Below are 72,089 nucleotides of genomic sequence, written 5' to 3'. Positions count from 1 at the left end.
TTTGCAGTTTTTAGATTATTTGGAAACACACCACTCTCAAAAAATGAATTTACTATGTTTGTTAGTGGTTCCACAATAAATGTTGTACTAACTTTGATAACAGCATCTGGTATCTTATCAACACCCACGGAATATTTATTAGGTAATTCTTGACAGTTTCTCATGTGTTGCTGGGTACATGAATAATGTGTTTGGATGAATTTATTGATTTGAGTGACTGGCTGGCTGTTTGTCACGGTGTGTATTTTTTAACTGCTGTACTATATTGGAGAAATACTTGTTGAAAGCACTAGCCACATGTTTGGGGTCAGTTAGTTTGTTTTTATTCATAAACAGCTCAATTTTACTGTGATTAACAGGCCTGGTTCCCATTTCTTTCCTTATAATTTGCCAGGTTGTTTTAGCTTTATTCTTGGAATTACACAATATTTTGTCATTTTATAGTTTTTTGCTGTTGAAATTACTTGTGTTAGTATTCTTTTGTATCTTTTGAAATATGTAATAAAGTCAGGATTACAATTCGCTTGGAGTACTCATACATTCATCTTTTATTTTGACATGATATCCTTATCCCTTTTGTAATCCACTTGTTTGTTTTTTGAGTAGAGTTAAATGTAGTCATACATATCTTTCTTACTTTCATCCTTTAGGAGAGAACAAAAAAATTCCACATTTTTTGTACTGAAATTACTTATAGTGTGTCGTATTCTACCAGGAATTGAGTGTCCTGGAATATTCACTGCAAGAATTTGAGCACTGTGATCACTAAAACCGATGTTTACAACTTGTGTGTTATAGGCGTATTTGCACATACTTATCACGATCTGATTGATAATAGATGCAGAGGTTGGTGTGTCTTGAGTTGGTTCAGTTACCATTACACTGATGAACAATTGTAGTAGATTTATAATGTCATCTCTGAATTTGTTGGATTGCGAGAAATCAATAGTAAAGTCACCACATATAATTATATGTTCCTTGGGAGAGCGAAATTCTTCCAAGAGTTCCTCCATGAGATTTTAAAACACTTTGTGTCTCCATCTGGTGACCTGTATATGCAAATAATAACTTATTTTGCATTGGTAGATGAGGAACAGAGAGTTCTATATCTCTGCGGGGGGAGAAAGGGGGGGGGGGGGGCAGTAGAGGGGTGCCCCGCCAAGCCCTCAGGCAATCAATGAGACCAAAAAACCACCTTCACAGGCAAAACGTAAAACCAGATCAGCCGCTTTGGAATTGTCTATTAGCACCAGAGGGAGCGTGTCAGGAAGATTCAGATGCCACCTCAAAGCAGCCAAATTAGGGCAGTCTATGAGTATGTGGGCCCACCATCAGGTTGGCTCCACATTGGCAGTGAGGGGGTTTCTCAGATCGGCGAATGCAGCCATGGGCCAGTCAAGTGCGGCCAATGCGGAGTTGACAGACGATGGTGGATTACCTGTAAGAAGCATGTAGGGAAGACTGCCACACACTTGTGGTCTCCCTAATTGTCCTAAATTTGTTTGGGCGATCAGAGCAGACCATTCTGAGTTCCAGACTTCCAGTAATCAATGGCGTATAAACAACCGAAGGTCTGGTTCTGTGACCCCCATTTCCAAAATCGGCATCCTGGTGGCCAGCTTGGCCAACCGGTCAGCTTGTTCATTCCCAAAATCCCAACATGAGCAAGGGTCCTAACAAAAACAATTGGCCGTCCACCTTGATGTGGGTCAGAGACAAGATCCTCGACAGCCATAACCAGTGGGAAAGGAGAGTAGCACTGGTCTATAGCCTAAAGGCTGCTAAGGGAGTCACCACAGATTGGGATACTATTATCAGTGCAAGAACAAATATGGTTAAGGGCTAGTTTAATGACCATTAATTGAACAGTGAAGACACTGCAGTCATTTGGCTGGGAGTGGAGTTCACTGCAGCATGCATGTGTATATGCAAAGCCTGTTCATCTGTCAACTGTTAAGCCTTCTGTGAATATCACTTCTGAACCCAGATACATCTCAAGGACAGCCATAACAGGTGGTAAAAATCGTGGGGTCTATGGAATCTTTTGGATCAAAGGAGATTTTGATACAAATCCGAAGTTGGGGACAATGGGGGCAGATGTGATGTCTTCCTGACCAGAGGTGACAGTGGAGGAAGTTGCAGTTCTAAAGAGAGGCACTGGAGGCGTTCAGCAATTATAAACCCAGTACTGAGTTGCCATATTGGAAGGTGGAGGTCTCTTCCTGGGAAAAGGACATGATAGTTGGGATGTGCAGGGAAGCTATGAACACATATAGCATAACTCAGCAACTGTTCTTGGTGACTGATGGAGGGACTCCAGCCTGGACTAGTAGGCTGTTCACAGGGCTAGTTCAGAAGGCAACAGCTGAGGTCGGGGCCGAGGACACCTGAATCAGCAAAGCAGACATTCCAACATTCACCTTCATGAGACGCTGACACTGTGCCTGATGAACAAACATGGTAAGTGAAACACACCATGGCATGGAAACAAGATCTTAAGCTGTGCGGAAGGACAAAAAAACCCAAATATGAATCTGGACAGTAGTAAGTTCCCACCAAACAAATAGCTTTGTCTGACACGTTCAAGTTAATTCTGAAAGCTTTTGATGGAAATGAAGATCACCTTGGGGAATTCATAGACAGTTGTGTCTCAGCATTTGAACTTACTACCAACCTTATTCATAGTGTACTACTAAAATTAGTAAAAAACTAGGATTGGGGAGCTGCACAGAGTAAGTTACTCTTATCTGATTTGACCACTACCTGGGCATATGTGAAGCAAATTCCACTGGAGAACTATGAGTCAAAATGTGCTTTGGATCACCATGTGTATTTACCATTCTCTAGTAGACAATAGGACCAAAAATATGGCTAACTGGGCAAGTCGAGTGGACTCGTTTCAGTACCGATTTCGAGAATCTGTACAAGGGGTAATGAGAGAGTCAGACATTCCAAGCTCTAATTGGGAAGCTAGCAAGAGCAGTATTCATACAAGAAATTGATGATGAGAAGATTAAAGTAGTCATGAGGGTAACAGGAGAGGATTTAACATTAGCACTAGCGGTGGATTTAGCAATAACAGAGGAAGCTTCAATCGCCCCATGTACAGAAAAATTCGTTGAATCTGGTCATCTGGGAGACTACTGTTTTAGATGTAAGAAAGGAGGTCATTCTGCAAGGAACTGTGCTATGAAATGACATGTCAGAAAAGTAGGCACCATGCAGCCAAATCATCCATCACCACCATGGAGGACAGATGAGACATCACATGGAGATCGTGGGGTCATGGAAAGCTTATGGTCAACTGTGTGCCACCGATGATAACAGGGGTGACAGTAGGAGTGCTGGTAGAGCCAGGGGTAAAACAGAGAAGGGGAGGGACCTCCAGAGAGAGAAACAAGAAGATATCAGAAGTTAAGGGAAACATGACACAAAGTTGAGCAACACATGGAAAATAAAGAGAGCTCAAGTGATGTTATATGAATAGGCGCATAAGAGGTAGATGGTGGTAAGTTCCTATGGGACCAAACTGCTGAGGTCATCAGTCCGTAGGCTTACACACTACTGAATCTAACTTAAACTAACTTATACTAAGGATAACACACAGAACCATGCCTGAGGCAGGACTCGAACCTTCGACGGGCGGGAATGTGTGCACCCACAAGAGGAAAAGATTTTAAGAATTAAGGTGCAGCCTATAGACCTGACTAAGGAATAATGAAAAAGTAGCTGTTGCAGATGGGTGTGTATTTGCCTGCAGCATTAGTGACCATGGAAAGAGGGACGCGTGCCCCAAGTATTCTGAATAGTACAGAAGAGGTGGTTATACTGGAGTGACCTCAGGTGAAGATAGATGCAGTACCTGCCATAGAAGGTGATGAGCGCCACAAATATAGTATAATACCTGTGTACCAGGAGACAAAGTCATGGAGTAGCAGATAAATGAAATGAATCGAATAGGTTATTTAAATGAAGAAGAAAGGGGTTCGATTATTGAGCTATGTATTACATATCATGACGTATTTTAGTTGCCTAGAGACAGATTAACATACACAAAGATGGTGAAGCTTGAGATTAGGTTGAAACCAGAGGCCCAATGTAAAGTGATAAATATCTGGCCATATAGACTGCCAGAAGGTCCCCCAAAATGTGATTGATGTAATTACAAGGGAAGATAGGATTACTCTGAGCATTTCCCATTATTATTAATTCTGAAGAAGCTGGATACTTCAGGGAAGAGAAAGTGAAGGTTGTTGCAGACTATCAAAGGTTGAACGACAACTGCATTAGCACTGTATTTCTACTACCCCTGATTGATGAGATCATTGACAGCTTAGGGAAAGCCAAATACTACATCACAATGGACTGTGTAAAGAGTTATCATCAGATACTGTTTAAGGAAGATGATAGAGAGGAAACAGCCTTCTCCTTTCCAGAAGGACATTATGAGTACAAGAGATTACCAATGGGAATAATAGACAGCAGAACCACTTTCCAGAGGTTAATGAACACAGTACTAACTGGAGTGCAGGAACACTAGATGTTCATATATTTACATGATGTGGTTGTGCTCAAAACTACTTTGGAAGAGCATAATGCCAGACTTGCAGAAGAATTTGCAAGGTTTCGACTGCACAGCTTAAAACTGCTGGTTGACGAGTGTGAATTCCTCCAGAAGGAGGTAACTTACTTGGAGCACACAATTATGACAGAAGAATCAAAACCAGATACTCAGAAGGTTAGCACAATAAAAGAGTATCTGAGACCCAGTTCTATGAAGCAGTTAAAAAGTTTCCTTGGGATTGTGTCCTCCTACAGATGTTTCATCAAGGACTGCAGTCAGATAGCGAAATCATTACGTGAATTGTTGAAAAAGGGAGAAAATACAGCATAGGGCAGCTTTCGAGGAATTAAAAGAGAAAATAGTAAGCTCACTGATCTTACAGTATACTGATTTCACAAAGCAATTCATAATCACCACAGACTCAAGGAAGATATTTACAGATGTCCCTCTGAGTCAAGGAGAACTAGGACAGGACTTACCAGTAGCCTTCACATCCAGAACACTGAACCACACTGGCAGAGGATATAGTATGACTGAGCAAGAACTTGTAGCCATACTGTGAGAAGTAAAGCACTATTGACCTTATGTGTACAGAAGAACATTTCTGCACTGATCACAAACCATTGAAATGGTTGGTGCATGTAAGTGATCCTTCGTCAAGGTTAACAAAATTCAGAATCAAACTGGCAGAAGATGACTTTGAGATTCTATACAAAAAGGCCTCACAAAATGCAGTAGCAGATAGATTGTCATGCATACCAGAAGACCCTGCTGCAGTCATCCAGAGTGCGGAAGAGGCTGCTGAAGAGCAAGATGACCAGCAACCAGTGATCAGGGAAGAAGAGAAATGAGCTATTCTGAAGCAATTTCACAATTCACCTATAAGGGGGCCACAGGGATCAGTCATAAATATGAATGCATTAAATGGTACAGATCATGATGAGGTATGAAGAAAGATATATGAGAGTACATTCGAATTTGTGACAGTTGTCAGAAGAATAAAGTTATGCAAAATAAGGTGAAGATGCATTAGTGTGGACTGAATTGCCTACCCAGGTATTTGATGGTTGTGATATCGACATGGTCAGACCGCTTCAAATAACAGAGAAGGGTAATAGATGTACACTAACATTCCAGGACATCCTTGCAAAATTTGTTGTAGCTGAACCTATAGCACTACATGATGCTGACACAATAACACAAATCTTAGTGGACAGAATAATTGCCAATTACACAATACAATCATTACCATTTAGTGACCAGAGGACCAGTTTCCTAAGTGATGCTCTCAAAAGAATATGTAGATTGAGAAGATTCAGTCTTTTGCCTACCACTGACAGATGAATGGTGCACTCAAAAGAATGCATAAAATGTTAACAGAATACGTATGTCACTACGTGCAAATGAAGCCAGAAAATTGGGGTGAATGGGTACATTTTGCCACCTTTAAATATAATATCACACCACATTCCTTGTCTGGGTTCACCACATTCGAGCTGCTTTTTGGTAGAGTATGAAATATTCCTGGGATCCTACAGCAGGATCCTGCCAAAATGCAAGATAAGTACTATGATTATGGAATTAAAGGAAGGAATGCACCATGTGCATCAAATGACAAGAAGTTTTAACAAGGATTGTAAGAAAAGGAACAAGGAATACTATAATCACATGCAAAATCCCAAGGAATTTAAGGCTAGAGACAACATATTATTACATGACAAAAGCATGAGAAGAGCGAGGTCAAAGAAGTTAACAAGCCCATGGAGAGGGCCCTTCCATGTTATAAGAACTTGTAGACCAAATAAGTACTCCAGTTATTGAACAAGAAATGCTTGACTGTACATGCAAATAGACTAAAAGAGTTGTTCTAACTCTAGACATGTGAGGCTATGAAGAAACTGAATAGCATTCTCTTAAATTGATGGCAGAGAATGGGTAAAAATTCTATATAAAAACAAATAAAGGAAGATCTTGTGTACCCAGGGTATAGGTAAGGGGGACATTGTAATTGGTCCTCAGAGACACGCTAACCCCCGATCACTTTGCCTCTGTTAGCCTAACCCTGGTAGCTGTAGCAAATGGGAGAAGTTGGCAGAGAAGGAAGATGACAGCAAGAAACTTAAAGTTGGATTGTAAACATCAAGAGGGTAAAGATAATCCCTTTCACTTTACAGATGGGCCCAACATCAACGCTGCTTGGAGACCTTCTGATATGTGGGTGGACAACAGTGACCTCAGTCCAGTATAAGCTGGATGTTTAATAGATGCAGGAGTTCTGCACCTCCCCAGGAGTGTACTATGATGCAGAAGGGAAGGTGCAGTTCACTGCGTCATGTGGATTAATGTGACCTACATAAATTTATGAAGGCTGGAAGAAAAAGCCGGCAGGACGATATGCATGGCACAAGCCGCCATACAACATCAAGATAAATGGACCCAGATAGCAGGGCTGGGCACAACGGAAGTACAATCTACAGAGGATGTGGTAGAATAGCAGACAGGAAGACTACAAGAATCACAGGCACTGATTAAGCAGCTGGCATGTCATGGGCCAAAACCTAAGTGAGAACTCATGAACTTTGTGGGAGCTATGAGCAAAATTTTATTTGGTACCTTAAATGAGCAAGTTACTGAGTACATTGAAATCAGAATGAAATATGTGGCAGAGGAACAGAAGCAACTATTGCACTTAAGCCAGGAGGAATTGACATTAGTAAAATTAGTAATAACCAACTTTAACAGCACAGAAGAAGATTGACAGGAGTACACTAATATCTTGTGAGCCAGTACAGAGATAATCAATAAACAAGTCTCCAAACTGTGGAACAAAAGAGACCAGAGGATGCAGCAGATTTCCTTAGAGATAGTATTCAATGAGCAGATGATGCAATTGATCGCAATATTTCAAGATTCAAGAGTAGAATACGAGCGACTGTTGGCAGCCATCATGAATGCACAGAAGGGACTACTAACCCCACATATTTATCTTGCGTAGGTAATAGAACGCCTTCGAATAATGAGCGATGACATTGGCAACAAGAAGTTCTCCCAGATATCAAAGAGGAGAATGGGTATGGGTTCCTCTGAATAATATAAACTGATGTATTCTTAACCAATGCATACTTAGAATATGTACTGAAAGTTTCCTTAGTGGAGAATCAGGTCTTTAATGTATACAGGGTATTACCACTTCCCGTAAGAGGTGGGAAGGAATGGTATGTATATCTTGCTCCTGAAGCTGACTATCTGCTAATAGATGATGCCAAACAACAACTTACAGCCATAGACCAGGATCAGTTAGATTGCAAAGTAACAACACATGAACAGAAGATATGCAAACAGATGTTTGCAATATAAAGGACAATGGAGTGCAACCACTGTGTGATAGATCTGTTGAAGCAACCAAACGAGATCCCAAATAACTGCATCAAGACACTTGTATCAATAGCAAGGGCATTTGGAGCCCAGTAGGAGGGAATGAATGTATCTACATAGCCCCCAGGGATAAAATATTAATTATAGTCATGTATCAATAGGTATAATCATGAAGGAAACAGGAAATCTGACATTCCTAAAAAAGTGTACAGGATGGAGTGATCAGACTATACTACATACACAGCAGATGATACAGACTGAACAAGTGCTCTGGAACATACTACCCAATATTAACATGACCATGAAAAAGTTCCTATCTCAGTCTAGAATACAAAAAGACAATGAGGAAGACCAAGAATAGCAATTCCCCGTACCTACAAACATGTCACTTGCAGAACCTAAAAGCAGCCAGGCAGCATCTGCATTTCACCAGGGAATAGTAGAAACTGAGAGAGCCAATTGGGAAACAAAAGTTTTCATCTATGCATCATCAACAATTGCCACCTTCATAGCCATAGGATTGCTTCATAGGTATATTAAACCCAGCATCCAATGCTGGAAGTGAAAAGGACAGGAGTTATGACCAGGTGCATGTGAAATACGATCGAGCCAGCTAAGGGAAAAATCTAACAAGAAGTGCACCCCACACGTGAAGTTTCCCCTAACCACAGTGCTTCACCACAACATGCACAGGATCACAGATGAAAAGGAGGTGATCATATACTGTATATGTTGAAACTTCAATGGTGTATATGAACTGTACTAATAAAAAACTCTTGTATAAACATTTATATGTAAAAAAAAAGAGAGAAAATTCTGTATGTATATTTGTTCATGTGTTTAAAGAGAAGATAAACTTACATATTCACGAACATAACTTGTGTTTAAAAAAAGTAAAATTTGTGTCTAAGATTTGAGGACAAATCTTCTCCCAAGAATAGAGGTGTAATAAGCAAATCATGATATGATTACAAAAGTCATCTTGGTAAGAATTTTAACAAGTAAGGCCTGGAAAACTAGGTGGAGATGTACAGTGTTTGATGCTTTCACCAGATCATTATGAGGTCATAAGCATTAAGAAACTGCTGATTTCAAGCTGGCAGATTGTGAATTGCCAGTAAAAATGTGACAATGTCATGTACCGTCTATAAGCAAACAGTATAAAGAGTCCACCAGTTGAGGAGCAGTGCAGTTCACCAGTTCAGGAGTTCCTGCCAGCAGATGAACCTGAGGTGTCCATCAGCCGACAGCAGAAAATTATGTAGGTGAAATAATCTATTCAATTAAGCTTATACACTAAGAAGGACTTGCATTTTTACCTGTACATACCTCTGGACTATGTGTAGTTAAATCTATCATGGCTTACTTGTACCTATGACTGATTGTCACTTACAGTGTAACATGTAACAGAACATGAGGGTTTGATTTGAGCAATGAGAAACTGGGTCCTTTTCATGATTTAAGTCAAAGTGACAGGCCAGGCAGGCTACTTGTTCTAGTCATGTGAGTATAAAGTATGCCTCATCTACATTCTACATTTGTTAAAATTATGACCCAGTGTCTGTGCTCTTCGACATGTTTATTAAACTCGGGAAGCAGCAACAAAATCAGACCAAGGTACCAACCCAGAAGCTTGTTTATTCATTTTTGCCTCCCTAGCCTGATACAAGTCTTTCTGTACTGTCTCCAACCATAGAGACCTAATAAACCTCAGCTAGACCCAGCCACCAACTTATTTCCTTGCACAAAGCTGCTCATGTTCTAAAAAGTCTGTAGACCTGAAAAATCCCACATTATTTCCTATTTGACTGAGGGATTTGTGTAAGTATGTTGGGACCCACATTGGGTTATGACAGCTCTCTGTTTATATAAAAATTGTAAATTCTGTTGCCTCACTACAGAGGCGTGCATAACGTAGGTCTATATTTCCACTGTTCATATGAAACTTGTAAAAAAAATTGTTATGTTGTTTGTTGCACAAGTCATCAGTTGGTGGCTCTATGAAAAAAATGTTGTTCTACATCTTCACTTTCAGAAAAGATCTCATAAGTGTGTAATCACCAGTCTCATTAATATTTCTTCCCCATATGAACATTGTAAAAGTTTTCTTGATCACCTTCCTGTAACTCACAGTTTAGACTTTATGTTTCTGTTGGGTTCCATTTTTTAATTCTATCTTGCCAGAAAGTACCTAAAAACTCTTATTTTATTAATTTGGTATTCCTGTGTAATTACCCCCTGTTGTAGCAACCATTTTACATAATAATTTTATTACTTTTATTGGTGCATGTATTGAAATTATTAATTTTTACCTTCACATTCTGTCCCCAATGGAGCAACCTTCAGTTTAACTGCTCACTAATTTTTGCACCCTGACTGAAATGCTGAGCTGGATGTTGATTATGACTCCAGTTTTTATTAGTAAGAGAGTTATACCAAAAGTAATGTTCCCAATGAGCTACAGTCTTGAGGGAAGGTGCTGGGCTAAATCCGACAACAGTGCCATGCGTAGTGGTTCCCCAACTCTCAAGCCCACCCATCTGCAATTCGCTACATCACTCAGTGTTGGTTTGGCAGCCATCAGAGATGGAAGTGTTGATCACTGCTCCTGCCAAGTGTGAGGTTCGAGCAGTAATCCAGTTTCTCCATACAAGGAAGTTACTGCCTGTGGAGATTAATTGGCAACTGACTGAGGTTTATGGTGAAGAGTGCATGTCAAATCAGCACGTCTGCAGATAATGCAGGGCTTTTGCTGTGGGTCACACAGAAGTTCACGATGAAGAATGGAGTGCAAGACCACTGGTTTTGGATGTAATTGTCTCAAAGATCAACAGTGAGCTACTCAAAAATCGGAGGGTCACCATCTGTGAACTTATTGAATGCATTACTGGAAGCTTCCCACAGCACAATTGAAAGAACTTTAACAGGAACGTTGGATTAATGCAAGGTGTGTGCTCACTGGGTTCCCCAGATGCTGACTGAGGGACAGAAGGAGCAAGGACTGTGCTCACAAGTTTCTTCAACAATGTGAGGTGGGAGGCAACAAGGAGAAGTTGTTGGACACCCCCGAAACAAAACAACAGTCTCATCAGTGACATCCAGTTCACCGCCACCAAAGAAATTCAAACAAACACAGTCGGCAGGAAAGGTTATGGTGACTGTGCTTTGGGATTGGAAGGGGGTACTCCTCATCGATTTCATGCAACCTGCGACAACAATAAACTCAGACAGATATTGTGAAACATTGACCAAACTCCAGCAAGCATTACAGAATCAGCAGAGAGGGTGACTGAAGGAGGGAGTAGTGCTGCTTCATGACAACACTCGACCTCACGTCGCTCATCAAACACAGGAGCTTTTGAAGAAATTTGGGTGGACTGTTACGCCCCATCTCCAGTACAGCCCAGACTTAGCCCCCAGTGATTATCACCTCTTCCTCAAGCTAAAGGAACACTTAGGTGGCAAACACTTCAAGAGCAACAATGAAGGCCAAGCAGATCACACACTTCCTCAATGGGTTGGCAGGAGACTTCTTCAACTTAGGAATACAAAAGCTGGAGCACCATCTTCAAATGTGTGTCAAAAAAAATGGAGACTATGTTGAAATATAGACAAAAGTGTAAGCTTTTCAATGATGTATAAATTAATAACAATAAACAATGCTTCCTATTTGTAAAAAATATGAGAACCTTGCTTTTGGTACAATCCTCCTACATTCATATTCCCTATTGTATTGTATCTCTTTGTTATCAAATTCTCTTGGTGGACTCCTCTCTGGATTTCTGTGATCATTACTGTCATTTCTCCCATAATAATTATTATTTCTCCAATTTCCATTGTAATCCCTTGTCTGAAATGATTTTAATCAAAATCCTGTCTGTCATTAATTTCAGAAGCTCTGTTCAACTTATCTACATATTTAATGAACTGTTTAGTTGATTCTTCATGGTCGTACACCAACCCCCAGTGGACATCCTGAGTTACTATTCGTGCATAAATTTGTGTCAATTCATCAAACAGCAGTCCAAATGAACAAGTCTGTTTAACTGATTTTTACATTATTCTTTAATATTCCCCTGTGTCCTCTGTAACTTGGCCTACTGGGAAATTCACTTTTAACTCTAGCCTGTACTGACTCTGAGCAAAGCTTACGAAGGCAACTCTTTTCAAACTTCTGATAGCATAAATCTTCTGTGGAAGTGTTATTTGTCCACAATAGTACTTCACCATCCAAACATCTTTTGACAAATTTAATTTTAACACCTTGCTGTACGATTTATTTTTTTCTGAAAAATTATGACTTGTTAAGTCCAATGTTCTGATTTCAGGAAAAATACTTTACAAAACCATAAATGTTATTTCGGGGGAGGGTCATTTTTGAATTAATGGTTCATGCTGTATATGGGGCAGCAGTAATGGCTAACATCTTGTGATACCAGTTTTAGGAGGGATGATGCAAAGCTTGGAAGATATAAAATAATATATATACATACAATAGCAAAACTGAGTTTATACAAAACAATTACAATTTCTGTTAATTACTATACATATTTATCAGAAATAACACTAATTCAGTTTCCATTTACTTGATTTGTTATGAGACTTGATGAAGCAGTTTCTCTCCGCATTCAAGCACAATGTTGCACTGCACTTCTGACACATTGTATAGGATTTTCCTTTGCAGTCTGAATACTTGGAACGACAACAGTTTTCCAGCCAGATGGGTATGTGATCTATCATATGCTGTTGTACCTGTCACTGGGGGAGACCTGCTGTGGGACCACTCTTCTTACTGACCAGCTCTTTTTGAAATTCATTTTTCTTGCATAAAGGTTTCGTGTTTTAAAATTGACACCTGCAACTACTACGTTGAAATCAACAAGGAGCATGTAATCTTTATTTCCTGTTCTTCTGAGCAGCTAGCTTTTCATGCAAGCTAGATAAACTAGATGAAAAATATCTTCAGATACCAGTTTTTTTATCTGCTCTGAATTCTATAACATTCAAGCATAGAATCTAATAAATTGGCACCCACATGTTGTCCTTTTAGATTACCACAGAGCATGGAAAAGGTATGATTTTTTAGTCTTTTTCCTTCCTGAAAAGCCTCTTCTTTATACTTCTGGTTTGGATCCAACATATGTTGACAAAGTGTTGACTACTATGTTGTCAAACAAAGAGAATATTGACAACGGCATGCCTTTTCCTCCATACTGCTTCGACCATTCTTTTTCATTGCTGCCTTCTTGAGTAAAATTCAACAATGTACTCTAATGGCCCACAGTGTCCCTTGTGATAGTATAATTTCATTGTGCAAATACACTTCAAAGAGTACATTTGAAACCAATAATCAAACAATAGCTTGTGATCCACATGCCATGCGACTTTTTGTGTAAGATAAACAAGAGTACTCTGAGGTCCTGCAAAAATATCATAATCATAGCTGAAGACAAAAGCTTTTAACTCCTATTTATGTGGTTTACTGGGGTTGCATTATTTCAGTGAGGATTTACATTTTGTTGAAATAATATGTTAATCTACAGCTAATAATTCATATTTTGGTGCTTTTAGCAGCCTTTCACACAGCTGGTCCAGCAGCGGGTGAATTTTGAAAGTATGTAATGATTGGGTTCACCAGTGAGGACTAGATTACTGCTATCATGAAAGTGGATTAAACATTTTATTTCTTCCCATTGGTTACATTTAATTACGTCACTCACAGTGGGAGGACCAAGATATTTACACCAATACTGTCTTGTTGCTGGTAGTTCAGTAACTGACATAAACAGGGCCACATCAATAAATTGTTCAGTTTCTCCAGCACTAACATTTACACATTTAACAGGTCAGCACTGTATAGAATAAAAATTAGATAGTTCAGCTATGTTTATTTATTTATTTATTTACATCCTGAATCTTTGACGTACATATACTATACACTAGACGTTGGACAAAATGACATTACATTAATATACTGTTACATTGATTGTATACATTACATTTATAAGTTGTTACATAGTCATATTGTTAAATTGCTATATTGTTACATTACATTTTTATATTGTTACAACAGAAATTAACTTATTTTTCAAGATACTGTGTTACTGAGTAAAAACAGTTTTCCAAGAGATATGAAGTTACAGATTTTTTAAAGCTATGGATTTTGTTTATGGCCTTTAAGTTACTTGGCAGCTTATTAAACAAATGTGAACCTGAGTGATATACACCTTTCTTGCACAATGTGGTATAACAATGATGTCTGTGTATGTCACTATTTGCCCTTGTATGATGTTCATGTACAGATTTATTCTGAATAAATCTATTTCCATTTTTTAGCATGCTTTTTTTAGGTACATGACAACTTCTAGTATATAGATACATGGTAGGGGTAGAATTCCCAGTTCTTTAAAGAATAGTTTGCATGATTTTTGGCTGTTACAATTTTTCATTATCCTCACAATCTTTTTTTGTTTCCGGAATATTGTTATGCTATGAGGAGAATTTCCCCAGAATATGATGCTACATCTCAATAGGGAGCGTATGCAAGTGTAATACACCGCTCTAACTGTTTCAGGACTTGTGTTGTTCCATATAATCCTCATTGGATAAGTCATTTTCGATAGTTTAGAATTTAATGATGTGATGTGGAAATTCCATTTAAGATTGTGTTGTAAGTAGATGCCAAGAAATTTTATTTCAGTGACACTGTTAATTCTTTGGTTTTCCATGGACATGTTTGGTTTTTAAGGGTTTTTATTTTATTGTGTATGGAAGTGTAAGACAACTGTTTTTTGAGGGTTTATCAGTAATTTATTCCTCACGAACCACTCTGTGACATTTTCATTTGTGACTTTAGCAATTAAACTTAGAGCTGTTTTGTTTTCACCTTCAATTAATATGCTCGCGTCATCTGCAAATAGCACTGATTCGGAGTGTTGAACGTGTAGGGGGAAGTCGTTTATCAAAATTAAGAAGAGAAAGGGACCTAAAATTGACCCTTGTGGTACACTGTGGGTTAATGTGGAAGGTTTCGATTGATAAGCTTGGAGTTCGTTTTTTCCCATGTGTTATCTGAGAGCAATTTTCTAGGTAGGATTTCAGCCACTCGTGTAGCAGGCCTCTTACACTATACCACTCTAACTTTCTTAGCAGAATTTCATGGTCTATTAAATCAAATGCTTTTGTTAAATCCAGGAAAATCCTCAAAACTTTTTTGTGATTATCCACTGAATTTAAATACGATTTATGAGGCTAAAAGTGGCTGTTTCAGTACTGCAATGAGGCCTGAAGCCATGCTGACATCCATAGATCATATTTTTTTGTTAAAGAAATCAGTTAATTGTGGCAGAACTAGTTTTTCAATGATTTTTTAAAAACCTGAGAGGAGTGACACGGACCTACAGTTGACCATCTGCTGCCCATCGCCCTTTTTGTAAATGGGTACAACTTTTGCAGTTTTTAACTGTTGTGGGAAAATACCACTTGATAGTGAAGAATTGTATATATCTCACAGTATCTGTTCAGCTGATACTTTTATATTATAATATGGCACATCAACAACTCTGGCTGAATATTTATTTTCTAATGACTTTATGGTGTTTAACAGTTCTTCCCTACTTATTGGTCAAAGGAACATGGATGTATTTGTTACACTATTTCCAGAAATTTCCTGTAATATTTTGTTTGATGTTTTTCCCATTTGTTCCTTCACTAGCTCACCGGCAATATTGGTGGAGTAAGTATTGAAGTGGTTTGTAATTAATTTTGGATCAGTGATCTCGTTGCCCGCCTGTGACAATACAATATTTTTGTGTGTTTCCACCTTTCCAGTAAGTCTCTGTACTGTGTTCCACATTGTCTTAGCTTTGTTTGATGATTCCACAATAAGTTTGTCATTTTCCCTTAATTTTGCTTCCCTTATTACACGACTCAGAGTTAACTTGTATTTTTTGAAATAGTGAGCAAATTCAGGGCTGCTATCTGTTTTTGATAGTACAAAAAGTTCTCTTTTTCTTGTACATGATACTTTGATCCCTCATGTAATCCAAGTTTTGGGTTTTCTGGGGCCTTTACAAATTATTTTCTACTGCACTAATGTCCATAGTAAGGAAATACTGGCCATATTCTACTCAAGTTCATGTTCCAATATTTCCCCACAGAAAAACAGTATTTTTGGAGAATTTTGTCTCATCAGCTACTTTAATCAAATGTCCTGGATTCCAATGTATTGTAAGCTTCTCTGTCTTGGCTGAAGGTTTTGAGTTTTGTCACGCTGCTGTAATCTTATTTGAAAGAGGACTGTGGTTGTTAAGGTCATAATCATTAGTAAGCCTACTCTTGCTGTCACCTTCTGTTTCTGGCTCCATTTTTGGTATCACAGTTATTTTATGTCTTGTATTGTAACTCTTAAGCTTAATATCATCATCACTATCTGACTCCAATCAAAAAACAAGATTTACATTTTGCAAATTTATTTCCATAGCTAATGTTTCGGCGTGTGACATATAAAGTTCTGCACAAACAGTTCTGTACTCTACAACTCTTGTTATGGCTGAAGAGCTGTAAAACTTTGTACATCCATTGCAGTTACATGGCTGAAAAGAAAGAAAATGAACTGCTATATTTTAATTGGAACAGTTGGGTTATGGGTTATGTTGAATATTTGCTCTTGGCTACCAAGACTGCATACAGTGCCATATCTGGCATATATATATGCCAGATATGGCACTGTATGTTATGTTGAATATTTGCTCTTGGCTACCAAGACTGCATACAGTGCCATATCTGAGGGAAACATTCCACGTGGGGAAAAATATATCTAAAAAGAAAGATGATGAGACTTACCAAACAAAAGCGCTGGCAGGTCGATAGACACACAAACATGGAAACATTCCACGTGGGGAAAAATATATCTAAAAAGAAAGATGATGAGACTTACCAAACAAAAGCGCTGGCAGGTCGATAGACACACAAACAAACACAAACATACACACAAAATTCAAGCTTTCGCAACAAACGGTTGCTTCGTCAGGAAAGAGGGAAGGAGAGGGAAAGATGAAAGGATGTGGGTTTTAAGGGAGAGGGTAAGGAGTCATTCCAATCCCGGGAGCGGAAATACTTAATATAGGAAACCAGATGGATAGCCAGGTCAACCAAAGTAAGAACATCGACAGATGGGAAGATGAGGGCAATGGGGAAGAAGTGAGGATGAGGAGGAGGAGGGGCACAGGTGAGGAAATGCAGCCCAGGAAGGAAGAATGGGCTGCAATAGCTCAGGATCCTGTGGGCATCATGCACGAACCCACAAAAGAATTGTTAGCCCCCTGGGGTACAAGAGACACTATTTTTACACACACTATCCTTTTCTGAAATGGTCTTTCGAACATTACAAAATTTTGTATGAATAAGTATTATTAACAGATACAACTCCACTAATAAAATTACAATCTATTTCTGAAATCTCACCTCATAAATTTACTTACAGATAAGTTACTTTCTGATTAACAATCTAAACACTGGAATCTGTGTTTGTAACTCAGTCTTTTAATTCTGTAATTTTAGAATTCTCAGTGTAAATTTGTACACTCAATTCATTTCTGATGGCAAGGATTTGACTACTTAGTTCACCTCAGAATACCAGAATTTGCTTTCCTAGGTCCAATCTAACAGTGTCACAACTTATACGAAACGTATTTCCTAAAGTGTCATTGTTTTTTGGTATGGTAATTCATTTTAAAGCTTTCCTGCTTTCAGTAATTTGGTTGCCTATAACTTCTCTGTTTTTGGTAATTCAGTTGCCTGGAGCTACTTTGTCATCAGAAATTCAGTTATTTGTTACAGTAATTTGATTACTTGTATCAATAATTTGCTTGCCTATAGTATCACACATTCTACACTCCTGGAAATGGAAAAAAGAACACATTGACACCGGTGTGTCAGACCCACCATACTTGCTCCGGACACTGCGAGAGGGCTGTACAAGCAATGATCACACGCACGGCACAGCGGACACACCAGGAACCGCGGTGTTGGCCGTCGAATGGCGCTAGCTGCGCAGCATTTGTGCACCGCCGCCGTCAGTGTCAGCCAGTTTGCCGAGGTATACAGAGCTCCATCGCAGTCTTTAACACTGGTAGCATGCCGCGACAGCGTGGATGTGAACCGTATGTGCAGTTGACGGACTTTGAGCGAGGGCGTATAGTGGGCATGCGGGAGGCCGGGTGGACGTACCGCCGAATTGCTCAACACGTGGGGCGTGAGGTCTCCACAGTACATTGATGTTGTCGCCAGTGGTCGGCGGAAGGTGCACGTGCCCGTCGACCTGGGACCGGACTGCAGCGACGCACGGATGCACGCCAAGACCGTAGGATCCTACGCAGTGCCGTAGGGGACCGCACCGCCACTTCCCAGCAAATTAGAGACACTGTTGCTCCTGGGGTATCGGCGAGGACCATTCACAACCATCTCCATGAAGCTGGGCTACGGTCCCGCACACCGTTAGGCCGTCTTCCGCTCACGCCCCAACATCGTGCAGCCCGCCTCCAGTGGTGTCGCGACAGGCGTGAATGGAGGGACGAATGGAGACGTGTCGTCTTCAGCGATGAGAGTCGCTTCTGCCTTGGTGCCAATGATGGTTGTATGCGTGTTTGGCGCCGTGCAGGTGAGCGCCACAATCAGGACTGCATACGACCGAGGCACACAGGGCCAACACCCGGCATCATGGTGTGGGGAGCGATCTCCTACACTGGCCGTACACCACTGGTGATCGTCGAGGGGACACTGAATAGTGCACGGTACATCCAAACCGTCATCGAACCCATCGTTCTACCATTCCTAGACCGGCAAGGGAACTTGCTGTTCCAACAGGACAATGCACGTCCGCATGTATCCCGTGCCACCCAACGTGCTCTAGAAGGTGTAAGTCAACTACCCTGGCCAGCAAGATCTCCGGATCTGTCCCCCATTGAGCATGTTTGGGACTGGATGAAGCGGCGTCTCACGCGGTCTGCACGTCCAGCACGAACGCTGGTCCAACTGAGGCGCCAGGTGGAAATGGCATGGCAAGCCGTTCCACAGGACTACATCCAGCATCTCTACGATCGTCTCCATGGGAGAATAGCAGCCTGCATTGCTGCGAAAGGTGGATATACACTGTACTAGTGCCGACATTGTGCATGCTCTGTTGTCTGTGTCTATGTGCCTGTGGTTCTGTCAGTGTGATCATGTGATGTATCTGACCCCAGGAATGTGTCAAAGTTTCCCCTTCCTGGGACAATGAATTCACGGTGTTCTTATTTCAATTTCCAGGAGTGTAGTTAAAACCCTTATCGTTCTTGTTGTTTCTTTAATAAATCATACCAACACTGATCTGTTATCTGAATCTACTCAATATTCCAAACTCAGATTCTGAAGTCCTGAATTGTCTTCCAGAAGCATATCCTGAACTGGACCAATTTTCTCTTTCCTTAATGTCATTTTCAAAATTTAACCAATAATGTAAGTTAGCACATAAATTGTTTCAAATGCTAAAATAATGTCACAGGTAGGCTTAATAACTTTCCAATCACTTTTCTTTTTCTAATATGATAATGAAAGAAGGAATCTGTAATTATGTACTTAATTCAGTTCCGTGTACACAACACCCTCCTCCAGTCCTACTGTTCACAAGTCTTGATTGTTCTTCCATTTCATCTCCGCTCTGTTGGCTTTTGTAATCATCATAAAATTCTTATTCCTTTCACTTTTAATTTATCTGAAAAACATGTCAGATTAATGTTTCTTTGTAGTTATCGTGGATAATGCACTTCTTCAATGCTGACTATTCAATGATCTGTCTTTGAACCAGACATTGATGATCATTCTTAATTGGCTGTATCAAATCGCACATCTACATCTGAAATTCAAAGTTATTACTTAGCTGATTACCTTGTTGATCATCTTGTCATTTGTAGGGAATGATGCTGGTCACAGATTCTGTTCTCATATGAAGAAACATTGACTGATGAAAGGGCTAACATTCAGATGACTTCCAAACAACTTTGAAATAGGGGGAGTAACTTTAGGACAGCACATAATTTAATTTTCACCATCTGAATTAACCATGAAGTAGTCACACTTGGCCTGACAGTCTGCATGGATGTAATTTTTTTCTTTCTTTTTAATGTCATTAGATCTAGGAGTAAATTGATCAGTAAACTTTCCTACAATCACCAGTACTACATCACTCATTTGCTTCATCTGGATTGGAGCAGCAGTGGTGGAATGGTCAACAATTGCGGGCTCACATTCCCAATGAGCAACAGTGTTACATGTAATCTGCGGTGTTGGCTTTAGGACTAATAGTAAAAGGTAAGTCATTATAGCTATATTAGTGTCAATATTCAAGTGGTTTCTTATTATTGCAGTGTTACCTTCTATTAGTTACATTGTTTTGTTGGGTTCAGGTTAGTTAATCATTTTATTTAACTATTTTTTGTAAAATGGATGTGTACAAAAGAGTCTGAAAGAATTAGAAAGTTACTTGCTGAGGTTTTGGCACAGAGATCATGAAGGTGACTATGATGTCGAATGTGAAGAAAGTGTAGATAAGGTAGAAGAGCAAGCTGAAAATTCTGATACAGAACAAGAGGTTCCTGATGGTGAAGATGCTACTGACAACATCACAAACAATCCAGTGTATGTTGGAAAAGATCAGTTTACGAAATGGAATAAAAATGTACCTCCAAAAAATGTTAGAACCAGGTCCAAAAATATAATACCCCATCTTACTGGTGTAAAGCCTAAAAACATTTGTAAACACCTAATGAAATTTGGAAGCACTTTTTTACTGATTATATTATCAGCACGATAGTAGAAAACACAAACCTGTTTATCGAGTCCCAGAGAAAGAAATTTTCCAAACACAGGGGCTGCAATGTTGCAACTGCAAGGGAAATTCAAGCTCTAATAGGTATATTGTACTTGGCTCAAATGATGAAGGCTAACCATCTGAATGGAGATGATCTATAGAAGACTCTTGGCAACATGCACTCTTGTATCACATATTCCTAAGAAAGATGGAAATGTCATACAGGTGTTCAGTCTTCACCATGATGACAGCATTGATGAGGAGATGGGTAAAGCAGAAATGATAGTCACATATAACAAGATGAAAGGAGGCATAGACATGTGTGGAAAGTTACATGCTGTCTACAGTTACGCAAGACACTCTCGCTGATGACCTATGGTCATATTTTATTCCTTACTGAATGTTGGAGATATCAATTCTTTAGTGATTCATACTGCTAACAACCCAAACAGCTGCACTCCACAAAGGTATTTTTTGTGCCAGTTGTCTTATGAGCTTGTAACAGAAAATGTGCGAGATTAAGCTGCATGAGCAACAAACTGTCTAATATTCCTTCCAGAATTTGTGAAATTTTCCAAATTGAAGCAAAAACAAGGCCCAATGAACATCCTAACACACAGAGTGGAAGTTGTGCCCAATGAACATCCTAACACACAGAGTGGAAGTTGTGTGTACTATGACATGAGGAAGAACAGATTTACCAGGTACAGCTGCTGCATTTGTAGTAAATATCTCTGTTTGGAACATGCAAGTGTTATTTGCTCAGAATGTGTAAAAATGGAAGACCATGAGTTAATTATATAAAATGAAGAACAGTTGTCACCAATGTGTGCCTTTCATTCTGTTTAAAATATTATTACACATCTTTTTCATATCCACAAATAAATATTGTACATATTTGGAATTTTACAATTTCAGTGGAACTGGACAGAATTTATAGCTTTTTAAAATATACGTACTTAGCACATTAAAACTGAACATAGTAAGTTGCATGTTCTCAATTACTTTATTTTTACTTATAAATCTACATTTATTGCCATCCAGACTGACAGTTTGCAGCAACTACCAACAATATGAAATTTGCAAGATTGGTTGTTTCTGGAAAACTTTCACATGCCAGTAGGAAATTGTGCATATTACATTAATAATATATTTAGAAAGAAAGATGATGAGACTTACCAAACAAAAGCGCTGGCAGGTCGATAGACACACAAACAAACACAAACATACACACAAAATCTAGCTTTCGCAACCAATGGTTGCCTCGTCAGGAAAGAGGGAAGGAGAGGGAAAGACAAAAGGATTTGGGTTTTAAGGGAGAGGGTAAGGAGTCATTCCAATCCCGGGAGCGGAAAGACTTACCTTAGGAGGAAAAAAGGACAGGTATACACTCGCGCACACACACACATATCCATCCTCATATACACAGACACAAGCAGACATTGCTGTCCTTTTTTCCTCCTAAGGTAAGTCTTTCCGCTCCCGGGATTGGAATGACTCCTTACCCTCTCCCTTAAAACCCAAATCCTTTTGTCTTTCCCTCTCCTTCCCTCTTTCCTGACAAGGCAACCATTGGTTGCGAAAGCTAGATTTTGTGTGTATGTTTGTGTTTGTTTGTGTGTCTATCGACCTGCCAGCGCTTTTGTTTGGTAAGTCTCATCATCTTTCTTTCTAAATATATTTTTCCCACGTGGAACGTTTCCCTCTATTATATTCATTACATTAATAATATGTATTTATTTTGAGGATTACATGCTCTGACACCTCGTATCATAATAGATTTAATTTAATCTGCATTTTTTACTTTACCACCTCAAAATTATAAAAAGTCAGCCACAGGTAGGATAATTTTGGGACTGTCTCAAAGTTAATCACAAGTGTTATTCTGAGCATTTTTTTCACCTTTTTTCAGTGTCTTAGCTGATCAATGATACCCAGAAATCCAAAAAAATACTATTGGAACATGAGCAAACAATTACCAATGGGAAAGGTTGAGTGAAATGTTGCAATTGAAATTCAATCTAGCCACATGTGGAACTATGTTGAACCTTGTCTTATTGACATTTCTGGCACTGTAAAAATTATCTCAAAAGGGAGAACTAAGTATGCAGATATGATACAAAATTTACATAACTGTGAGGCATGCAAATCATTAATGATGTGTGGAAATGCAGCAGAGTATATTGGCAAATTCACAATGCTGCCACAGCACCGCCATGTTGAAAGATGCCTAAGGCTTATTTGTATCTATCATGTCCAAGTTTCTCTCTAAAACCAGCTGTGTTGATACAACTATTGTTATTGGACCAAAATTTATGCTACACAGCTGACAGTGGGCATCTTACTCCCAAGAAACATGCACCTAGAGACTGAAAATGGGACCGAGTGCCTACCAGTACATGCCCTATCAAAATCACCACACTTACCATCAAAAATTTTCACACTCAGTTCTAATAGACATGAAAAGGATTGAAAAGGAGACACTGACTTCATAGAACTGATAGGTTTATTGTCTGTGGTACAAGGCATGGCACACATTCCAAACACTTCTGTCAAAAATTACTGACATTCACTCTTATTTCAGCTTGTTATTACTTTTCTGAGGCAACCATTGCTTCTACTGACTTTTGCTAATATTGATGAGGTCTCAGTCCATTCCATGAACACTGCAACATTTAACAGATTTAGTGAACTTCTCACAGCTAACAGACTTAGTGAACTTCTCACAGCATGCAGGCACATATCGTCCAAACTTATCTGACCTCCAGTCATGATCCCACTGCTCCTTGCCTTCCGCACCACTCGTGACTGCTGGTGCCAATCCAAATCTCTCAATCACTGAGGGTTCCAAGTGCTAGGCTGCTATGACTATGGTATAGATATTGATACTCCAGGAGTAACTATTTGTGTAACTTTACATCTCCCACCTTAAATGTTTTCAAAATTTTGAAAAAAAAAAGAAAAAAGAAAAACTCTTTTTCCCTGTGGGACAGACTGGAAGGAAACTCTCCCTTCCCAAATTCTGAAGAATTCACTGCAGTGGTATCCTCAGGATGAATAGCCTAGAAAACATTAATAAGAAAATACCATTCATATTGTAGTAACACTGTTCACGTTACGTCGCACTTCACTTAGCGTAGACCGGGACTGTGTCCTAGGCATGCCCGATGTTGACTGACTGCGCACGGCCTGTCCTGCCGGAGTTGTTGTTGTTGTTCTTGTTGTTACGCCGGCAGAGGTCGTGTCCGAATTCTTGCGTGCCCTCTGGTGGACGGGACTCTACTGGCGGCGACTACCGTTCGTGACGCACCGTGCCAATGTGCGCCTCCCGCGATCTTTCTGGTGGCTACTACACTCCTCCTCCTTCGAGGGGTGAAGCCACTGTGATCCACTGCGTCGGAAGGTGGAGCGTCGGGCAGGAGCGATGACCTCCACATCCATTGGATGGCCGGAGTCGAGGGGATCTGCCAACCCTCGAGCCGGAACCTTCGAATACGGCTGGAAGTGACCCACACGAAGAGGCCCACAACCGGAGCCCGGGACAGCACAGGCGACAAGCTGTCGAAGTCTGGATCCTGTTCCACCTCAGGAGGGGCAAGACCTAGTGGCGGGGACGAAGGGGAAGGGACGACCACAGGGGAACTAGCCCCCTGCGAAACCGGGCCGGCTAGGGGGGCCGGCTCTCGCTGGGGCATCTCGAATGACGGCGATGCCGGTGCTGGAGCCACTGGAGGCTGCCAAGGCTGAGAACCATCGCAGTGTGGCAGAGTCACAGCGGGGAGAGGAGGGAACGTCCCCTGTGAAACCAATACAGGTGCCGGCAATGGGGAAGCCGGTGTCCGAGAGGTCGGAGGGTGGGTGCCCGAACGTGGACGGAGCTGATTTTGGTGACGACGTACCACCCGGTCCCCCGCCTGCAAGGTATAGAGCCGGCGGCCATGGCGGTGCAGGACCACCGCCGGTATCCAATGTGGATTGCGACCAAACCCACGGGCCCAGACTGACATACCCAGTGGAAAGCCAGGTACTCCGTTTTGTGAAGACTGGCGAGGACCAGGCTGGAGGAGGTGCAGCAGAGTCCTAGGTTGACGCCCATGGAGGAGCTCTGAAGGGCTGCGGTCTCCCATTGGTGTGGTCCGGTATGCCGTCAAGAAAAACGTCAATGCTTCCTCTGCAGGAAATTCGTGCACATACTTTTTCATCTGTGTCTTAAAGGTGCGCACCATGCACTCAGCTTCCCCATTCGATTGTGGATGGAAGGGGGGAGAGCAAACGTGCCGAATACCAAAGCGCCTACAAAAATCCTGGAAGGTCTGCGAAAGAAACTGCGGTCCATTGTCCGAGACCAGGGTGATTGGCAGACCTTCCACAGAAAAGATTTTTGCTAGTGCCTGGATTGCAACTTCTGAAGTGGTTGAGGAGCAGCGAACCACATATGGGAATCGGGAATAAGCATCAATGACAATGAGCCAAAAGCCATTGAGAAACGGGCCCGCAAAATCGATGTGAACACGTTCCCATGCCTGGGTTGCCGGCGGCCATGAAGAGAACGCTGCCCTGGGAGATGCTTGTTGGCTCGCACACTGGGAACAGGCGGCCACCAAGTGCTCAATTTCTCTGTCAATACCAGGCCAGTACACATGTCTGCGAGCCAAGGTTTTAGTACGGGAAACACCCCAGTGCCCCGCATGTAATAACTTGAGGACCTCCCTTCGTAAACTTGCAGGAACAACCACACGAGGAGCTGTATCATCGGTAGCCAGAAGGAGAACTCCTTCCAAGACCGAGAGACGGTCTCGTAGAAGAAAATAATTACGAAGAGGGTCCGAGGCCCGGCCCGGAGGGCGGGACGACCACCCCTGCTGAATGAGGCGAACTACTTGCCGGAGAACCGGGTCAGCCGCCGTTTCCCTGGCGACTCGAGAACTAGTGATCGGGAAGCCATCAACCGCTTGGCGGGACGCCACATCCAAATTAAAACACATAATCTCCTCTCGATCAAATGTAGGGTCCGGGCCCACCGGAAGACGGGAAAGAGCGTCGGCGTTGGCATGCTGGCCTGTAGGGCGAAAACGAATGTCATAATGGTACTTAGAGAGGAACAAGGCCCAGCGCTGGAGTCTGTGGGCTGCCCTATCCGGAATCTGAGAGGCGGGGCCAAATAACGATAGTAACGGCTTATGGTCAGTGATTAACTGAAACTTCGTGCCATACAAGAAAGGGTGAAACTTGGTAACAGCGTAGACAATGGCCAAAGCCTCTTTTTCCACCTGGGAGTAATGGGCCTGCGCGGGACTAAGCGTTTTCGACGCAAACGCCAGTGGTTGCTCGGAACCATCTGCGTTGCGATGGGCCAGGACCGCCCCCACCCCATACTGCGAAGCATCCGTAGCCAGGACCAACGGCTTATGGGGACCAAAAGTAGCCAAACAAGGGGCTGACGTGAGGAGGCCCTTCAACGAGGTGAACGCTCGCTCGCATGCAGGTGACCAATCAAAAGGAACACCCTTGTGCAGAAGGCAGTACAGGGGGTGGGCTATAGTGGAAGCCCTGGGAATGAACCGGTGGTAATAGGCTATCTTGCCTAAAAAAGCTTGTAACTCCTTCAGCGAAGTGGGCCGAGGAAGGTTGACGATACCTCGGACCAAACTTCCTAGTGGCTGGATGCCGTGCCGAGATATGGTGTAGCCCACATACTCAATGGACGGTTGGAAGAAGGTTGACTTATGCAGGTTGCAACGCAAGCCCACAGACCTGAATTTGAGAAAGAGGGTGCGAAGGTTGTGCAAGTGGTCCGTCGTGCTGCGGCCCGTGACAATGATGTCATCCAGGTAATTAATACAATGAGGGATTGTCGACGTGACATGCTCCAGATAATGCTGGAATATCGCCGGGGCACTGGATATCCCAAAAGCCAACCGCTGGTATTGGTAAAGGCCAAACGGGGTGTTGACGACTGCCAGCCGTTTGGAGTCCTCATCAAGTGGTATCTGATGATAAGCCTCTGACAGATCAATTTTCGAAAAATAGTGGCCTCCCGCCACGGCGGAGAACAATTCATCAGCACGAGGCAAAGGATAGGTGTCCACCACCAATTGGGAATTAATGGTGGCCTTAAAATCGCCACAAAGACGTAATTTTCCCGAGGGCTTCTTGACAATAACGAGGGGCGAAGCCCACTCACTGGAAGAAATGGGAAGAACGACCCCCAGGGCTGTCAGCCGGTCGAGCTCTTCCTTTACCTGAGGGCGGAGAGCCAAGGGGATCTGCCTCGCGCGTAGAAAACGCGGGCGAGCAGACGCCTTCAACGTTAAGTGAGCTTCAAAATCTGAAACACGCCCCAGGCCCTCCTCAAAAATATCTGGAAAGTCTGAGATCAAAGATTCCAATGAGTGATAGGGAACGTCTTCGGAGACCAACTGTATGGTGTCAGCGATAGAAAAACCGAAAGCTTGAAAGGCATCCAGGCCAAAAAGGTTAGCGGAGCTCGCATCACTGACAACAATAAAAGTAATAGGCCGAGTGACTGATTTGTAAGTCACATCGGTAGTGAATTGACCCAGGAGGGGAATGAACTGTTTACCATAACCGCGTAGACGCCGGTAAACTGGCGCCAACGGGGGCGATCCAAGGTCGGAATACGTTTGTGCATTCAACAACGAAACTGCCGCGCCCGTATCTACCTGCAGTTGTAACCGGCGCGACCGAACCGACACCTCGATAAAGAGTTTGCGTGCCGATGCGACGGGAGTCTGGCCCGATGAAACTTCCTGAATGTCAACGTCCATGTCCTCTGTACTTGCTTCCTTCGATTCCTTTGAGGCTGAGCGGCAAACTTTAGCAATGTGACCGTTTTTATGACATTTGCGACAAACGGCCCAACGCTGGGGGCACTTTGACCGATCGTGATGTATATAGCACGACGCACAGGACGGCAACAGGGGCCGGCGGCCGGAATTCTGTTTACGCGCCGCGCGGGAGCGGCCGTAACGGCCGGATTGTACCGCTCGCACGTCGTCCACCCCGGACACAGTGGACGCGGCCGCGCCGCCCTGAACCTCCGCGACGTCGCACCACGCCTCCAGCTGTTGACCTGCTGCGTGAGAGACTTCATACGATTGAGCAATGGACAGGACTTCCTCGAGGGAAGGGTCTTCTAACTGCAGGGCCCGTTGCCGGACCTCCCGATCAGGGGCCGAACGAACAATGACGTCGCGGACCATAACATGGGCATACGACTCCCGCGACTGCTCCGTGACAAAATGACACTTGCGACTAAGACCGTGCAGGGTAGCGGCCCACGCCCGGTAAGACTGATGGGGCTGTTTCTTGCATTGATAGAACTCGACCCTAGCCGCCACAACATGGGTGCGGCGGCGATAATATGAAGACAGCAATGAACACAATGCGTCAAACGACAAGGACGAGGGTTCCTGCAACGGCGCCAGCTGCCGCAAAACTTGATACAGCGAGGGAGATATCCAAGACAAGAAGAGAGCACGACATACCTCCGCATCGGCAACATGAAACGCCTGGAAATGCTGCCGAAGGCGATGTTCATATGCGTCCCAATCCTCCGCCGTCTCGTCATACGGGGGAAAGGGAGGAGGGAACTGCGCCGGAGCAGACGGCGCGGAGAGCAACGCCGGAAGCACTTGTTTCATGGTGGCCATGAGCTCCGTCTGCTGCGCAACCAAAACCCGCACCAAATCCTCCATGCCGTGGAGAAACTGCGAAACCGGAACAACGACGCAACACGCGAAAGAACGACCCTACTCGTCGCCAATTGTGTAGTAACACTGTTCACGTTACGTCACACTTCACTTAGCGTAGACCGGGACTGTGTCCTAGGCATGCCCGATGTTGACTGACTGCGCACGGCCTGTCCTGCCAGAGTTGTTGTTGTTGTTCTTGTTGTTACGCCGGCAGAGGTCGTGTCCGAATTCTCGCGTGCCCTCTGGTGGACGGGACTCTACTGGCGGCGACTACCGTTCGTGACGCGCCGTGCCAATGTGCGCCTCCCGCGATCTTTCTGGTGGCTACTACACATATCATAACTCGTACCTCCTAACTTTTGAATAACATTTTACAATGATACATGAAATGTAGCTGTAGAAAAAAACAAAAATATTTAGTTTTCAATTTAAAGAAATTTGAAAATATAGTCTGTGTTTCACATAAACCAAACCTGAAAAAGATAGATCACAACAGCCCAAAAATACCCATTAAAATACATTCACAAATATCACAAACAGTGTCCAATACAGATGGTAATTCAAATAGCAAATAAGGTAAAGTTATTCAAATATATGAATATTATTTCCACATACAAGTGTAAAAAATTATATACATGGTGGAATTTTATTCATGAAAAATTATTATTTTCTCAGAATTGTAACATAATTGCCTTACTTTGTAGTGATTGTTGCTAATTTATCAAATTGAACTTTAATGAAAATCAGAAACACATTATTCATAGAAATTAAAAACAGTTTGTGTCTCAAAAATTCAAATTTGCCATAAATTTGATTTAACTTAATGTGGTAGTTTTTTTTTTTTTTTTTTTTACTTAACATCATGTACTGTGGTTTAATTGACTCACGGAGATCCTGAACACATTTCACAACACAGTATCACCTGCAACGACATCGTGCCCATGTGTGCGTATAATGGTGGTAGCAGCTAGCAGTTTCACTCCACTCAGCTACCCGCTGCATTGGTCACAGTCTCCCTCCAGTCTGCACCAAACAATGGCACCAATCTCCACTGAAGCACCCACACAATGGCCACTATGTAACTGGGAATCAGCTCTGCTCACTGCCATTGAGGTTGCCACACTGCCGCTGCCCCCTGGTGATGACTCTGCAATTAGCTATGCTTGTGCCCTTCTGAGCACTGTCGAAGACTTCTGAATTTGTTACTGCCGCACTGAAGCCATCTTGCTGTCTGTGACTACAGATTTTCCTAGTGGCTACTCACAATACTACAGCCTTGGACTTGTCCATGTGCCTCCGTGTCATGCCGAATTGTTCACTTTGCCACCTCTCACTGTAGGTTGTAATGTATCCCTGCCATTACAGTATTTGTGATGGTTCTGCTCCCGCTAGTGACAAGTTGGACTACTGGCTGTCACTGGTGATGAGTGTCTAGTGACAAATGAGCAAGAGTCATATGCTGCTTCAATGTTCACATGCTTCCTAGCTGTCACAAGCTAAATGGTGCATCACACCATAATGTGTGTCTGAAAAACACTAGGCCACAACTTCACCTAGTCTATCACAGATCTATTACACACATTTAATTGCCCTAACTGTGCTGGCTATGGGCACCAACCTTAACTATTTAAATTTCACATGGTCAATAGCACTTCACAAATTACAACAAGAATTTCACACAGGTGTACAAATTACATTATTCCTTACAATATCACAGTTTCTTCTTTTCTTTATACCACCTCACATCTTTAGTTGTCAGATATAGTTTCATTGTCAAAATATCATTTAATGTTTCCCACATGCTCTTTTCTGCGCAAATTCCCTTAATGTTTGCAAATGTTCCTTCTGGGCTTTGCTGGTTATTAGCAAATTATCAATGTACACAGTTACTTGTTTTCAATAATTCTTCACCCATTGCCCTAGAAAATGTCTTTGCAGATGCCGAAACACATACATTCAACTTGAAATATAACAATGTCTTTCAAATAAAAGTGGTGTGAACATGATGTCATATCTAGGCTTGTAAAAATTTTTCTCCCTCTAAATCTTTGAAGTATTTCTTCCATATTTACGGGTTGGTCTCTTTCAGATCCAAATAGCTTATTTGCTTGTCTTGCATCTACAGCCAAGTGAACCTTCCCATTTCTTTTCATGACCACCATCAAAAGAGATGTTGAACTGACTCCAGGCTCATTCAATTACTCCGTATGGCATCATCCTTTGGAGCTCCTTTTTGATGGCTTCCTTCCTTGCTTGAGGTATTTTATATGGAGGCACAAAATATGGTTTGTGTGGATTTATTTTGATTCCTGGTTTTTGAATGAGTACCTTTTTATGTTCTCCAGTCAACTTGAATAATTCTCCTCCTCCTCTTGGTACCAACGTTGCAATGCCAATAATTTTTGAACACACTTCATCTGGATGAAGTTTATATTGCTGTCCCAATTACTCTAAACTTTTTGTTTTGACCTTGTAAGCCTCTGACACATCATTTTCACTTCCTTACGTTTCAACTACTTGGTAGACTCGTGAAAATTTCCTATCAATTGCCATCCTTTTCCTACATCAAATTTTCTTGACTCCACCATATCCTCCTCTTCTTGTCTCATTCCTTCTGTACCTATATCCAATCCCTGCTTGGTGAGCCAATCTGATCCCCTAATAAATTCCCCATTTGATACATTCCTCCATCTGTTTTAACTTGTAACATGGCCTTACAAATAATTGGTTTTTCCAGCTTCTTTCACAGGTCCTTTAATCTTTAAATCTGTCACAGGAACACTTGGTATTTCTGCATTCTCTACTAATAATGCATTGTAAACATTGTTGGCAACTGCATACAGGTCATTTCCAGAGTCAGAGTTCTTGGTTTTCTTCCATATATTTCTGTTTTTGTAACCAGTATCATTACTGACTTATCACCAATTACCTCTTTCTTTATCAATTCTGTTTGGTCATCTCTTAATCAGTCTTGTTATTACAAAAACCTTGCCAGTCTCATTCACACTGTAATGTTGCAGACATGCTTCATTTACTTCAGGTTGGGAAACACCTGAAACTATAGCCTGTTTTCCATCTGATTACCAGTGAAAGCTTCTGCTCCACTCACTCTCTTGCAAGTGTCACGTGCATTATGCTCATCTTCCTCCTGTTTGCGGTATCTCTGCTCCCTACAGCTTCTGTATCTGTAGCCATCTTGTCATCTGCCACATGGTGTCCAAACTTAATTTCTTCATTCCATTTTATGCCACCCTTCTGGCTATGGCTGGGCATTGCCAAAATTTTCTCTAAACACTTTCCCTTGTCTTTCTTCTCTCTCCATTTGGGTGAATATCATCCTTGCTTGATCAGTGGACTCAATGATGGTTCCTATTAAGTGGTTGCATGTATTTTTCATTAATCTTTGTACCATACACCTTACAACTGCTCTTGTGGTACAGAGTACTTAAGTACTGGTTCCTTTCAAGTTCCTTTTCTAAAAATCCAGTAGATGTCCTATACAGTCTCCTGTTGTATGGGTAGTTGAAAATAGATATTAGTATATCATCTTGTTTGCTTTGTGACCAATATTTATTCAGAAACACTTTCTAAAATTCTTGGTATGACATTCATTTCTTTTTTAACCTCATACCCCAATTATAGGCTTTGTCTTCCATCTGACTCACCATGTACACAGGTTTTGTTTTATCGTCTCAACTTGTAGGTAACAGGCCACTAAAATTTCTAATGAAAGCTATGAGGTGCGGTTTTCCCTTAGATGAAATTTGCTGAATTTGTGACTGTTAAGGAATTCAACCTGTTGGTCATTTTTACTAAGCGCAGTTGTTTGTCCAGTATAAGCTCCTAATTCCTATGTTGATTTACTTTTCACTACCACATTGACCTGCTGCTCCACAGTTTGTTGTAACCCTTGTACACCTTGGCTTACAGACTACCTTTTTCTCAAATTCATCAACCCTTTTTGGCTGTCTTATCTTGACATTGTGTGGCATCATTTGTGAGAACTGAAAGTGCTAACACACTATCTTCTAATACAGTTTGCCTTTCGTGAATTTCACTGGTTTTGGCCTTTTGCAAGTTCATCTGCCACGTTCGTTTCTTATTCACTGCTGACTGTTCCTTTTATCTTTCCTATTTGTTCATTTATGTCCTTTTTACATTTTATTACTAAGCTGTTAATTGTTTGTTGTAGTATTTCCAATTTTTCCTCTACTTTTTAAAATCTTCCTTTGATGCCATTGATGACTGCAGTTCTTTAAAATCTTCCTTCATGAAATCCATGATTTGTTTGCTAAAAATTTCCTGATCTTCTCTAACCTTTTAAAAATTTAATGGCTTAGGTATTTGTGACACCTACTTTTCATTCTCTGTCTGCCAATCTCTGCTTACTGTGGGTGCTCTTGTTCCCACAGTCAACTGCTTGTGGCACCATGGCATCTGCTTACTTCACCCAAGTTAACATACAACTGAAGACTGAAAATTGGATCATGTGCCTACCGATACCTGCCCAATCAAAATCATTGCACTTGTCATTAAAAAGTTTCACACTCAGTTCTAATAAATATGAAAAATATTCAAAAGGAGACACTGACTTCATAGAGGTGATAGGTTTATTGTCTCTAGTACAAGGCATGGTACACATTCCTAATATTTCTGTGCACACATACTGACATTCACTCTTATTTCAGCTTGTTATTACTTTTCTGAAGTAATCATTGCTTCTAATGATCTTTGCCAATGACTCACTTCTAATATTGCTGAGTTCTCAATCCCAGCCACAAACACTGCATTTAATGGTTTTAGCAAACTTCCCAAGGCACATGGGCACATAACATCCAACCTCATCTGAGCTCCAGTCACGACTCCACTACACCTTGCCTTCCGTGCCACTCGTAACAGCTGCCACCAAACCAAGCTTCTCTATCACTGTGATTTCCCCTGGCAGCAGTGCTCCTGCACTAGGCTCAGATATTGATACCCCAGGGTAACTACACTCCTGGAAATTGAAATAAGAACACCGTGAATTCATTGTCCCAGGAAGGGGAAACTTTATTGACACATTCCTGGGGTCAGATACATCACATGATCACACTGACAGAACCACAGGCACATAGACACAGGCAACAGAGCATGCACAATGTCGGCACTAGTACAGTGTATATCCACCTTTCGCAGCAATGCAGGCTGCTATTCTCCCATGGAGTCGATCGTAGAGATGCTGGATGTAGTCCTGTGGAACGGCTTGCCATGCCATTTCCACCTGGCGCCTCAGTTGGACCAGCGTTCGTGCTGGACGTGCAGACCGCGTGAGACGACGCTTCATCCAGTCCCAAACATGCTCAATGGGGGACAGATCCGGAGATCTTGCTGGCCAGGGTAGTTGACTTACACCTTCTAGAGCACGTTGGGTGGCACGGGATACATGCGGATGTGCATTGTCCTGTTGGAACAGCAAGTTCCCTTGCCGGTCTAGGAATGGTAGAACGATGGGTTCGATGACGGTTTGGATGTACCGTGCACTATTTAGTGTCCCCTCGACGATCACCAGTGGTGTACGGCCAGTGTAGGAGATCGCTCCCCACACCATGATGCCGGGTGTTGGCCCTGTGTGCCTCGGTCGTATGCAGTCCTGATTGTGGCGCTCACCTGCACGGCGCCAAACACGCATACGACCATCATTGGCACCAAGGCAGAAGCGACTCTCATCGCTGAAGACGACACGTCTCCATTCGTCCCTCCATTCACGCCTGTCGCGACACCACTGGAGGCGGGCTGCACGATGTTGGGGCGTGAGCGGAAGACGGCCTAACGGTGTGCGGGACCGTAGCCCAGCTTCATGGAGACGGTTGCGAATGGTCCTCGCCGATACCCCAGGAGCAACAGTGTCCCTAATTTGCTGGGAAGTGGCGGTGCGGTCCCCTACGGCACTGCGTAGGATCCTACGGTCTTGGCGTGCATCCGTGCGTCGCTGTGGTCAGGTCCCAGGTCGACGGACACGTGCACCTTCCGCCGACCACTGGCGACAACATCGATGTACTGTGGAGACCTCACGCCCCACGTGTTGAGCAATTCGGCGGTACGTCCACCCGGCCTCCCGCATGCCCACTATACGCCTTCGCTCAAAGTCCGTCAACTGCACATACGGTTCACGTCCACGCTGTCGCGGCATGCTACCAGTGTTAAAGACTGCGATGGAGCTCCGTATGCCACGGCAAACTGGCTGACACTGACGGCGGCAGTGCACAAATGCTGCGCAGCTAGCGCCATTCGACGGCCAACACCGCGGTTCCTGGTGTGTCCGCTGTGCCGTGCGTGTGATCATTGCTTGTACAGCCCTCTCGCAGTGTCCGGAGCAAGTATGGTGGGTCTGACACACCGGTGTCAATGTGTTCTTTTTTCCATTTCCAGGAGTGTATATCTGTAACCTTATAATGTCATGGCACTGTTACGTCAAGGTGTATTCACATCTACCTCCACATCAAGGCACAAAGTCAATTCAAGTCATGTGATCTTAACTTGCATGGCTATCCTGAACAGTTTCTTCACGGGAATTGCAATCTTCACAAGATGATTTTCAACTGTATTTACATGCGAAGTACACATACACAATGAGGTAGCTTATATATGTTGTTGCTGATGTCCACATTTGTAAGAAAATGACGCATATTGGACCCAAATGGTTTGCAGCTTGCAGGGGATAGCAAATATATTAGACAAGGAAGACTGGAGTGCAAAACAATATAAAAAAGAATGTCTCTGTAAAATGTCATTCGGTGGTATAGTAAGGGAATTTCACACGTTGTACAAGAGCTCGAGGAAGAGAAATCTGCTTTTTATAAGTATTTTAGAGAGTTAAAGCACCAGTTTTTTCACCTGTTACATCAAATTGCATCCAGAATTAGTAAAAGGAACATAGTTTTACAACCCACCATCACACCCTGTTAAAAATTGGTTTCTTTAAGTATTAGTTGCCAGTATACTGCAAATTTTTCTGCATTAGTCTTATCTCCCTCAAACCTTTCCCTGCAAGATTTATAGGTTTTCTTTACATCTTGTGTATGGCTTTTAATAGTTCAAGTACCTTATCAACATTCAGGTTAGCTAGTGAAACTGCATAAATATTGACCACTCATGCTTGCAAAACTGTTTCAAACACAATCCAGAGACCTAGCTAACAATAAATAAGCCTGCCATAAACATATATTTAGACAAACAGCTCTAACACATTGCTTCTTGTATACATAATTAAAAAGCATTTTCAGTCCATTTCTTTATGAAACCTTACAAATGCCTGACAACATACAAATAAATTCCATTTATTAATCAACTACAATGCCTGACAAAGTGAAGCATCCAGAAAGTGAGGAAGAAATCAAATGAAACTTCACAAGTTGAAAAAGTATGCGGAGTTATTTCACTGATTACAAAATCAAGTCAAATTTACAAAGAACTTTGCAGTAGACACCCACTTGTCAGCATGATGTTGCAGACCCTCTGGGCTTGATGCATGCACTGCTTCAGTTGGGAAGAGTGTCATAAAAATGGCTGTATTCTCCTGAGGCAAGCTACCCCACCACTATTGTAACTGGTTCTTGATACCATGGACAATGGCACTGGGACTGAGTTGACATCCCAGCTGGTCACACCAACATTCTATCAGGGACAGATCTATGGATTTTGCTGGCTACAGAAATACCTCAGCAAGCACACACGCAGTTCAAAGAGATATGTGCTATGCATGGATGAGCAATGTACTGTTGGAAAATGGCACCAAATACTGTCACATGAGACACAACACATGAGGTTGCAGAATGTATATGGTATACTGTTGTCCATCAGAGTTCCTTCCCTCACTACCAGCCATGACCTGAAGTTATAATAGATGGCTCCCCACAATGTAATATCAGAAGTAGTACTGCTGTGCCTCTCCAGAACATTGGAAGAATGGTATCTCTACTCAAGTTACTGCCATGCTCACCAAAGACAGTCAGCCAGAGTAGTGCAGGACAGTGATTCATGACAAAGCATTACTCCAATGCCATTCATCATAAGTCCATGCTCTAGGCCATGGTACCACTGCAAATTGAGCCATTTGCTTGTTGTGTTAACAGTGGCATACAGATGACATGGAAAATTCCCAGTATGGCCACTGCTAGTCTCCATCCATTAGTATGGAATGACACATTGTTGTAGGGAGACCGAAGCTTTATCTCAGATGGCAGCTACAGTGAAGGGGTTACAATGTGCTTGGTGTACATTATGCTGACCCTCTTAACTGGTCAGATATGGTCCACTGGAAGCTTTATGATGAATATGCCTGTCCTCATGTTCACATACAGTCCAAGTTCGGGCCACTGTCAGATCAGAATGCCTACAAAAATCTTGATATTGCATTACTTGATAGCTAGCCAAAGAAGACTCACAACGAAACTCCCTTGAAACTCTGTTATGTGCTAATAACATTGTCTCACATGGGTATGCGGCATCTCATGTTCTTCACAGTGATCAGTCAAGCACTCTGGTCATTCTACCTATCACAGAGAATTGCATCTCTATTTCATTTATACACCCACCAATGGTGTATATGTTACAAAGTTACATTGACATCTGACCATGTCTGCCACATGCTTCCCTTTTTTTTTGTCAGGCAGCATATAAAGGGTGCAGAAAAATGGATACTCAGAATGAACTATAATAGAAAATGTGGTTTTCTGCCTATAAAGTTGAATTTCTGGGAAAAAAATAATTTTATATTTTGTCAATACATGGCAACAGAATTAGTGCTCTAGCTGTGAAACCCTGTCAGTGGTAACAGATTAATGCAAAGGTGGTAAATGCACATTTTAACTTTGAGAATGCTACTGCAGTGCAGAACCAGCAGTGACTTGAGTATGGCACTGAGCCACACACAGGGTATAAACTGGACACATTTTGAAGTGAGATTCTTCAAGTAGGCTACACAGAAATCCCATTGGAAACTTTGGTGCAAGCTTTGGCATCTGTCATTACTTTTATTCAGAAATTTATTGATACCGAAGCCCGAAAGTCTGAACATTTGCTTTTACCACCAATTGGCACATTTATTTTGAGCTGAAAATACACTACTAGCTATGAAAGTGTGAAAGTTCTAGATGCTTATACAATTTTTGACAGATGCTGAAGAATATTGTACTCTTAATATCACTAAGTGTGTGACTTGGGGGTTTATCTTTTTATGGAAATCTTGTGTTAGTAATTACGTTGGCAGCAATTGTTACTATTTTTCATTGTTGTCTAGACCTTTGTCATGATTATGCATTGATTATTAGTCAGTTGTTGTTATACGAGTGAACTGTACAGGATTATTTGTGTGAAGAAACAAAGTTTCTCACAGTTACAAGAATTGAACATTTTCAAAACAGCATAATTTATATTATTATATAAATAACCTCAGGCACTATGTACCGGTGTGTTCTGTATCAGTATTAGAAGATGTTTACTATAAGTTCAAATGGCTCAGAGCACTATGCAACTTAACTTCTGAGCGCATCAGTCACCTAGAACTTAGAACTAATTAAACCTAACTAACCTAAGGACATCACACACATCCAAGCCCGAGGCAGGATTCGAACCTGCGACCGTAGCGGTCACGCGGTTCCAGACTGAAGCACCTAGAACCACATGGCCAAACCGGCCGGCCTATAAGTTCATTTCCAAGGCTTATTCTATTTCCCATGATGGCTCTCTGAATTTCAATCTCAATTTGGGGAGAGCTGCTATAAAGTACATCTATAAGGGAAAGTGAAGACACTGTAAATGACCCCAATTTCATGGCTCCTTCTGGTGATGAGGGTGAAGTGAATGAGACCACACCACCTTCCAGCTGCCTGCAGAGCACATTGATGAGATGTCCGACTGATGGTATCCATGAAATTATCTTGGAAGATACTCCTTCAGCTGATATTCCAGGTACCTTGGAAGTTCACATTAATGAAGAATGGGAGGATGATGAAAATACAGGACACTGAAAGAACAAAATAAATGCTAATACTGATTCTAACTGAATAACTGAAGATGCAACTTACAGTAAAACCTGCACTAGCAAAAAATGGTTCAAATGGCTCTGAGCACTATGGGACTTAACATCTGAGGTCATCAGTCCCCTAGAACTTAGACCTACTTAAACTTAACTAACCTCAGAACATCACACACATCCATGGCCGAGGCAGGATTCGAACCTGCGACCGTAGTGGTCATGCGGTTCCAGACTGAAGTGCCTAGAACCGCTCGGTCACACTGGCCGGCACCAATCTAGCAGAAATCTAACAGCGCACTAATGACATTTGGTAACAGCACTAAAAGTGAAGTCTCCAGCTGACTGCTTTGAGGAATTTTTTGATAAACAAATACTGAATTTGATTGCCAGTGAAAGTGTCCAATACACTACACACAGTAATTACAAATTTGATCCAATGAATGCATAAAAAGTTCTTAAGCATATTGCTCTTCACTGGATACCATGTTTTCCCACAGGAACAGTTATACTGAAATAAAGATGACTTTGATATAAAGTGCATACAACAGTGTATAAGCCACAACAGATATCTGGAAATCAAATGCCATCTCCACTTCAATGACAACACATATCTGAACATAATTTCAGATGACAAGAGAGATACACTTTTCAAAATTCTTGCCATAATGGACTTGCAGAATAAGAATTACATAAAATTTCAAGTGTTTTCTGAGAGCCTGAGCATTGATGAACAAATGGTTCGATACTACAAATACCATACACTAAAATAATTCATTCACAGGAAACCAGTGAGATTTAGATTCAAACAGTGGGTTATGTATGGTTTCCATCATTTACTGCCTCACAAAATAAAACATTCCACTGTTCCATTTCAGAAGGATGATGGGAAGGGCATATCGTGCTGAATCATCTACTGCTTTTGATCCAAAAATGGCAGCACACCCACCATATCTGAAGACTTCCACTTAACATATTCCAGTTGAAATCAGGCCTTCTGAACTGAACACATGATTGAACATACGACATTGGTGAAAGAAAGAACATGTGAAATCTGAAAGAAAAATGCAAGGTATGAGTCCTCTGTGTGCAATGTGGGAAAGAAAGAAAATGTGAAATCTGAAAGAAAAATGCAAGGTATCAGTACTCTGTGTGCAATGTGGGACTCCATCCTCAATGCTTTGTTGCCTGGCACAAAATATGAAACAAAACATAAAAGGAGAGCAGAATGGGCCATGATCCCCATTTGGGGATTGACTAAAATATAGTGTTTATTTTTAGGTTATTTTTAATTTCACATTCCTATTCCCAGCCTATGTCAATCAGGCAACATGGAAATAAATGTAGACTGAAGAAAAAAATTGGCAGTTAATGTGTTAATGAGAAGAGTGATACATTCACTATTTTAAAGTGTGTTTATGCATATCCTGAAGCTTTCTCAAAAAATATTAGTTAGGAAAAGCACAAGAATTTGTATATGTAGCACTATTTTAGCTCAAAATGTTACAAACTGTTGTTAATACTTTGTTTTGAATCTGTATGTAATAAAGGATTGATGATGATATTTAGAAAAAAATTGTGGAGGTTCCATTCAACAATAGGGAACATGACACAAAGTGCAGGAAAATCTTTTCAATCATGCTCACAAATAATTAACATCATAGAAGATATTCACTGGAGACTGCCACTATTGAGGCAAAAAACTGAGCCCATGCACTTTATGTAAGAGGGAGCACTGTTCTGGTTGTTAAGTCCATAGGCTAAAAGCTATATTTACAAATGATAATAGAGAAAAAGGGAAAAAACTACAAGATGTTCAGAAGCTTGGAGTATTTTCCTGTACAAGGTCTAAAATGTCTAACAAGGAACCCCCAAAGTGCAAGGTCGCAAATGGCCAATGCTGTTTATGGCATTCGACATTCCACATATTGTCTACCATGCAAACACAATATTGACTGCTAATGGCAACAGGGGGTGGGACTGGAGATATCCAAAGGTGAGCACAGTATGAGGCTACAGAGAGAAGTTGAGCTGCTTAGTCGAAGAGTAACTCACAACAGTGCTACAGTGCGGTTGCATGTCATTACAAAGCAGAGCAATGGCAATGATGAACAAAGCAAACATCACATTATATCTACAGCAGCAGCTGCCAAAGTTGACATTTCATCAGAAAAGTACCTAACAAATTTTGCAGAGTGAGAAAGAAGTGGCAGATGAAATATAAGTGTTTATGCAAAATGAGTCAGTGCAATGTGTGGTGTCATATGCTCAACAGTGTGGACAATGTATATTATACTAAAACAGATATTGAGCCCTGTAGTTAATTATCCTTGTCGGACAGGCAACCACAAATCCTGTCTCCAGTGATGTTGTAAAGGACAATCATTCTCCAAGGAGCAGGTTCCAAACACAATTACATATGTGGAAGATCATCCACAGCAGAGTAAAAAATAATTAAGAACAGATTTCAAATAAGTCTGCAGCAATATGACTGTGTAGTGCACAAGAAAAACCATACATATTCAAGGAAGGGCAAGGTGCATTTGTTACAAAAACTGGTGTCTGTGCATTTCAAGGATGCTTGATAGAATTTACACTATGTGCATGATAATAGCCTACTATGTTATTAACGTCAAATTGTGAGCAACATAGATTACAGTGGTTTCAACAGGAGCAGTGGATGGTAGCATAACTTCAAACAGTACTACAGAATTGGAAGACATTAGATAATGAAATTTCAAACAAAGTGTTTACCTGAGACGACGCACAGCAAACTGCGGAATCGGACCAAAAATTTGTAGATGAGATAAACAAACCTATCCCATCATTCAGTAAGGAATTTGTTTTCAACTCCGACCTATTGGGATTTGAAGAGGAAATGCATATGAAAGGAACCCTGGAAATGAGAGGTACCAAGAGAGCTGTATCAAGATCAACTAACATAAATGCCTTTACACATTCATACACAATAATGCTGACTGTTAATCTTGTTGGTAGATTGGCTGGAAAGTTATTTCTTGTGTAGTGAGAAGTTGAAGGTGCTCTGCTCTCTGTGATTCTTTCTTGTGTGCATGGTATTGCAAGGGCAGTAGGGGATACTTACATCCCAGCAAGAAAGTGTCACAAAATGGGCATAAGAGAACTAAAAGTATGGTATGAGCATTGCTTTTGGACAATAGCTGATCAAAACAACTTGCTTTCACTCGATTACTGGTCTGCGTATAACAATTTTACTCCTTTTAGAGCAAACTGTCCCTCCTGAAAAGCATATGACATTGTAGTTCATACCACCTGGAACCATTGTACAAATTCAGCCTCTCGATGTTTGTTTCTTCCTTATGTATAAAACATTACTGCACTATCTGCAGCTACACCTTAAAGACTGGCTAGTTTCACGCTGAGCTCCACGACTGACTGTTTCACATTTGGTTGCATGTCATTACATTCCATCTGTTCTCATCACCCCATTACACCAATATGATTCTATATGCATGCTTTACAAGTGGATACCCAGCTGAACATTCTGCGTGGTTTGTAACTCCCAATGAGTTTGCCAACAATATTGATGGTGAGACTCTTTATGATCACTGTGGCACACAATTTTTCATTTGGTGCTCAGGGAGAAAATTAATGGTTTGTTTCGAACATTTCTTGAATGTTGGTGATCTCCATTTTATGAAGTGTAATGTGTACATCCTGTACAAGGTTGACCTCTGCACCCTCCAGGACACACATTTTCTGTTGAAACATTAGCAGCCAATATTTTTCCTGTAATTATTATTAATGAAACACTTTTAAATGAGCCTTACTAAAGTTTGAAGATATTATTCTTCCTTGATAATCTGGTGTCTTAAAGTGTTGTAGCTATAAAAACAAGAGGTTCACTTCTGCTGGCAGGTATGATAAAACTGGCAGTAACTGTTGCTGTCATCTCATCCATGTGGGACAGTTCTCACTTCTGTAAATTAGTAATGACATAAACAATACACTGATAAGTTAGGTCCATAACAGTCAGAAGGAAGTTGATGACACTGTATTTCCATTTTTTTTCAATAGTTCTGAAGCTGTACACTAATACAATTGCATGTGGGCCTCTCCTTCTCTCACCCCCCCCCCCCTTCCCCACACACACACAACCCCTATAATAACTTAAGACTTTCTGCATATGACAGTTATTTATAATGAAATACAATCTGAAAAAGACTATACAAAAATTCAGTCAGACCTACACAGGATTTCAAAATGATAAAATGATCAACACTTTGTTCTAAATATTCAGAGATGTAACATTAAGCACTACACAAAATGCAAAAATGTAATATCCTACGACTACAACAGGAACCAGTCAGCCATAGGCTTTAAAGCACCCACCTTTGATACATGAGAAGGTGGGCCAGCCATAGGTCGAGTCCTCCTTATGGATAAACGACAAGGGCCAGTGTGCCGGCCAGCCTGTATCTATGTATGAGGTTTTTAGGTGCCTTCGCATATCTACCTAGGTAAATGCTAGGCTGGTTAAAACATCTTGCCTTAGATAAATGATGTAAAAAACTTAGAAAAAATTATGTTGCATGACTATCCATGTTTTTCCATTAAATGCAAACAGAAGTGGTAAACAGATTCCTCCTGGGGAAATGTGGGGGTGGGGATGGGAATGGCTGGTAGTAGATCTAAATTGCCTTTGGAAGTAGTGACACCATTGTAATAACAGCCTATACATGGGTATGTTTGGTCTGTAAGTATACTTATTTGGTTGTGGTCTCTTCTTCCTAGTTATCACCCTGAGTCTGTAATCTCAAACTGGAAAATTTGTTTGTAGTTTCTATGTTCAGTAATAATGAACATGGGATTTCAGATTCACCAGTATGCATTTATTTTCTCTAGCACACACAACTGAGTGGGTACCAGTCTCTGGCAAGTGAAAGTACTTAATGTATTAGTCTAATAGCAGATATCAGAAAAGCTGGCCAGTAAATTTTTATCCAAAACAATGTCATTAAGCAACCAAGTAAAGAACCCTTACTTCTCAATGTTGTTAACGAAAGTAGCACCCAGTGGTAGCTCCTTCACATAAACCATTACTGTTGTCTATACTCAGTTCATATGCACATCACATTACTTAACAATCTACTGAATTCACTCCCAACACAGTACTAGTAATAGCCCACTGACTGAAGTTCAGCATTTAGCATCAGTGAGTTTAACTGTCCAACTCACACTTCACCAAAAACAACACAACACATCATTACCTTTTGCATACACATGATCCAGGAAAATTAATAAAATACTTGTCCCATGCAAATTGTAATAAGCATTACTGTACATAGACACCTGCTGATTTTGATTGATGCAAATACCACAGAATTGTTAACATGATCATAACTGGGACTGCATTGTCACAAAGATGTTAGCTTGTTGATTGATAGCCATGAAGTCTTATGCAAATTTTTACAAGGAGGTGTTCATTGTGTAATAGTTCAATGTGGAATCTCAGGAAGTGATGCAGAGAGGTTAACTGGTTGACTCCCTTGAGCAGATTTGTTATGTATAAATCTTACATAGAATGCTAATCATCAACTGCCAATTTTTTTTTGTCAGGGTGGCATATAAAGACAGCATAATGACATTTTGTAATCTTAATAACTACATTGCAGTTTATAGAACTGGAAGGTAAAAATTTACTAGTGTAGATAAAATTTACTAGTGTAGATAAAATTTACTAGTGTAGATAAAATTTACTAGTGTAGATAAAATTTACTAGTGTAGATAATGTCCTACAATGATTTGGTTTAACTGAAGGACAGTTAGTTGGAAAAATACAAAAGTTCTCAGTGCTATTTGATTAACACACTGTATATTTGCACGTTGAATTACTTATTCTCAACTGAAGTTGCCAAGTTTGAAATTTTGTCAGTTTATGCATATTTTTAATGAAGGGCTTTATTGAGTAGTGAAGAGCATTGGCTGGTTCACAAAAATTGGGGCAACAAAAATACAAAGTCATAGCTTGGAATCCAACAAGCACAAAGGCTCAATTGGCAGATTTGGGTGTGACAGATTTTTCATTATGAATATTTTAAGTTAACTACGAGCTCCTCATCCAGGCCTTGAAGGGTCAAGGATGTTGACCAGCTGCCATGTCATCCTCTGCCTTGCAGTGTCATGCAAATACAGTATGGAGGAGCATGTGGTTAGCACACCACTCTCCTGGCCATTTTGATGACTTCCGAGACCATGGAGATGCTACTTCTCAATCTGACACAAGTTATGAAATTATATGAAATACTATGTAAATAAGAAATTTGTCGTTTTGGGTATGTACATTGCATATGTCATACTTTCGTAAGTATAATTAGTTCAAAGACCAGGGACAAGTTATTAAAAGGAGTAGAACAATAGCAAGTGGAATAGTTTCAGCTTGCTATTTTTCATGTTCACCACAAGAATGGGAGAAATAGCATACCAGTCCCAACTGTCTGCATAAAGGGTACCAGAAAGGAAGTTGATATAGATGTAATTCATTTAATTTTTTGAATAAATTTTATAATGATAGCGTAGTGTATATGGCAATGTTCCTTGGGACACCATTATCTTTACCATCTCAATATCGGAGTCTTCAGACATCAATGTTAGCAGCTGCCTGTTTGTCACACCAATCTTTCTCCATATCGTGTTAAAAATAAGCAGTTCTGAATAAAACCTTGTTAAATTCCTACTATTCCACTTTAATTTAACTTCAGATTTTTGTAAGTTCGTTCATGAAACTTGAAAGTGGATGACTTATCTGTATTTATATCAAACACACACTGCATGGTCTTCATGGAATAATTATACAAAAACAATAAAGTATTTTATACCCACCAAGTTGATGTGTAGCAGCAGACACAGTGAACCATAGGCTGTCACTGCTACATTTAAACACTCAGGTGGTGCCTGGGGCCAGATCACTTCAAGAGAATTTCTTGGAGCTGCCTGGATCATGAGGTGTTCACAGATGGACACCTACCAACAAATTAGTTGGAAAAATATTTTTGGGCAGACAAAGACCTACATTATGATTTCTTTTTTATATTCACTTTCTTTCAGGATAAATAGTAACTAAAATATAATAATAATATTACTGACTCAACGATCTGAAATAACGATTTTGTGTTCCTATTCCATTCCACTCAACACCAACATGCAACAACATGCGAATCAAGCATTAGAGAACTAGCACACAGATATTGCTGCAAAAACTTTACACAGTGAGTCACAGACAAAGCCATTCCTTTTATGAAGTCACAAAAAATACACAGAGATTTTACTGGACAGAGAAAAAATTGTGCCACTTTCTTTGTGCACACCAGCCTCATAGCTTTAATAACTAGAGTATGATATACATACGTAAGGTGCATGAAAACACAGTTTTCAAGATTATTTACCTCTATGTCACATTTCGACAGCTTAAAAGCTCGTGGAAAATAAAATGGTTGGTTTGTTACCATGAACATAACCTAAATGAAATGCTTAGGAAATTCACATGCTGTCCCAAACAATCATTAAAGTCATCAACGCAGATTCAGTTACAGATTAAAGATTATATTAGATACAGTATTCATTCCAAATACCCAATAATGCAGTCGTTCTTGTGGGTGTGGAACAAGTCAGAAAGTTAAAACATTTGACTATAATACTCACTACCCTGATCATTTGCCAGGAGGTTGTCAAAATAAGTGAATAAATTACAGTAAACTGGAACTGCTAGTATTTTCAAAATTAATATCCTGTCAGAATCAAACATAGCTACACACTTTTAATAAATGCTTCACACACAAAGTATCTAATACTGACTGTTGTCACCAAGTGCTGTCAAAACTGAAAACTAACAGACATTTTTACTTAAGCTGGTCTAACAGTTCCTGTTAAGATATTAATCTATCGAGTAGAAGGAGTTGTCTACAAAGAAGTCTTTCAAATTCTGTTTCAACTGTGCCTTATCTGACACCAAGTTTTTAACAGTTGCTAGCATTTTATTGAAAATGCGTGTTCCTGGATACTGAACCCCTTTCTTCAGCAAGGTAAGTGTTCTTAATCCTAGTGTGGAGCTGTTGGTTGGAAATAGAGGCATAGTATTTGCAATGGAAACGTCCGATACCACCTGTCTGCTTTGACCAATGTCGTCATCAATATTCACATTAACTCCCATATCTCAACTATGACATCATTACGTAAAGATGACAACAAACACAAAAATTGATCGAAAAACCATCAAATACATATTCCTCCAAAAATATAATGAAACTAATGGGACAAGTGGGTGGTATTAGGGGTTTGTGGGTGGAGACAAACTGAAAATAAACACACGCCACTACACCAAACGACAAAAACGGTAAAATAAAACGACCACAACCTTCCCAAAATCAACTAAAAACAATATCAACTGGAATCAAACACTTCCCATGACCTACATAGGTCAACAGAAACTACCGACACCAAATCATGAAACCCGAAACTACAACCACGTCCACAATCATCACTACCACAAAGAAACACAACAAACCAACAAAATTGGAATCAAACACTTCCCTTGACCTATAGGTCAACAGAAAATACCTATACCACTCTATAAATCTCAACACTTTGACCACCATCACCACCACCACACTTAAACCTTCAAAAAAAAAAAAAAAAAAAAAAAAAAAAGGAATCGAACACTTCCCTTGAACTATTTATCCATTTATCCTTATGACATCTATATAGCCGTCCCTGGTCCAAGACGCCGGAACTTAAGTAAGCCTCATTTCTTCATGACACACTGAACACTTCACGACTTCATCCACAATCCAAATTGTAGAGACAACGTACTGTCCCCCATCATCGCTGACAACCGCAAACTGTTGACCTTGTCAGTCATATCCATACCTACCAAAGACATAAACAAAGCAATTTACCAAAATTCACACACAACGAACAGAAAATACTAAAATAACGTCGACATAAAAAAACCAATATCGTTAACTCACTGAAAAATATTCCGCTGAAAGCACTGTCACTACCGATACTACACACGTGCAATGCTACCACGCAAATGAACCCCATAAGCCACATAACACGCTACCCTTACACACACCACCAGACAGCACCACCGATCACATCGAAACGACACCTACAAACACGCCACTCTCACAAACTAAATTCCGCGCCGTCGTGACGTCACACACCGCAACAGCCTTACGTCACTGGCCAAAGCCTACGGGTGGAATCGGACGCTTCCGTTGACCCCAAATGGAAATACGGCAGCACCACCGATCACATCGAAACGACACCTACAAACACGCCACTCTCACAAACTAAATTCCGCGCCGTCGTGACGTCACACACCACAACAGCCTTACGTCACTGGCCAAAGCCTACGGGTGGAATCGGACGCTTCCGTTGACCCCAAATTTCTTTAAGGAATAAATATACTGAGAAGAAGCGGTTGAACAGGTTTGTACACTGTGTTCTTGAATTTATACCTCAAATGGGTCTTACTACATGCTTTTGCATTCTAAAAACTTTTGCTTGATTTGACAAGTTACCCCAAAATATGATCCCAAATGACATAACAGAATTAAAGTAAGCAAAGCATACAAGTTTTTTAATATTTACATTTCTGACATTATTTACATTGCAAATTCAGACTTGTTTAGGTGATTCGGCAATGCTGTGGCGTGCCTTACCCAACTGAATTTATAATAGAGTTTTTACCCCTGAAATTTACCACTGTCAATCTCTTGTGTCTTCATATATTACAGACATGCTAGAAGGAAATCTCTTCCAGGTTCTAAACTGCATATATTGGGTCTTTTCGAAGTTTAATGACAGTGAAGCAGTTATACATCATTTGTTCAATGTCAGTAAAAATCTGGTCAACGGACATTTCTAAATCACACACACACACACACACACACACACACACACACACACACACACACAGCCAGTAGTCCTGCCTTTAAGGATTTTTACTAATTTGTTTTGTATACTACATGCCACACGAAAACGATCTCCCAAGCAGCGACTTGCGGTAATTATCAATATGCAATAAATATGGCCCAAATATGTAACCTTCATGTGTCTCTGACGCCTGGCGAAGACGTTGTAGACACTAACTCACATGTAAAAGCAATCCTTTATAAAAAAAGGCACTGACATTGCACATATACAACAACAAGCAGAAGACTGCTGAGAAGTGTCAATCTTGATGCTGCTCTGCCATCTGTTGGCGGCGCGATGAGACACCTGTGTGGCAAGCCGTTCGACGCCGTAGACGGCTAGAGATTTTATTTCTTATTTTAAAGTTTTGTGGGATACTCAGTCATCTAAGAAGCAGCTCAAAGTTATATATTTCTAGTTCATTAATCAAATTGCTATGAACGAATATGTCTTCACTTTTTTTAAGTCGAGAATGTTTCACACTCGTTACTGCAATTCGTTGTGAATGTTATATAGTTCGTAGCAAAGAAGACTCGTGGATTGGATAGATTGCTCTCACCGTATCAATTTTTGGAGGCTTAGATCGCGTGTTGGCGATCTTTGCCATATAAGTATGATGAGAGATGGGTGTAGTGTAACACGTAATTGTTTCGATGCAAATTGATTGGTACAATGTAATGTTTCGAAATAGTTTGTGTTTAGTAATCGAATAGACCTACACATTTTATTATCTTTAATCTCTACTGTATAAGTGTGTCCACACAAACACAAATGAGGTGCGAGAGCGCTAATCATATCGCAGAAAGTATGAAACTTTCACTTAGGTGTCTTGGCAGTTTCGTATTTCCTGCAGCAAATGCGCTGCTTTCGTGTCGTGTGATTTTCATACTTTTCAATTGGCTGAGGACAGTGTTTGTATGTTTGACATAGTAGAGTTTGCCAAACTCGTTTCCCTGTATTCTAGCTCCTAATTTTGATAGGTTTTATGAGTGAAAATCCGTATCTGTTCTTGAAAAGGAATATCATGAGATGTAATTTATTGAGATAGCATTCTGGGAAACGAGGCACTGAATTAACATTTATAAGTGTGCCACTCACTCACACTTTTCTTACAGTTAAATTTTCCGTTGTTTGTCACACAGAGCAGGCCTGCAAAGTGACTGATGCACGCAGATCAAAAAATTACCGTAACAGACTGGAGTCTATAACGCAATGGTCAAGTATGGCAGTTTTTCATCAAACATTCACAAGTCAGCTGAATACAGCTCTGAATATGTACACTTGATAGAACCGGAAACAAGTTAAAATATTTCAGGGTAACTGAAATGCAGAGTATGTTTCCTTGAAGTATAAAATCCAGACTAAAATTTAAAACAATTCATACAGTGTAATGCCCTTGTGATACCTACGTCAAGGCAGATCTGGCTTTACACCACTTAACAATTCTTGCTAAAGAAGTTTGTTTGTGTCAATCATATGGAGATCACTCAAGTACTCACAGCAAGCACATATATTTTCATTTTATTGTAAACTTCACCAGGAAATCAGAAATGAAGTTAAATTGTTATTGGAATGCAATTTTTACCACAGTTTCCGAACGTAAAAACAAAAGTATTAAAGTACCATTGTTGAACTGCCTGAGAATTATTTATCATACACAAGTATTAAGACGCCTGTATTGTGTAATAACCAAACATAGCACAATTACAAAAATAAACACACACACATATACATACATAAATCCGATAATTATTCTCAAACACATAAATAAACGTACTTAAGAAATTAAACTCACTGAATGGTGAACAAACATGTGTCTTCTGTGTGCAACAAATTTGAGAAATATGTTCTTGTAAGGTAGCTACATGTAAGATTTAGTGGACTAAACAAAATACAGTGGGATAGAAATTCAGTGCAAATTGTCCAGAGAAGAACAAAATCCATTGAAATTTTACTGTTTCATTTCTGAGTAGATCTACTGTGCCTGTTCTAAGTTGTAGTTTAGAAATATCATTTTTGATACTTTTTCGCTTGAAGGACGGGATTGTCTGCCTGTTATTGTTTGCTCTTGCTTTGGAAATTGCGCCCACATAGAACAGAAGTGGCCATAATACAAAGACGTTGTTTCATTATTTCAAACAGCGGAGGAAACAACACATGATTTTCTTTCCACCACAGCAGTGGATCTTGTGATCTGGCATCTTCATATATTTATGAAGCTCCACTATACTTGCAGCACGTGGACTGTCTACACTTTGGGTCGACCCCCCTACAGCTTGGTCAAAACCTTGCCAAATGTTGCCACTGCTAGGGCTGAATGTCCTCACCTCATCTGGTTTGGCTGGTGGTGCATTGTCTGTAGAACTCCTTGTGTGTTTCTGTCGTATTAAACACCACTTGTTAATTATGGCATCTTTTGTTTCTTTTAATCAATGCCCAGGTTTTGGAAATCCATGCTCTGTGAAGCAAGGATCCAGTAATGTTGCACCACAAGCAATTGCTTTATCTGCAAACTTTTAAACGAGGCGGGCACAGATTCCATCATCAAGTTTAGCATTTACTGTATTAATGGCTTCATTGCTGTAATCTGAATTTTTCAGTCTCACACACAGACTTTGTAAACCTTTGCTTAATAAGATAACTTTTGACAAGGTTACATTTCTTTTGCTGCCAATTTCTGTTGTGACTTGCTCAAAAGGAGATTGTATTTCACAAGATTTTTCAATAACTGATCAGTCTTCATTGGACAGTTTTGTCTGCGAATCCAAACTGAGGATGGCGAGGGTGCAAAGGCTGTTTGATTTTCAAAAGCCTGTCAACTATTTCATACATGGAATTCCATCTCATAGGGCAATCTTGTTTCGGCATTAAAATATGCAGGCCCATTTGCTTCTGAATATTGTGTAATTTCTCAAATGCTTGAGGACTTCTTTTGAAAAATTCCACTATTGACTTCACTTTTGTCCTTGCCTGTGTAATAGGTTCAAGGCTTACTTGCACAATTAAATCCAATGTAAATGCAAAACAAGATAGATGCCATCATTTGCACATCATCACTGTATTTACCATGTTATGTGTATTATCTATAGTGCAAGCTATAATTTTATTGGTAATACCCAAAGTTGAAGTCACATTTTGTAATTCACTGGAAATGTTTTCAGCTGTATGCTTGTTATGGAATTTAAAACTAGATAACAAATATGACTTCAGATTGCAGTTTTCATCAATGAAGTGAGCAGTCACTGCAATATAATTCTCATTTTTCACAGATTTCTATCTATCAGTCGTAATGCAGATGGAGGATGCAGCTTGCACTGCAGATCTTACTCACATTAGTGTGTTGTCGAACACTTGAGAGAGTAAGCTTTTGGAGACAGTTTTTCTACAGGGACATACACAGTTTTCATTTAACAAATATGTCATTTTTCTAAACTCTACACTCTCAACTACATTAAACGGAAGATATTCTTTAACAACATGTCTTAAAATCTGTTCTTGTATTATGGCTGGCTTGGATGAAGGCACAGGTCTAGGTGCAAATCCAGTAATCTTTGTTTGTCCACCACACCTACCCATAACTGAACCGGCAGATTCTTGAACAGTTGCTGTAGAAGTTGAACTGACTTCGTCACTGCCCTGATTAATAAAAACTGGTTTTGAACGAGTTTCACTTAAATTAACTGTTGGATGCTTATGTCGCAAATATCTGTTTAAGCAAGAGGTTGAACTACTTTTAAACGACAACACTGCCGAGCACAAGTTACACCTAATTTCCTCAGGATTCATCTCCATAAAATAATCCCACACTGTGCTTCGTAACGCCATGAACGGAACTGGAGGTGGGAGAAAACTGCAGAAACAACGGATATGCTACTGGGATTCCCACATTCCGTTAGTATGGGTAATATACCCATCCTGCTAATTTCCATGCACACAAAAGGAATCATTGTGGATAATAGGCACAGTGACTATAGACTCACAAATAACACCAAGTAATTCGAATAAATAACAAAATGTAACAGAAAAAATTTTTTGTCTTTCAAGGTGTTTCGAACCATTACTATAAGTTCACCATACTTCCCAGCCCTTCCCGTTCACCATTACACTATTAGTGATACGTCAATCAGATTGCTTGCAATTATACCTAAATCAAATTTGTGTATATGTCTCAGAATGTTGTTGGCTTAATATGATTACTGTACATGAACAGAGAAGAGTATGTTATAAAAAATGTGTAATTGAACTGAATGATTTTCACAGAGTTATTATTTTGAATGTGAATAGTGTATGTTATTTTATTGTTTGGTTAGTGTTTATAAAGCAGATGTTACCCCATCTCGGAATAGGGCAGTCAGCTAGAAACGAAGGTTTATTTTCGGTAATCTTAAGTTTCATGCTATTGCTTGTCAAAAAGATTTCGACTCTCTTTGAAAGTTTTCCTTTTTTTTCCTTTATTGTATTTCGATTACCTACGAAGGGGGCAGGCTGGCAGCAGCATATTACGTTGCTCTGCAGCCTACAGACTTTTTAAAACGTAAGAAAGAAGATAAGAAACAATAAAAGCAGGCGATAAAGCGGTGACTGAAATTGTAAAACGGCGGAAAATTGCGGAAAGTTAAAACAAAAAGCAAAGTGTTGGCAAAGCTAATAAAATACACAGGAAGCAGACAGGGAACATAGTAGACAGACAATTAAAAAACATGGCGAAAGTCTGGTTTCTGTTCGCAATCGCAAGGGATATAAAAATCACACCCAGCGACAGTATGATGGCCGTTCGCAACACTTAGGAGAAGACACACAACACTGAACACTCACTGTAAACACTGTACTAAGATGTTGGCACAAAGATAACACACCATAGCCGAGGGCAGATGGGGGGGGGGGGGGACCTGGGCAGATGGGGAAGAAAACAAGGAGGGAGGAGAGGAAAAACGAAAGGGGGGGAAACCAAAGGAAGGTGAGGACTCGTAAGGGGGGTGAGGGACAGGGCAGACGCAAGAGGTAATGGGAAAAGGCAGAGGAGGGAAATGCAAAAGGACTCGGAGGGAGAGAAGGGGGCAGAGAGAGGGTAGGTGGGGAAAAAAGAGGATGGAAGGGGGGGAGAGGGAGCCCTGGAAAAGGACGGAGGAAAGGAGGGGGTTGAGGATCAGAGTTGATAGGAGGGATAAATGGAGGGAGAGAGGGCATCATCTGGGAGGGGGAGTTGATGGGAAAGGAGATGAAGGGTGTAGAGATGGAGGGTAGGGGGGACACAACAGTGAAGACGTGGCAGGGGGCGGGGATGGGAGATGATTGGAGCAACCAGGGGGTGAGGGGGATCGAGGCGGTGGGCGGTGTAGAGTATGTGGCTATGTTCGAGGAACAGGAGCAGATGGGGGAAAAGAATGAGGTCATAGAGGATCCGCGTGGGGGACGGGAGGCGTATACGGAAGGCGAGGCAGAGTGCATGACGCTCAAGGATCTGGAGGGACTTATAGAATTTGGCGGGGGGCAGATACCCAGGCGGGACTGGCATAATAGAGGATGAGATGGATTAAGGATTTGTAGGTGTGGAGGATGGTAGAGGGGTGCAACCCCCATGTCCGGCCAGAGAGGAGTTTGAGGAGTCCGAGGCGGTTGTGGGCTTTGGATTGGATGGAGCAGAGATGAGGGATCCAGGTGAGGTGATGGTCAATGGTGAGGCCAAGGTAGGTGAGGGGGGGGGGGTGAGGCAGACAGGACAGGCGCAGACGGTAAGGGAGAAATCCAGGAGCCAGAAGGAGCGAGTGGTACGACCTACAATGATTGCCTGGGTCTTGGAAGGATTGATTTTCAGGAGCCACTGGTTACACCATGCGGCAAAAATGTCAAGGTGATTCTGGAGAAGGCGTTAGGACCGTTGGAGGGTAGGAGCGAGGGCGAGGAATGCAGTGTCATCGGCAGATTGCAAGAGGTGTACTAGAGGGGGTGGGGGGGTTGGGGCATATCTGCCCTGTACAGGTGAAAGTGTTTCATGAAGTGGTATGTTAAATGTGTTTCAGTACCTGCGCCGAGCTCGAGTCTCCTCCGACAGAGACAGGAATGAAACATCACTGTTTTGATACAATTAGTCCGTTCCAAACACAGGTGGACTGAAACAGCCTTACTTTGAATCAACGATACAGTTTCTGTGTCTTGCTCGAGATCGAATCTGGTCCAGTTATCCGAGACAGCGGCAGAATGAAACACCACTGTTTCGAAACAGTGAACCATAGCCCGTTCCGAAACACTGAAACAGTTCCACGTATCAATACTTTACATCGAAACGTAGAAACAGTGGCCAAGTCTCTATAGTAACCGCACTGGAGGCATTATGAAGTGGCAGCGTATTTGATAATTATACATATTGTTGCTCATTTCACATTTCTTAACCACTCAACATATCACGTAAACAAATGCACAACCTGTACCCTGCTACCAGCAGCTCGTAGATATGGTTCTCGGTGTTCACCAATCTTTAGATTCAGATAAATATGAGAGTGTGAAATTAATAGCATCTACTGTATAAAAGTTATGCTAATCAGCATATTTATACACTTACAGCCACTGCCAATAATAATAACAGTAATAATAATAATTGAGGCGAACGGTTCCCAAATCCACCTTACCCATTTTTTTTTATCAAAATTGAGTTATTGCCTTATCTCTATAACTCATGTTATTTGGCATCTTTTCCAACAAGAAAAGAAAAGTTCCTAAACCCGCTTTCTCCCCATGGAAATATAGCACAAATTCAGGTGACGTTTCTAAAACTCGCCATATCCTAAAATGTTGTTTCCAAAATTCATCTTATCCAAACATGTGCTACCTCAATTGGAATATATCTCAAATAACACTATATGAAGTAAACGTTAGTACAATGTCTATGAAGTGCAGAGTACACTATGTATTCTTTGAAACAGTTGACAATAGTGTTCGCGATTATTTCGCGCTAGTTTCTCACATGCACGTGTTTGTAAGACGTACCAGTGGTGTTTCGAGTTTCAGTAATACAATGTACCTTATTCTATGTAGTAACGGAAAACGGAAGTGTACTGGAGATCAGCGATATACCTGGCAGTAAGAAGACAAAAGATCCTTCAAGATGGAAAAAGAATACAGCTAAACAAAACAGATAAACACTCTTACCTATATTTTGCTTGAACATAACCTTTTGTCTGTCTCAGTCTTTCCTTAGAAAAACTATTGAAGTTGGTTACCGAGCGGTTTAAGGCGCTACAATCATGAACTGTGCGGCTGGTCCCGGCAGAGGTTCGAGTCCTCCCTCGGGCATGGGTGTGTGGGGTTGTCCTTAGGATAATTTAGGTTAAGTAGTATGTAAGCTTAGGGACTGATGACATTAGCAGTTAAGTCCCATAAAATTTCGCACACATTTGAACATTTTGAAGTTAGTTAGATTTATTTTGTAAACCATAGCACCGCCTTACTTTTAATCCTTCGTTTCAGGTATGTTTCAAAATACCCGCCAACAACGCCCAATTGCAAATACGCGAAAACTGTCATCCAGTGCAATGAACTTAAAATGCAAGATGTAAGGGGATTTCATCAAGCGTATTATGAGCTTAGTGACATGGTGAGATGCGATGAATTTATTCTGAGATAACTCAAGAGCGCTTAAAAGAGAGAGAGCTGTGGAGCCGAGCAGTTCAGGAAATGCATGTCAGTCAAGTATTTCATCAGAGTCGAGGCAAGCAGTGGACCACATTAGCGCAGATTTGTCAGAAGACCTTCATATCAATACTGAGCATAGGCATGGACAGAGTAAAAGGAGTGTGTAAGAAATTATACACCACAGGTCTGTCACCAAAGGAGAATAGAGGAGGTGACACGAGATCTCCCAAGTATTTCAAAATACGAGAAGAGGTTAAAGTCTTCATTGAAAAACTACAGCCACTCGATTCTCACTACTGTAGACGCAAGTCTACGAGATTGTACTTACCTATGGAACTAAGTATTCACAAATTATGACGATGTTATAATTCAGGAGCCCTCCCGGAAATGAAAGTAATGTATGATTACTTCAGAACAGTTTTTGTGACTGATCACAATATTAGTTTCAAGACACCAGCTACTGAGATTAGATTAGATTAGATTCAGTTTTCATTCCATAGACCCAAAAAATGAGATGATTCTTGCGGGTGTGGAACATGTCAGAAAGTATAACATAAAACATTTGAATATAATACTTACTACAATGATCATTTGTCAGGAGATTGTCGAAATAGGTAAATACAATGCAGTAAACCGGAACAGCTAAAACTTGTGAAGTTAACATGCTGTCAGAATGAAACATTGTTATGCACTAATTAATAAACTTATCATACAAAAAATACCTAATCTTGACTATTGTTGCGAAGTGCTGTCAAAACTGAAACCTGACAGATATTTTTACTTAAGCTGGCTTAACAGTCTCTGTTAAGATATTTATCAATAGAGTAGATGGAGTTGCCTACCAAAAAGTCTTTCAACCTCTGTTTAAACTGTGATTTATCTGTAACCAAGTTTTTAATGGTTGCTGGCAGTTTATTGAAAATGTGTGTTCCTGAATATTGGATGTCTTTTTGGACCAAGGTAAGTGATCTTAGGTCTTTATGTAGATTGTTCTTATTCCTAGTATTTACACTATGTATTGAGCTATTGGCTGGAAATAAAGATATATTACTTGCAACAAATATCATTAAAGAATAAATATACTGAGAAGCTGTGGTTAGAATATCAAGTTCCTTGAACAGGTTTCTGCATGATGTTCTTGAATTTACGCTACAAATGATACTTGTCACACGCTTTTGCACCCCAAAAACGTTTGCTCGGTTTTTTGAGTTACCCAGAATATGGTCCCGTATGACATAATAGATTGAAAGTAAGCAAAGTATGTAAGTTTTTTTATATTTATAACTCCTACATCTGACACCGTTCTCACTGCAAATACAGACTTGTTTAGGCGCTTTAGCGATTCTGTGGTATTTCCTTCCCAACTGAATTTATTATTGAGTTGTAATCTCAGAAATTTAACACTGTCAAACTCTTCAATCTGCATGTCTTCATATGTTACACACATGCTGGAAGGAAATCTCTTACAGGTTCCGAACTGCATATGGTGAGTCTTCTCAAGGTTTAATGACAGTGAATTAGCTTTAAACGATTTATTAATGTGAAAATTTGATTAGAAGATATTTCTAAATCTGTACTTGACTTGCTACTTATTGCAATGTTTGTATCATCTGCAAGCAAAACAAACATAGCATCTGGCAATGTAATAGACGAGAGGTCATTAATGCATGCAAGAAAAAGCAATGGACCTGAGATGGAACCTTGAGGAACACCACTTGTAATTAATTCCCAATCAGATGAAGACTGACTGCATATTGCACAGCTATTTTGCAATGACGCCCTTTGTTTCCTGTTATATAGATAAGACTTAAACCATTTCACAGCATTTCCGGTGACACTATAATACTCTAATTTAATTAAGAGAATGCTGTGGTTCATGCAGTCAAAGGCTTTTCATAGGTCACAAAAAATGCCAGTAGGCTCTAATTTATTACCTAATGAATTAAGTACATTCTCACTGTTAGTTTAAATAGCTTTCTCTATGTCAGAACCCTTAAGAAATCCAGACTGTGACATGGACAATATATTATTTGCAGCCAGACGCTTAAGGAGATGCTTGAACACAACCTTTTCAAACATTTTTTGAGAAAGCCGGCAAAAGTGAAATTGGTCGATAACTTGATGGCATCTCTTTATCCCTCTTATTGTAAAGAGGCTTAACTTCAGCATATTTTAACCAGTCTGGAAATGTTCTGCTGATAAGAGATTGGTTACACAAATAACTTAAGATATAACTCAAATCACATAAACACTATTTGATTAACTTCATTGATACGTTATCATACCCACTGGAATACTTAGATTTTAAGGATTTTATGATGGATGCTACTTCTTTGGGAGACGTGAGTGACATTTCCATTTTACTGAAGTTATTTTTAAAGACTGGTCTTAGATACTCCAATGCATGTATGTTCTGAATGTCAGTTCGTCGCCTTGGAAATGAAGTCAGCCCACCTATTACCGAAAGAAAAGTTATCACCAATAACACAATTTCGTGTGTATACGCTCAAAGCAGTTGCTTTTAAAGCCCTGTTACAGAAAGAAGAGTCAGTGGTGATCAAATTTTCTTTCGACTGTCAGAAGAATATGGTCTTGCCCGAGCTACCAGATCAAGAGACATATTACTCCAGGCAGTTATGTTCCTATAACCTTAAAATTTGCAGATGTAGGTCAAAATCTTCTCAGAACAAAGAAACGGTTACAGTCTATAACTGGATAGAACACAAACGACCCAAAGAGTGCAATGAAATTGTTCCCACTTTACATTACCACCTGAACTATTCTAATCTACAGGAGGTTACAACTGTTGAACTGTATGCAGACAGAAGCCCTGGCCAAAACAAGAATTCTGTGATGGTTGGAATGCTGTATTATTGGTTGCAGCTTGGATCTCCCACTAACATTCAGAAAGTTCATCTAACGTTTCCTGATGTTGAACATTCTTTCCTGCCTCCAGACTGTGTATTTGGAAGTATGGAGAAAAAGGTGTGGAGAGGAAATGTTATCGTGGACCCTACAGAATGTATTAAACTGTTTGAGGAAGAAGGTACTGTTCTAAGGCCCGGAAGTGATTTCCCCATACAAAACTGGAAACATGGTGTATCTCAAATAAATAAATCAAATGGATGGTATTTCCATCTTCACCAGCGTAAAAGAACTATCTTCAACGTAGGCAAGTCTGCAGTTGTGGTTAGAGGTGAGTGCAATTATATATGTGACATTGGTGTTTCATATTCTCTCTTGAGGAAACATCAGAAAACTGACAGTATTACCTAAAGTACTCTATCGAAAGGTGTGCCACTGAAACCGGAAAAATTAAAGGATATCGATAAACTGTTCTCGAAACGGTATGGATGGTATTTCCATCTTCACCAGCGTAAAAGAACTATCTTCAACGTAGGCAAGTCTGCAGTTGTGGTTAGAGGTGAGTGCAATTATATATGTGACATTGGTGTTTCATATTCTCTCTTGAGGAAACATCAGAAAACTGACAGTATTACCTAAAGTACTCTATCGAAAGGTGTGCCACTGAAACCGGAAAAATTAAAGGATATCGATAAACTGTTCTCGAAACGGTTTGGCAAAATAATGAGGACCTCATCTTGTATTCCAGCCTTATGAAAATCCATGCAGAGAATGAAGATTTCGCTAAACAGCTTGAAGAAGGGGAAAATGAATGTGGTGATGAAGAAGACACTGAATTCATAATATGAATGGTCTGCTGTTAAAGCAGGACTTAAGTCATTTCCTAGATACACATTATTACACTTTTAAAAATATGTAGGAAAGTAATGTGTACTGTGTAACATTTACTTGACATTCTTGCAAAATTTTGTTACACTGTGATTGATATTGAGTTTAATTATTGGTATTTTTTATTTTTATATACTATGACTGAAATATTTTGTGATTTCATATAACATAAATAATAAAAGAACGTCGATAATAATTCCGATTAATGACGAAAATTATCATTCTTAAGTCTTAGCTACATTTACAAAACCCACCCTTATCCACAATGACAGTTCCAAAACCCTCCTTATCCAATGTTGAGTTCCAAAACACGTCTTAACCAATCTTAATTTGTTTATGTCTTCCTTACATGTCACGAATTATATGCAGCTCTCAGATATGTCAATATATGTAAGTACCTTGATATAATAAAAATGAATAAATACATTTATTTTGCTGAAGACGAGCAAGAAACTTTTTTTTTGTTTCGTGAAAAATTTTCAAATAAGGGTAAGACGGATTTTGGAACCATGCAACTCAATTATGATATGTATAATTTTCCTGAAAAGAGAAAAAACTGTTTTGTAGAATTTTGTTGTTTTGTACACAATTAAGTACAGTTTATAACAAGAACGAAATAATATTAAGCTTTCGCTACTCTCTGTTTCGTATTTTTGTGTAAATAAGAGTTTTAGTACTTTTTTTCAGTCGTATGTACAAGATCCCTAATGCACGTATTAGTTAACGAATTGACTTCCGGGCTGAAAATCAAACATTCTTACATTGCACCCACACAACAATTTACGCTATGGTATACGTTTTTCTTAAATGTTTGCTTATTTGATTTAGTCATTTTCTCAGTCAACAGATCTGTTCTGGGAACCCCTAGTTCCTTTGCGGCTAATTTTCTTTGTACAGTAAATGAACAACTCTAAACATGAACTGTCATTTGTGGAAATGAATAAATTCAATGTGGAAATGATTAAATTCAATGTGGAAATGATTAAATTCAAGTAGTAAGACCTACTGTCTATCAACACAGCCACTTGTCTAGATAAAAATTAGGCCCTGAGAACGAGGGGTGAGCAAGATATGGCGTACCTGTTACAAATCACAGTGACTGAGCAGTCACAGATTAGGACTGTTGATATTTTTAAATAATATCCGGAATCCTATATATCGACATTTAAAAAGTAACATTATCGGTTCTTGATATATCGAAAAATATATCGATATAACGGCATGCAATATCTACGTACCCGCCTATAGAAACATCGGCTGAACATTGTAAATACACTGCCGGTTTTAGAGCTGTACGTATTTAAGTACTGGTTCATTATTAGATATTCTGTACATCAACAAGCTAGCAACCTGCCTATTCCCCATAAGCCGGGTTGACACACGCAACAAAAATGTCGTTACAGCTAGTGGCATACTGCAGTTGCATGTGTAAACTCCCAGATTTTAGGGGTGCAACTTAAGAGAGGCAACTTTTGTCACACCATAAGAAGTTCAGCTTGGTTGTACTTTGTTGCGCCTCTTTCCTATCACCACTGCTCCCTGGCGGCAATATTGCGAAACACAAGCATTCTGTCGCAGTTATCATGCAGTAATTACTGCTGTACTATTTACGATTTCAATGTGTTTTTATTTTTTTCTGAAAAAAAGTAAAAACAATGGTTGGCAGGTGCACTTTACCAGCTTCTAAAACGACAAGAACAGCAACGTACGTTTGATTTTCTGCAGTAGTGTGTGTGTGTGTGTGTGTGTGTGCGTGTGTGTGCAATATTTGCAAACCAATGACATAGCCTATGAGAAGGAGTAAATAAATAAACTTAATATATGTAATCAAAAAAGCGAGTCGTATAAACTTCGTGATTTGAGAGACAAGTCATTGTATACATTGTGGATTATATGCAGGAAATAGCTCCAAAGTGTGATGTGGCAGCTGTTAAACTAAAAACCAATTATTCGAAATACCTATGTCAATGAATCCAATAAGATTCAAAAATCATGGAAGAGTGACATGCTAGCAGATGATATGTATATGCCAGCTGTTTGTTAGTTTGCCATTGTAGACAGCAGTTTCTTCTTTGAGTGTTACTTCCTTTATAAACGTGTTTGTTTTCCTTGATTTATCCCTGTGCGAAATCTATTTTCGGATCCAGCATTCTTCCTTGTACTTAACTCTTGTGACAGCTCTAAGGCCATAACCTGCAGTACTATACCCACCAATATGAATTCAATTGACGCCATATTGAAAGATGTGGAACTACGTAGAATTTGTGCCATCCTGTCTGAAAGGTAGCTCACGGCACATTCACACTTGGCGATAACCACTTTGCTAACAAGGCTAGCTGCGTGTAAATGGCACAATAAAAGGTGTCCAATGGGTCCTTTGTTCGGTTTCATCATATATTGGATTTGTCTGGAACACTTCATGTCGGCTTCCCTGTATTTTCATTTCTACCAATGCCAGAAAAATTGCAGTTGTAGTGGCAAAATTGCGTGGTGAACTTAAACGTTCCAGCTTCTGTTGGTAGCGCCGAGCGCCGATTACGTCAGCATTTCTCCTCTCTCGTCTCCACCCACCGCAAAGAGCTGTATTATCATTTAGATTTTTGACCGTCATTTTCAGCAACTGTTTTGAAGAATGCCTATGTGAAGAAATAGCACACTAGTTGTATTAAAAATAGTTTTTTAACGCAATTGGTATGTTATTGCTTCACTGCGAAAATGTTGTTATTCCATCCACACTTCAAAACCGCAGTGCAATCGAACTTCTTCTTTGTGATATCAATACTTGGTTCACAAAGTCAAAGAGAAGGTTTGGATGTCATGAAAGCTCAAAAAGTAGTAAGACTCCATCGCACAGTGGAAGTAAAATTATGTTCAACTACAATTTCAAAAGAAAAAATATTTATCGAAAATTTCGAAAAAAATATAATGTAAAAGAAAAATATATCGTCACTCGATACTGCCATTTCGATATCGACATAACGATATGTTGGAGAAATATATAATGGCTTTATATATCGATATATTTTGGTGTATATATTGATAATTGATAAACAGCCCACTCACAGATATCACAATAACAACTTTTCAGCATCTGGTTGCGATTTCTGTCACAACTAGAGTCGCATGTAGCATTTAAAATTCAACGCCGTGTGCCAGGCATAAGCCGAATTTCGTACTTCTTCCTGTGTACCTTTTGTGACGTATCATGCTCTAGCTGTGATTTCTTTGACGAGTCGCAAGTAGCAACTAAAAAGCGCAGTTAATGTTAGATGTCATGTGCCATCTGTTGACCCACATCCATACTGTACTTCGTTCTACGAACTATGTGTCTCACGCCGTGGATGTATTTCGTATTTATGGTCGAAAAAATTACCCAAGAAGCTAATTTTCTGTCAGACAAATTTTATACTGCGTTGAGAATCGGTGCAGCCAGGGACTGGGAATGTCGAATAAAGGTTGTGCTAATAGGTAGACCTATGGCGTAGCCTGAAATTTTCGTGAAATATTTAAAAACACTTTTCATCATAAAAGCTAAAACTGCAGGTTTATTTTGGAAAACATATTACGTAATGGGCAAGGCTCCGATGAGTATATTGATGCGTATTACACACATACATCGAACATAAACTACCAAAAATGTAATCTTGTGTCTACTATACGACTTCTGTCAAATATATAACAAGTATATTTACAAGGCAGATATTTTTCCGACAGTACAATACGCAGTTAAACTTTTGTATGCATTTGAAAATACTGAATTAAGTCTATTCCCGATCTCAACTTTTCATTGTAAGATCGATAATCTCCATCGTTTTTACTTGGATATCATCAACCTTACAACACGCAACCGTCCAAACCAACATAGACCTTGGGCTACGCTAGTGGTCAGTCTGTCATCACAACCAATCTTTCGAGGCAGGAGTTATGGAGGGATCGATATCACACTCTAGCAAGTCTTTATCACGATCTGCACAGCTGAAAATTTAGGGGTATCAGATGGCTGAAACAAGGTGGGAATATAATTTTTATTATTCACTAAGTGCAGTTCACATTTAATTAGCATCTCTTTCAAAACACATAATGACTTCAATAGCACACTATACCAACACCCATTTTGCACAATTATGTTATCAATTACGGCTCTTTCAAGCTGCGACTTCTTCAACAGTCATCTTGAATCTTCACGATTATCTCTTCTACATGGGGACCAGTAATCGAAATGGGAACTGCGTATTGAAAATCAAGAGGATTATTGAACTTATACACTGCTAATAATTCACATTATACAACTGTTAAAATTTCAGGTAATGAAAGCAATTGAGTGTGTGTGTGTGTGTGTGTGTGTGTGTGTGTGTAAGGGGGGGGGAGGGGCGGGGGAGGTTTCACACTTTGCATAAACGATGTCATTATGTTCATTCACAAACTTAGAAACTAACCCCTGTTGTGGCGAAGACAGTGTAAAGATGCTGTGGCAACTTCTCCAGTTCTGTTGTCAATGATATTATGAATTATCGCTACATCGAGTGACTGAAAATTTGGTTCAGATATCTGTGAACGTAACGAAGTGGTTAACATCTGTATTCTGAACATGAACTCTTACAGTACTGTGTGGTAATTTGTGTTATGATTCTCAACATCACACAATCAATATTTGCACACTTGTTCCATTAATACAAAATTAAAACAAAAGGAAGAACATAAGTAAAACATTCTTATCACTGACTGTTTTGTTGAGAAAAAATTTTCTCTCTGGGCAAGCGTATCTCTCCTATATAGGTAACAACTGAAGAAGAATTGTTTGAAATATTATTAATACCATTTCACATACCTTCTCGTCAGTTGGGTTACTGAAACGTTCACCTTAGGTCCTGACAAGTAATCGTCTATACAGGCGAGGACATATTTCTTGATTCTGTTTACACAATTCGCTTCTTACTTGCATCTCATGACAGTGTAACGTTTATGGTGATAAACCACAAAAAATTGCGTAAATCGCTGAAGTAGCAAAAATCGCATCAGTAGAATTGGTGGAGTGTGGAAGGATGTAAGTTACGAATTCACTATTAGGGATCGCAGTTACCCAAAAGCAGCAACCACGGACATCATTGGAATCTAAAAATCACAGTTTAGCCCATCCCTCGGCGAGAACCATACGGGCCAAAAGCATGCCGTTGTCGATTCCACATTTAAATGATTACCAAAGAAATCAGCGAGAGCCTTTCGTGAATGTTCATATACACAATGCGGCCCTACAGCTGAGATAAACCTGACACTGCATAAGATCAGCCGACGTCAGAAGCATGAATAAATCTACGGTCTCACAATCGACAGTGATGTGCTTTATGGTTCGCAGCGCCTCAAGTTGATAACTATATGAAAAAATTCAAAACTGAATATACTATATCTCATTCAGAATCTTACAAAATAGGTTTATCTATACGTATGACATGTACTGATATCCGATATAATTTTACTATAAAATGAGTAAACTTTTATATCTGAGGAGTGTGCAACCGTCTAGCGGGATTTATGCCAAGCGAACAAGGAAAAAAGTCTGTTGCAGTGTGCTACTACCTGGTGGCATTGATGTAAATCTGTAGAAGAGTGATAAAGGTTAACTGTTATTTATCAGATCCATATGGTTCTTGGCACATTAAGGCACGTCACGCCATTTGCAAATGTGCAAAAGCTTCTTAAAACGTGCACAACTGAAGTTGTGCTTGTGATGCTGATGCCTGGTTTCACTGAGTATAGAGGAATAGCTATGTAGCATATCGCGGTAGATTTAGTGCCATATATTTCAAATCGCCACATGCACATTATGTTTAACAGCATTCAAAGAAAAATAACCAATAAATCCGCAAGGTGTCAAAAGTTAGGGTGTTAATGTGCTCTTGCGCTCTTCCACAACAGTCGCCACTGTATAAAAGTTACTGCAGTTTGATGTCAATGAGCTGTTACTACTAATAGTCAACTGGTGGTTGTATCTGCTCATCACTCATTTGCTAACCATCAAGAATTTTAACAATGAATTCAATAACATTGAAAAATGAAGGATCACTACACTGTATTGCAATGGTGTCATATGCTTGTGCATTCCATCTTTGCAGTTGTATGTGCTTTTCACTGACTGCAGTATCAGGATTCATTACAATACATTATAGGAATAGTGGTTCCATAGATTATGAATACAGTGTTTCATAGTGATGTGGAACATGACAGTTTAACATAAGGTTTCTTTATATGATATTATTATTATTATTATTTTGCAAATACTACTTCATATCTAAAAATTCATCTGTTGAGTAGATGGAGTTCTGATTCAGAAATCCTCTTATTTTGTTTTTAGATGCTGGTTGGCTATCTGTTGACTTTTAATGCTATTTGATAAATGAACAAAGACTTTTGTGGCAGTATAATTTATCCATTTCTATGCCAAAGTCAGATTTAACCCAGAATAGTGAAGATCATTATTTCTTCTAGTGTTGCAGCCATGCACTTTGCTATTATTTTTTGAACTGGAATGGGTTATTAATAACAAATTTCGTAAGTGAATACACGCATTGTGAAGGTACAGTGCCTACTCCTAGCTCCTTAAATAAATATTTGCAAAGTGATCTTGGGTGGGCTCCACGTATTGTTCAGATTACATGCTTTTGTGTAATTAATACATTTTCTCTTGATGACGAATTACTACAAAATATGATGCCCTATGAAAGCAGTGAATGGAAATAGGCATAGTTGACTAATTTACTATGTTTATCACCAAAATTTGCAATAAATCTAATAGGATCAATAGCTGACACAAACGTTTAAGCAGATCATCAATGCATTTCTTCCAATTCAATTTCTCATCAATGCACACATCCAAAAATTTTTAATATTCTGCCTTAGCAACAGACTTCTTTTCAAAGTCTATACTTATCAATAGTGTTATGCCATTTACTCTACAGAACTATATGTACTCAAATATAGTGTGAGTCCATTTGCAGAGGACCACTTAATTATTTTCTGAAAGACATTTAGAATTTCCTCAGCTAATTCTTGTTTGTTGGGTGTGATTACTATACTTGTATAATCAGCAACAAGAACTAGCATTGCACCTTCGTGAATGTAGAGTGGCAAATCATTAATATACGTCAAGAAAAATAATTGACCCAGGACTAAACCCTGTGGGATGCCATTCTTGATACCTCTCCAGTTAGAGGTCTCTGTTGATTTTTACAGACTATCTGTTATGTTAATTTCAACCTTCTGCATTCTTTCAGGTAAATATCAGTTAAATCATTCATGCACTGTCCCACTCATATCACAATATTTAAGCTTATCCAGAAGAATTTGACGATTCACACAGTCAAAAGCCTTTAAGAGATCACAAAAAATGCCAATGGGTGATGTTTGATTATTCAGAGAATTTAATATTTGATCAGTGAGGGCACAAAGAGCATATTCTGTTGAAAAACCTTTCCAAAAACCAAACTGACATTTTTTTAGTACTTCATTTTTACAAATATATGAAGCTACTCTTGCATGCGTTACTTTTTCCAAGAACTTCGGATAAAGCTATCAAAAGAGGTTGGGCAGCAGTGATTAGCGTCAGACCTGTCCCACTTTTTACACAATGATTTAACAATAGCGTATTTTTAGTCCATCCACAAAAATGCCCTATTTCAGTGAGCTACTACATATGTGGCTGAGAATCCTGCTTATCTGTTGGGTACAAACTTTTAGCACTTCATCAGAAATGCCATCAATTCCATTAGAGCTTTTACTTTTGAGTAAATTTATTATGTTCCTTATTTCAGTAGAAGAGGTGGGTTGAATTTCATTTTTATCAAACTGCATAGGTATTGCCTCTTCTATACACAGCCCCGCATTTTCTAATTAACAGCTGGATCCTATTTTCTCTACAATTCTTAAAAACTGATTATTAAAAATATTTTCTATTTCTGACTTTTTGTTAGCAAACTTTTCACTTAGTTCGAGGGAAATACAGTCTTCCGGAGCTCTCAAGTGCCCTGTTTCCCTTTCAACAATATTGCAAATTGTTTTAATTTTATTATCATAGGTGCTAATTTCAGACATAATGCACATACTTTTGGACTATGTAATACCTTTTTTTAATACAGTGCAGTAGTTTGTATAATATTTTACTGTTTCTGGATCATCACTCCTTCTAGCTGTAAGATAGATTTCCCTTTACTGTTTTAGTAACCCACCGCTTTTTAGGTGGTTCCTTATGATTATTTTTCACTGTTTTATTAGAGAAACTGTTTTCAAATACACTCACAAAGGTACCATGAAATAGGTTAAATTTGAAATTTGCATCAGATTCCCTGTACACCTCATCTCAGTCTAACTGTCGAAAGCTTTCCATAAATATAATCGCAAATTATTAAACTATTATTTGAACACAATATTTTGGAGGACTATTTTGCATTACTGTATGGAGCTATGTCATATACTGTAACCAGCTTGCATCATGATCCGAAAGACCATTCTTAACAGGAAAAGTTTTTATTTAATTAACTTCATCTTGGTCAATAAAAATATTATCTGTCAGTATGGTGCTTTCCTGTACTACCTGAGTAGTGGAATCAATAACTGATGTCAAATTGAAAGAACCAAGTATTACTTCAATACTATCAGACTTTTTCAGAAAATCTAGATTTAAAACCCTGCAAACAATAATTTGATTCCTTCTGTCTGACAGACAGCACAACAGAGATCCAACTATGAGTACCTCAATTTGTGTAAATCCACTTTTGTTAAAGACAAATGTTGTGATCAACAGTATGTGGAAAGATTAGATCATCACAAACTTGCTTAATCTACAAGCGCTACTGCACTGAAGAGCCAAAGAAACTGGTACACCTGCCCAGTATCGTGTAGGGCTCCCATGAGCACGCAGAAGTGCGCGACGCTACGTGGCATGGACTGGACTAATGCCTGAGGTAGTGCTGGAGGGAACTGACACCACAAATCCTGTAGAATTGTCCATAAATCCGTAAGAGTACGAGGAAGTGGAGATCTCTTCCGAACAGAACGTTACAAGGCATCCCAGATATGCTCAATAATATTCATGTCTGGGGAGTTTGGGGACAGCGGAAGTTGTAAACTCAGAAGAGTGTTCCTGGAGCCACTCTGCAGCAATTCTGGACGTGTGGGGTGTCGTATTGTGCTGCTGGAATTGCCCAATTCCGTCGGAATGCACAATGGACATAAATGGATGCACGTAGTCAGACAGGATGCTTACGTACGTGTCACCTGTCAGAGTCGTATCTAGATGTATCAGGGGTCCCATATCACTCCAACTGCACACGCTCCACACCATTACAGAGCCTCCACCAGCTTGAACAGTCCCCTGGTGACATGCAGGGTCGACAGACTCATGAGGTTGTCTCCATGCCCGTACACATCCATCAGCTCGATATGATTTGAAACGAGATTCGTAAGACAAGGCAACATGTTTCCAGTCATCAAGAGTTCAATGTAGGTTTTGACGGGCCCAGACGAGGCGTAAAGCTTTGTGTCGTGCAGTCATGAAGGGTACACGAGTGGGCCTTCGGCTCTGAAAGCCCATATACATGATGTTTCGTTGAATGGTTCGAACGCTGACACTTTTTGATGGTCCAACATTGAAATCTGCAGCAGTTTGCGGAAGGGTACCACTTCTGTCACGTTGAACGCTTCTCTTCAGTCGTCGTTGGTTCCGTTGTTGCAGGATATTTTTCCTGCCGCAGCGATCTCGGAAATTTGATGTTTTACTGGATTCCTGATATTCATGGTACACTCGTGAAATAGTCGTACGGGAAACGGGAAAATCCCCACCTCATCTCTCTCTCGGAGATGCTGTGTCCCATGCTTGTTTGCCGACTATAACACCACGTTCAAACTCACTTAAATCTTGATAACTTGCCATTGTAGGAGCAGTAACCGAACTAACAACTTCATCAGATACTTGTTGTCTTATACTGTATAAGCGTTGCCGACCGTAGTGCTATATTCTTCCTGTTTACATATCTGTGTATTTGAATATGCATGCCTATACCAGTTTCTTTCGCGTTTCAGTGTGTAACAGTTCTTATGAATAGACAATGAACTGGAGCATGCTGTTTGCAATAGATCTTTTTCTGCCGCAGCTCTAATTTTCTCAGTATTGTAAATTGGATTTAACAAATGAGATTTTGTGACTTTCATACACTATGAATTCTAGAGGTATTTACATTATAACGAATGACAGCAAGCCAGTCCACGAATTTTCTCTGTTTAAGCGTTTCATACAAAAAGGCATCATTAATATTTTGGTGCAATACCCAGCTTCACATATTAGCGGCAGCCACTGATAATCCTGAGTACGTAGCGTCTATGAACTGTGTGTTATGCGACGTCTGTTTCAGATTCTTTCTTTTTCCCCGTACTTACCTTTATATTAATTACTATTTCCAATCAATGAGCATCGATTTAACTACTTCTGTCAACAAACGAAGAAATGTCATTCTTCACAGATGGAGTTGGAAATGGAGAATTGTGAACACAATCGTATCTATTTTCTGAACTGATTACATCACACTCATTCCACTTTTGCTACTTTATTTCGAAAAACTGATTTAATTGATCATTGAAAAGGTCTTTCTTGAGCTTGTAGCTCCATGATATACCTCAAAAGAGTCAATAAATACGTGAAATGTTCAGTGCTGAAATAATGTAACATTGTAATGCTAAAATTATCATAAATTCTGTATGTTAAATAGTCAACGAAGCAAAATTAGGGGAAAACGTTCATGCAATCACAAAATTTTGTGCAGTGATAGGGACAGTGCCATGAACAACATAGAACAAATCCTACCCAACGGTGTGTGAGGTTGGGGAATGGGGTGGGGGAGAATATAAAACTCACTTGTCTAGACTTTTCCTGAATATCTCGAACACTTCACCATCTAGCGAAAATGTTTCCTTGCACAAAATTATCCCACATCAAATTTCTTACAAAAAAGGTTCTATTCATTTATGTCATGGAATGTTTCTGCACTGCAGGGGACAGAAAAACCACAGATTATTAAAAATATTTCTTTAATGGCATAAAATTAATGTATATTGTTAAATAATGTGGTTTAAGAACAAATGTTATATGTTTGTACGACATGTACCTGCAGTGGAGCTATATTAGGGAATAAACTGTGTTCTGGTGGTTTAAGAGGGTGGAAAGATGGCGGTTGAGGTTAGAAGCGTGAGAGTGGGGTACGTTGCCAGATTTTCCTCATGCACTTCCCTCATTCAGAGACCTGCTAAATTAAAAGCAAGCATGCAGTTCCCCTTTCTCTCCACCTCACTATGTCACAAAATGAAACTACATATATTATACTAACTCTTCTGCAGCTCACCTTATAAACCACTGGTGACACGGAGTGTGGATACGCCAGGGTATTTAAATTCCACAAAGTGCAAGTGACACTACATGGAATACAGATATGAATTATTAACAGTACTAACACAAATAACGCTTCACTTCCAGTCTAGTACAGCGCCATCTACCAAGCATACTGTGTGTCCGAAGAGCCGGCCGGCCGAGAAATCATGATCCAGTCCTCTCACTGGTGGAGCCAACTTTGAACATAGACTACATCTCCGGACGTAATGTGTAGTTGGTCCACCTTCAAGCTCTATCCCAGATCTGACGTGTCATGGAACCACCTCTGAACATCGCTCTGGATATAATGTGTGGCAGAGCCACCTTCATACCCTATCCCTGGTCTCGCGGTAGCGTTCTCGCTTCCCGAGCACGGGGTCCCGGGTTAGATTCCCGGCGGGGTCAGGGATTTTCACCTGCCTCGAGATGACTGGGTGTTTGTGTTGTCCTCATCATTTCATCATCATCCAGGAAAGTGGCGAAATTGGACTGAGCAAAGATTGGATAATTGTACGGGCGCTGATAACCACGCAGTTGAGCGCCCCACAAACCACACATCATCATACCCTATCCCAGATGTGGTATATTGTGTATCTGCATCCCAACATCACTCTGGATATTATGCATGGTGGATCCACCTTCAAACCCTACCGTGGACGTGGCATATTGTGGATCCACATTCCAACATCGCTGTAGATATAATGCGCTGCGGATCCACACTCGAACACTAGCTCGAGTCTACTCTGGGTCATGAGAGCCATCTGTGACAGTTGCACGGACACAGACATACAGAAAACAGAGCAAACACATTGCAACTGTAGAATATG

General features: G+C 40.2%; 1 long non-coding RNA gene across 2 annotated transcripts; it reads right to left on the bottom strand.

Annotated features, from left to right (window-relative positions):
• Nucleotides 1-15,001: 15,001 nt before the first annotated feature.
• Nucleotides 15,002-48,704, bottom strand: LOC126184948 (uncharacterized). 2 transcript variants are annotated; one of them, XR_007536911.1, is made up of 3 exons: nucleotides 48,524-48,704; nucleotides 45,375-45,515; nucleotides 15,002-16,533 (listed from the first exon to the last, which is right to left on the bottom strand). It is a non-coding gene; the product is annotated as an uncharacterized LOC126184948 (long non-coding RNA). The 2 variants fall into 2 exon arrangements; XR_007536912.1 differs by lacking the exon at nucleotides 15,002-16,533 and adding an exon at nucleotides 29,311-29,932.
• Between the last annotated feature and the right edge of the window lie 23,385 nt (nucleotides 48,705-72,089).

The sequence above is a fragment of the Schistocerca cancellata genome, chromosome 4 (genome assembly GCF_023864275.1).
Source record: "Schistocerca cancellata isolate TAMUIC-IGC-003103 chromosome 4, iqSchCanc2.1, whole genome shotgun sequence".
NCBI classification, from domain to species: domain Eukaryota; kingdom Metazoa; phylum Arthropoda; class Insecta; order Orthoptera; family Acrididae; genus Schistocerca; species Schistocerca cancellata.
Note: the sequence above shows the minus strand (reverse complement) of the source record. Positions and strands in the feature narration are given on the sequence as shown.